Here is a 72,089-nt window from a genome sequence, read left to right on the forward strand (position 1 = left end):
AAGGAACGAAATTGAATCCTTAGTATTTTCTATGTCTTGAGATAAATATGTTTTTCCATTTCACTTATCCTCCAAACAACACCGAGTTTCCTATTAATCCTTCCTAGATTACAAAGGTAGAATCTGGAAAAAAATTTACAAAGGCTAAGAAAATTGTTCAAAACACTCAATAAATGGCAGAGACTACTTCAAGCCCAGATGTGACTAATTTCCTAATCCATGTTCTTATTGATTCTGGCTTAGTATTTTCCTTTCTACTTCACAGCTAGATGTTTGCAACAACTTTCTAAAATAAGTTCTACTGAAAATCTACAAACTGCTATCAGATTATCCCAAAAGTGTGTTTGTTGTCAACTTCTCTGGAATTTTTTACTAGTTTCCCACTGGCTACTGGATTACATAAAATGATCGTCTGTACGTTCACATTCCTCTCTCTATTGTCCCCACACTCCCATCTCACCACTCCCACAGCCTCATATCTTCTTCAACCTGCCTCAACTACTTCAAATTCCCTGAGCATGGTCATGATTTTCTGTCATCTCTTATTCACTCTCCAGCATTCTGACTTTTGAAATCGGGTGTGTTAAAGGCCTTTCCCAAATATGGCATCTTTCCGATGAAATCTTTTCTAACAACTTTCTACCCTCTATCTTTCAACCTCCCCCAATTTCTGTAACCTTACATGTCCCACGCTTCTTTGCCATTCACTGCTTTGTTGATACCAGTATTACTGCATATGTGTTATTCGAATAATGTGAGGTCTTGTCCATACTTTGAATACAGACACCTCAGAACTGTGCCCGTATGTTTTGTTGACTGAGAAAAGAAAAAAGCACAACGTGAGAGTTGTAAGTTAAGTTTTACTTGGGGCAAAATGAGGACTATAGCCTGAGAGGTAGCATCTCAGATAGCTCTGAGGAACTGCTCTGAAGAGCTGGGGGTGGGGGGAGAGGAGTCAATATACTGTGATTTGGGTGAAGGGGGAGATGTGCAGTCAAGCACACATGTTGGCAGAGGTTTGCTGCCAGTCATGAGAAGGACACTGCTAGGATACTCACAAGGAGGTTGCTGCTAGTCATAGGAACAGATGTCTCCATTAAAGATTTTAGTGCTTTCCTACATATGAGAAGATGCAAGAAATTGGGCTCATAAAACCTTCTCCTGAAAATATCTAACTCTCTGAAGGCCTGTTCTGCCAGGTTTTCCCAGAGCACAGAGTGTCTCATTCCTGATCTCCACCCTGAACTACTTTCAGGTGTTGTAGGTCAGCAATTGCAGTAGCTAGTGACTCAATCCTTGTAGAGACAGACGGCAAGTGACAATTTTTATTTGGCGGTTTCTAGGCTAATTTCTTTCTTATAGAACTTACTTTGAGGTCTGTGTTTGTAAAGAAATGCAGAGTCTAATAGAATGAAAAAAGATAATTTGATAAGACACATTCCTCTGTGATAGTTATTACATTTTTTGTAGGTTGGTTTGATTTTAGTTTAGTTACTTTGAAAAATCAGGGAAAAGTTGGCACTGCCAGTTTGCCTAGGGACTAGGATTCAGTGCTTTAAAAAATTTGTTTTGAGGGAGATGCCCAGCTTCCAGTTTAGACTTGAGTAGTTACATTAACTAGGGGGATCTTATGATTTATTTTTTAAACTGGGACAGCTTTAAGAGATAACAGGGTATAATTCAAACAGGAAAGTCTTGGGAAATTCTGGTTCCATTAACTAGCTGGATGATCGTAGGCAAGTTGTTTAATCTCTTTGGGACTCAGTTTCCTCATCCATAGATGATAACTTTGAATTAAATGTTTGAGATTTCTTGTGGCTCTAAAATTTCTGAAATTACAATGGTATTGCAAATTTGTTATAGTTCCTTGTTAATACTTTGTATTTTTCATTTTGGATTCTGAATTCAGGGATATGTGAATGCGGGAAATGGTAGTAGCAAAGAACTCTTTCAAAAAATGATAAAATTTAGAAAACTCTTAGTTGGAGCTAAGGATTAACTTTTTAGACTAACTGGGAAAGAGCTCAGTAGCAATTAAAATTGACTAGTTAGAACACACAATAGCCTATTAGAGATGAATACAGATAGTGAATGTAATACAGATATTGAATATAATCTTCAGGTTTTAAAAAGGAGTTGTGTGGGAGAGGCTTTGGAAATGTCTAGAACTCTGGTAGATAAGAAATGAAAACTGGAAGATTAACCAAGATGGCGGAGTAGAAGGACGTGCTCTCACTCCCTCTTGCGAGAACACCAGAATCACAACTGGCTGCTAGACAATCATCGACAGGAAGACACTGGACTTCACCAAGGAGGATACCCCACGTCCAAGGACAGAGGAGAAGCCACAGTGAGACGGTAGGAGGGGCGCAATCAGAGTAAAATCAAATCCCATAACTGCTGGGTGGGTGACTCACAGACTGGCGAGCACTTATACCACAGAAATCCACCCACTGGAGTGAACATTCTGAGCCCCACGTCAGGCTTCCCAACCTGGGGGTCCGGCAACGGGAGAAGGAATTCATAGAGAATCAGACTTTGAAGCCTAGTGGGAATTGATTGCAGGACTTCGACAGGACTGGGGGAAACAGAGAACCCACTCTTGGAGGGCGTACACAAAATAGTGTGTGCATTGGGAACCAGGGGAAGGAGCAGTGACCCTGGGGGAGACTGAACCAGACATAACTGCTGGTGTTGGGGGGTCTCCTGCAGAGGCGGGGGCTGGCTCTGTTTCACCGTGGGGACAAGGACACTGGCAGCGGAGGTTCTGGGAAGTACTCCTTGGCGTGAGCCCTCCCAGAGTCTGCCATTAGCCCCACCAAAGAGCCCGGGTAGGCTCCAGTGTTGGGTTGCCTCAGGCAAAACAACCAACAGGGAGGGAACCCAGCCCCACCCAGCAACAGTCAAGTGGATTAAAGTTTTACAGAGCTCTGACCGCCACAGCAACAGTCAGCTCTACCCACCTCCAGAGCCTCCCATCAAGCCTCTTAGATAGCCTCAACCACCAGAGGGCAGACAGCAGAAGCAACAAAAACTACAGTCCTGCAGCCTGTGGAACAGAAACCAAATTTACAGAAAGATAGACAAGATGAAAAGGCAGAGGGCTATATACCAGATGAAGGAACAAGAAAAAACCCCAGAAAAACAACTAAATGAAGTGGAGATAGGCAACCTTCCAGAAAAAGAATTCAGAATAATGATAGTGAAGATGATCCAGGACCTTGGAATAAGAATGGAGGCAAAGATTGAGAAGATGCAAGAAATGATTAACAAAGACCTAGAAGAATTAAAGAACAAACAAACAGAGATGACCAATACAATAACTGAAATGAAAACTACACTAGAAGGAATCAATAGTAGAATAACTGAGGCAGAAGAACGGATAAGTGACCTGGAAGACAGAATGGTGGAATTCACTGCTGCAGAACAGACTAAAGAAAAAAGAATGAAAAGAAATGAAGACAGCCTAAGAGACCTCTGGGACAACATTAAACGCAACAACATTCGTATTATAGGGGTCCCAGAAGGAGAAGAGAGAGAGAAAGGACCAGAGAAAATATTTGAAGAGATTATAGTCGAAAACTTCCCTAACATGGGAAAGGAAATAGCCACCCAAGTTCAGGAAGCGCAGAGAGTCCCATACAGGATAAACCCAAGGAGAAGCACGCCAAGACACATAGTAATCAAAGTGGCAAAAATTAAAGACAAAGAAAAATTATTGAAAGCAGCAAGGGAAAAACGACAAATAACATACAAGGGAACTCCCATAAGGTTAACAGCTGATTTCTCAGCAGAAACTCTACAAGCCAGAAGGGAGTGGCATGATATACTTAAAGTGATGAAAGGGAAGAACCTACAACCAAGATTACTCTACCCGGCAAGGATCTCATTTAGATTTGATGGAGAAATCAAAAGCTTTACAGACAAGCAAAAGCTAAGAGAATTCAGCACCACCAAACCAGCTCTACAACAAATGTTAAAGGAACTTCTCTAAGTGGGGAACACAAGAGAAGAAAAGGACCTACAAAAACAAACCCAAAACAATTAAGAAAATGGTCATAGGAACATACATATCGATAATTACCTTAAACGTGAATGGATTAAATGCTCCAGCCAAAAGACACAGGCTTGCTGAATGGATACAAAAACAAGACCCATATATATGCTGTCTACAAGAGACCCACTTTAGACCTAGGGACACATACAGACTGAAAGTGAGGGGATGGAAAAAGATATTCCATGCAAATGGAAATCAAAAGAAAGCTGGAGTAGCTATACTCATATCAGATAAAATAGACTTTAAAATAAAGAATGTTACAAGAGACAAGGAAGGACACTACATAATGATCAAGGGATCAATCCAAGAAGAAGATATAACAATTATAAATATATATGCACCCAACATAGGAGCACCTCATTACATAAGGCAATTGCTAACAGCTATAAAAGAGGAAATTGATAGTAACACAATAATAGTGGGGGACTTTAACACCTCACTTACACCAATGGACAGATCATCCAAAATGAAAATAAATAAGGAAACAGAAGCTTTAAATGACACAATAGACCAGATAGATTTAATTGATATTTATAGGACATTCCATCCAAAAACAGCAGATTACACGTTCTTCTCAAGTGCGCACGGAACATTCTCCAGGATAGATCACATCTTGGGTCACAAATCAAGCCTCAGTAAATTCAAGAAAATTGAAATCATATCAAGCATCTTTTCTGACCACAACGCTATGAGATTAGAAATGAATTACAGGGGAAAAAGCGTAAAAAACACAAACACATGGAGGCTAAACAATACGTTACTAAATAACCAAGAGATTACTGAAGAAATCAAAGAGGAAATCAAAAAATACCTAGAGACAAATGACAATGAAAACACGACAACCCAAAACCTATGGGATGCTGCAAAAGCAGTTCTAAGAGGGAAGTTTATAGCTATACAAGCCTACCTCAAGAAACAAGAAAAATCTCAAGTAAACAATCTAACATTACACCTAAAGAAACTAGAGAAAGAAGAACAAACAAAACCCAAAGTTAGCAGAAGGAAAGAAATCATAAAGATCAGAGCGGAAATAAATGAAATAGAAACAAAGAAAACAATAGCAAAGATCAATAAAACTAAAAGCTGGTTCTTTGAGAAGGTAAACAAAATTGATAAGCCATTAGCCAGACTCATCAAGAAAAAGAGGGAGAGGACTCAAATCAATAAAATCAGAAATGAAAAAGGAGAAGTTACAACAGACACTGCAGAAATACAAAGCATCCTAAGAGACTACTACAAGCAACTTTATGCCAATAAAATGGACAACCTGGAAGAAATGGACAAATTCTTAGAAAGGTATAACCTTACAAGACTGAACCAGGAAGAAGCAGAAAATATGAACAGACCAATCACAAGTAATGAAATTGAAACTGTGATTAAAAATCTTCCAACAAACAAAAGTCCAGGACCAGATGGCTTCACAGGTGAATTCTATCAAACATTTAGAGAAGAGCTAACACCTATCCTTCTCAAACTCTTCCAAAAAATTGCAGAGGAAGGAACACTCCCAAACTCATTCTATGAGGCCACAATCACCCTGATACCAAAACCAGACAAAGACACTACAAAAAAAGAAAATTACAGACCAATATCACTGATGAATATAGATGCAAAAATCCTCAACAAAATACTAGCAAACAGAATCCAACAACACATTAAAAGGATCATACACCACGATCAAGTGGGATTTATCCCAGGGATGCAAGGATTCTTCAATATACGCAAATCAATCAATGTGATACACCATATTAACAAATTGAAGAATAAAAACCATATGATCATCTCAATAGATGCAGAAAAAGCTTTTGACAAAATTCAACACCCATTTATGATAAAAACTCTCCAGAAAGTGGGCATAGAGGGAACTTACCTCAACATAATAAAGGCCATATATGACAAACCCACAGCAAACATCATTCTCAACGGTGAAAAACTGAAAGCATTTCCTCTAAGATCAGGAACGAGACAAGGATGTCCACTCTCACCACTATTATTCAACATAGTTCTGGAAGTCCTAGCCACGGCAATCAGAGAAGAAAAAGAAATAAAAGGAATACAAATTGGAAAAGAAGAAGTAAAACTGTCACTGTTTGCAGATGACATGATACTATACATAGAGAATCCTAAAACTGCCACCAGAAAACTGCTAGAGCTAATTAATGAATATGGTAAAGTTGCAGGATACAAAATTAATGCACAGAAATCTCTTGCATTCCTATACACTAATGGTGAAAAATCTGAAAGAGAAATTATGGAAACACTCCCATTTACCATTGCAACAAAAAGAATAAAATACCTAGGAATAAACCTACCTAGGGAGACAAAAGACCTGTATGCAGAAAACTATAAGATACTGATGAAAGAAATTAAAGATGATACAAACAGATGGAGAGATATACCATGTTCTTGGATTGGAAGAATCAACATTGTGAAAATGACTATACTACCCAAAGCAATCTACAGATTCAATGCAATCCCTATCAAATTACCAATGGCATTTTTTACGGAGCTAGAAAAAATCATCTTAAAATTTGTATGGAGACACAAAAGACCCCGAATAGCAAAAGCAGTCTTGAGGGAAAAAAACGGAGCTGGAGGAATCAGACTCCCTGACTTCAGACTATACTACAAAGCTACAGTAATCAAGACAATATGGTACTGGCACAAAAACAGAAACATAGATCAATGGAACAAGATAGAAAGCCCAGAGATAAACCCACGCACCTATGGTCAACTAATCTATGACAAAGGAGGCAAAGATATACGATGGAGAAAAGACAGTCTCTTCAATAAGTGGTGCTGGGAAAACTGGACAGCTACATGTAAAAGAATGAAATTAGAATACTCCCTAACACCATACACAAAAATAAACTCAAAATGGATTACAGACCTAAATGTAAGACTGGACACTATAAAACTCTTAGAGGAAAACATAGGAAGAACACTCTTTGACATAAATCACAGCAAGATCTTTTTTGATCCACCTCCTAGAGTAATGGAAATAAAAACAAAAATAAACAAATGGGACCTAATGAAACTTCAAAGCTTTTGCACAGCAAAGGAAACCATAAACAAGACGAAAAGACAACCCTCAGAATGGGAGAAAATATTTGCAAACGAATCAACGGACAAAGGATTAATCTCCAAAATATATAAACAGCTCATTCAGCTCAATATTAAAGAAACAAACACCCCAATCCAAAAATGGGCAGAAGACCTAAATAGACATTTCTCCAAAGAAGACATACAGACGGCCACGAAGCACATGAAAAGATGCTCAACATCACTAATTATTAGAGAAATGCAAATCAAAACTACAATGAGGTATCACCTCACACCAGTTAGAATGGGCATCATCAGAAAATCTACAAACAACAAATGCTGGAGAGGGTGTGGAGAAAAGGGAACCCTCTTGCACTGTTGGTGGGAATGTAAATTGATACAGCCACTATGGAGAACAATATGGAGATTCCTTAAAAAACTAAAAATAGAATTACCATATGACCCAGCAATTCCACTACTGGGCATATACCCAGAGAAAACCTTAATTCAAAAAGACACTTGCACCCGAATGTTCATTGCAGCACTATTTACAATAGCCAGGTCATGGAAGCAACCTAAATGCCCGTCAACAGACGAATGGATAAAGAAGTCGTGGTACATATATACAATGGAATATTACTCAGCCATAAAAAGGAACGAAATTGAGTCATTTGTTGAGACGTGGATGGATCTAGAGACTGTCATACAGAGTGAAGTAAGTCAGAAAGAGAAAAACAAATATTGTATATTAACGCATGTATGTGGAACCTAGAAAAATGGTACAGATGAGCCGGTTTGCAGGGCAGAAGTTGAGACACAGATGTAGAGAACAGACATATGGACACCAAGGGGGGAAAACTGCGGTGGGGCGGGGCTAGTGGTGTGCTGAATTGGGCGATTGGGATTGACATGTATACACTGATGTGTATAAAATGGATGACTAATAAGAACCTGCAGTATAAACAAACAAACAAAACAACTAATACTAAACTTTCATTGGGTTATTTGTATGGAAATATGTTAATATAAATGTTTCAGACATTACATGAAATTTCTAAAAATCTTAAAAAAAAAAAAAAAAAAAAAGAAATGAAAACTGCTCCAGAGAATATGCTTATGCAAGTGGGTATGAGAAAAGTTTATATGACTGTTTGGGGAAGGGTAAATTGTATTAAATGTTTTAGATCTTTCTGGATAATGAGTTCTAAGGCTGCTAGAAATATATATTTTTAAATATGTTTCATCCAAATTAAATATTAGTGTTAATTTTTATTTTCTTTTGTTTTCATGTAGAAACAAAAGTTTGTCATTTCCTCCCCCTTCCCCTGCCTTTCACGCCCTGCCCCTTAAAGTGGCTTTAGAGGTGTGTGGTCTGTTTTCATACTGTATATTGTAAGGTCTAGTAGTTGCCTGCGTTTCCGAAGTCACCTAGAGATTACCTCAGCATCTTCATGTAGCATTTTTATGCAGTCATCCTGTTACCTCATCCCAAATGCCAGGAAATAGCCTGACCAGATGCAGATAAAAATATTACACTCTGTTTTAATGCCATTATTTGAATTTCAAAAAAGAGGAAATGATCCTTAATTGTAGATTCAATTGTTATTTGCAGGTGCAAAAGGGAACTTTGGCTGCCTCATTTAATAACCTGTTCCAAGAGTTCAAAGGTGAATTAAAAGGATAGTGAAATTTAATAAATGCCTGATTTAACTAAGTGTTGCCTAGACAAGTTTATGAGTCCTTCAGGGAAGGAACAGTACATTATACAGCAAAAGGAACTTCTATTAGCTAATCACACGACATCAGAAAGGTATAAACCTGTTTTTCTCTTTTAAAACATCCATGCTTAATTTTTTATCTCTTGCCAAGAAAATGATTAAAGTTTGTTGTTATTCATGGTCTAGGTTTGGAAGACATAAGTGTGTCTGAAACTTGCCTACTCCACATTTCTACTCAAATAATTCAGCTTCTGCAGAGAGCGATATTTTATTACTGTGGGAAGAAAAATAAAGAAACATAGGGATTAAATGGAATATGTTTCTTGGTTTCCTACATTAACTGATTTTGAGGTTATTTCTTCCTTCAGCTGTTGTGTGAGCAAAAAAGCAATAAAAAAGTGCATTTCCATGATCGATTATATGCTGGGATATAAACAGTAGAGTTTTTTTTTTTTTTTTTATCAGACTCTTCAGTTTCAATAGCCTGATATTTTGCTGAACATTCCTATACATTTAAAAAATCTGACATGTATTGGAATATAATCTTTTACATGGAGAACACAATTTTTCTCTTTAGTTAATAGGATTTCCTTAAACTTATTGTGAAATTATCTTGCTGCATCTAGATGCAATAGTTCTGATTTCAATGTAAGGTCCTCCTTTTTCATTCATTGTGAACTGATTCTCCATACATGGACTTTATATTTTTATCCAAATGCATGCTTCAAGTACAACAATCAGAATGAAATACCAGTGTGTGGCTATGTTTTTACAGGAGTTTTCTACATTCAAAGTTTAGCTTCTTGTTATCATCTTTATAAAATTTAGTAGAAATCTCAGTAAAACAAAACAAACAAACAAAAAGACTGTCTTAAAACAGAAACAAGTCTTAGGCAAGTTAAAAAAATAGTAATTTGTGAGATTTTAAATAATTACATAATTCTTGGGAAAATCTGAAAATTAAATAGCTAGGCAGTAAAGTCAACAACAGATTGGGAAGACCAAGATCCACATATCTCTTGTATACATGTCATGCTAAGTTAGGATATACGTATCTCCTATATATAGGATACATACATGCGTGCACACACACACACACACACACACACACACACACACATCAGTTAGGTCCTGTTAACTTCTATTTGGTCTCTGAAATCTTTACTGAGTATTCACATATATATCTCAATATTTCATTCCTTATAATTACATAACTAAGGGAAACCATTATAGGTTCCCATAGACACGAACATACAAATCGACTGTAAAGAGTTATGAGAGGTATTTACATAATTTGAGTTTCTACTGTATAATGGGTAATTATTTTATAATAATAAAAATAACAATTTATTGATTATATATGCTCTATTAGGCATCATACCAAGTACTTTAACTACATTTCACATTTATTTTTCATAGCAAAGATATGAGATATGCACTGCTATTGTCTTTATTTTACAGACGAAGAAACAGGTTTACAGAATTTAAATAATTAGTCTAAGATCATAGGGCTAGAAAACAGAAGAGTTGGGGCTGTTCTATTGGTTTACCTAACCTAAATTTTTGCAACATACCGTATTAAAAATATAAAAAATTTTAAACCTCTTGCATAATTTTCTTCCTGATCATAACGAGTTCTTTTAGAGTCCTGTTATGTTTCTTAATATAAAGAAACCTGGGTACAATCAATGATCATATATTATGATTAATTAATTAGAAAATTGAAATATTTTCAGTGTAATTTTTCACAACATAAATAAACTATATTCTAGTTTAATTGCTTTCATAACTGATCTTTCAATTGGTTTAAAAAATAGAAATAATAGATGTTTGCTTCTTAACAATAAAACTAAAATACAAATTCCACACTCAGGTATATCCAGCTGAAGTTGTGAAAAATGATTTTTCAAACTTAATGATTTTAATGCTTTTTATTTCTTACACATGTTCAATACTCTTGTCTAGTTATATGAGTTAAAAAATATTCTACCTAGTACATGAGGGTTTGTAAACATATTGTTTATATTAAATGTCTGGTGTTTGGCACTGCTGTTCAATACAAACATCTGGATTTTACCTCAAATACTTAAAATTGTTGACATAGCAATCTTTGATAGTTTTGTAAGTGAGGGGCATATAAAAACAATGAGCTTGATATAAACTAGAAGAAGGGTTTAGGAATAGGAGTTAGGAAAAATGAGTGCAAGTTGAGAAAAGAGGTGCATAGATTTGGGTCAGAGAGAAAAGGTCAGAAAGATGAAGAGAAAAGTCTTGGAAGGTATGTAGGGGATGACTGAAAACAGATGCTGGCAGCGGTCAGCCAAGAGGAGATGATGATTCTGAAAGTTATTTATCCTTTAAAGATAGAGAAACAGAAGTGGCCTTCTGTATCCAAAGGGAAAGACTGAAAAGAATATGTATTATCCACCTTTGAAGAGAAAAATCATGAACTCAAACCCAGCATGTGCGTACCACAGGGCTGGATCATTGTTCTTGCAAAAATGGAGTTAATATGAATATCTACTGAAAAGGGTCGTTGTAGAGCATTTAAAAAGTTAATACATAAGCAAGGACTAAGGATGTAAATGCTGTCAATTATTATTATTATTATAATTATTTCAATATTACTTAATTTGCCATTCCCTAGTTTTCTATGACTAGAAATATTTGGGAAGTAGAGGCATAGGAAAAAAGTAAAGGGGTAATGGAATCATCCTGATTTGAGATATTTGTGATATCAAAGGTCTAAATAGAGTTTTCATTTTTTGTTTATACTTTCAGTGTAATGTTTTAGGAAAAATGTATAACAAAATTCCTATTGTAGTATCAGATAATGTTTTCAAGAGAAAATATTGAAGAATTGTTTCTTATAGGAAGATTTTTAAGTTTATACATTTAACATGACAATATTAACTAGGTAAATGAGATAACCAAAAATTGATTTATCTTTGTTTATAATTTGTTTTTCTCAAGGTTATTTGAAGGAATTTCAGGAAAAACACTGGAGGGCAGATAAATATCTTTTAATTATAAAATCAAGGGCATAGAAGATTTAGATTTATCTTTTAAATGGAAGACCTTTTAAAAAATGATATAAACTAGTGAAAAAATTTAGGTGAAGACATTAATAGTAGTTTATTTCAAGAAGTCCTGTAAGTTTATTTTCCAACGAGCAAAAGGTTATGCAGTACTTAAATGTAGTAAATTACAGAGTACTAAAATGTTACCTGTCATCATGACAATATTTTAGTTTGTTGTCATGGTGAGAAAACTAATTTGCATTTGGAAAAGAAGACTAGTATTGCTAGCTACTTGCCAAATATGATATTTTAAAATATCCTATTTCATTCTTATCTTAAAATGGTAAACATTATGCAGTTTTCAAATACACAAAGATATAGAAATGTTATGTATATGTGTTAACTATTTTAATGCATTTGGAACAAAATCTGCATTACTGAAACCTAATCATTTTATATTCAGACTGCAAGTGGTGTTCGGTCAAGTGAAAAACATGAATCAAGCAATATGAAGGCAATGTGTAACCTACCAAATTATCCATTTGAGGCCATGCTCTTGATTTTGTATAAGCAAAATTTCTTGAAATAGACATGAAATATAATCAACAGATCTCTTAATGTGTCATGGTTTTCCATAAGGTTCTTCCCTTTGTTTGCACAGCTGCTTTCTAGAGACCTGTATATCACATTTCCCTTACATTATTGTCAATGCTGTTTTAAACCTAGTGACCATTTCCAGGAAGAAAGTTGCTTGCACATATGCTTGATCTTATGAAAACTTAATCCACTGTTTCATAATCATTGAATACTTCAATTTTTGTACAGTCAAGATGTTTAGATTGTTCAATATATTGTTAAACTGTGATTTCATTAAAAAGGGAGAAATATTTATGAAAATTTATGCTGGAGAATATAGTATAGCATATTCCAAAATGTATTGCATTCAATCATTAGAAATATTATGTTATTGGACAATTGATTTATAGATTGATTTATTGGCTTTGAAGAAATATAGCTCAATCTTGAAATAATATTTGGTTCCAAAATAAAACTGATAGATAGGCCAATAGTGATGTGAACTTGATGCTGAATTACATGATTGATTTTTGAGCACATACACTTCTTTTTTTTAAATTGAAGTATGGCTAATTTACAATGTGGTGTTAGTTTCAGGTGTACAGCAAAGTGATCCAGTTATATATATATATACATTCTTTTTCAGATTCTTTTCCATTATAGGTAATTACAAGATATTGAATATAGTTCCCTATGCTATAGAGCAGGTCCTTGTTTACCTATTTTATATATAGTAGTGTGTATATGTTTATCCCAAACTCCTAATTTATCTCCCCCCGGCCCCTGGCTATCCCCTTTGGTAACCATAAATTTGTTTTCTATGTCTCTGAGTCTATTTCTGTGTTGTAAATAATTCATTTATGTAATGTTTTTAGATCCCACATATACGTGATATCATATGTATTTGTTTTTCTCCGTCTGACTTATTTCACTTAATATGATAATCTCTAGGTCCACCCATGATGCTGCAAATGGCATTATTTCATTCTTTTTTTATGGATGAGTAATAATCCATTGTTTATATATACAACACCTTCTTTATCCATTCATCTGTTGATGGACACTTAGGTTGCTTCCATGTCTTGACTATTGTAAATAGTGCTGCTATGGACACTGGGATGCATGTATCTTTTCTCTGGATATATGCCGAGGAGTGGAATGGCAAGATCATACGGTAACTCTATTTTGAGTTCATTTTTGTATATGGCGTTAAAGAATGTTCTAATTTCATTCTTTTACATGTAGCTATCCAGTTTTTCTAACATCACTTATTGAAGAGATTGTCTTTTCTCCATTGTATATTTTTGCCTCCTTTTTCATAGATTAATTAATAGACCATAAGTGTGTGGGTTTATTTCTGGGCTTTCTATCCTGTTCCATTGATCTATATGTCTGCGTTTGTGCCAGAACCATACTGTTTTGATTACTGTAGCTTTGTAGTATAGTCTTAAGCCAGGGAGCATGATTCCTCCAGCTCCATTCCTCTTTCTCAAGATTGTTTTTGCTATTTGTGGTCTTTTGTGTTTCCATACAAATTAAAAATTTTTTGTTCCAGTTCAGTGAAAAATGCCATTGTTAATTTGATAGGGATTTCATTGAATTTATAGATTGCCTTGAGTAGTATAGTCATTTTAACAATATTGATTCTTCCAGTCCAAGAATGTGGTATATCTTTCCATCTATCTGTGTTGTCTTTATTTGCTGCCAGCTTCATTTTTGCAAGGGTCCATTACCTGCAACATTGGACACCTCCTCTTCCAGTGTCCAGTGTTACTGCTACAGTGAATTTCTCACTGTCTCTCAATGTTTTAGGTTCTTTGATGCTTTTGTGCCTTTTCATAGGATGACATTCCCCTGATTCTTTAATGGTAAAATGATCCTTCAGAAACCCAGTTCATATGTCACTTCCTCTTTGAAGCTCTTATACTCAATAACAAAGATGAACACACTTACTGAAGCATGGGTAAATAAAATGATTAAGGACTTAACACATAGAGAAATATAGGTAGCCAAAATTCAGTTGATATTCAAGATATGAATATTAAAACAAGTAGTCATGAGGTGGAGACCAGCAAAAAGATAAATATTTAAAATATTCTAGAGCCAGAGTTTGCAAGGTAGCTAAATGTCACTTATCTCTTACTGATGGGAATGTAATTTGTTTTTAATGAATTTACTGGAGGAAAAATTAGCAATCTATTTTAAAAAGTCTTAAAATATAAAATTTATCCTATGATTCTAATTCTAGAAAGTAATCTAAAAGAAGCAGAGATGTACAAAAATATTGGCTTAGATAAAGATCTTCAAAACCTTACTTTTAAATAATGGTATTTGGAAAAAGAATGATGGACTACAGACACTGATTAAAATTTTATTTGAAAAGAATATGTTATAACATGAAAATATCCATGTTACCACATTAAACAAAAAAGAGAATTATGAGTATCTTATATTTGTATAAAAATGCAGATACATAGAAACACTAGAAAGATATTCATACACAGTAACTCAAATGATGGGATTATGGGTGGTTTTGATTTTCTTGATCATAGTTTTTTATTTTTTCTAAGTTTTCTACAACAAATATATATTACATTTATCATCAGAATGTTTAAATGATTAATCATCCAGGTGTTTTAGTTAGTCCTGTCTTTGCTAGGACAAAAACAAATAAAATTTTATTTTAAGGAGTTACATTATCATAGAGATATATTAGAAGTTATTTTCTTGACTTAAATGACCCAAAATAGTGCATAATTCATTTGCTTTCTAAAAATTAAATTTCAAACATACAGAAGAAGAATGATATTTGAAATAATCTCCATACCTGAAATATTGTCTGGGGTCAATTTACATATTTTCTGAATTTTCAGTATTTGCTAGTGTCTCTGGAAAGCACGGGGTGAAGGAGATTGGGAGATGGTTGGGACTGGATAGGAAGGATATTAGTTGGGTAGGATAGCACTGTCTTCTTCTTTTTTTTTTAATGTAGAGCAGTTCTGTCATAACATTGCTTATTTATTTATTTATTTATTTATTTATTTATTTATTTATTTATTTATTTATTTTTGGCTGCATTGGGTCTTTGTTGCTGTGCGCAGGCTGTCTCTAGTTGCAGCGAGTGGGGGATACTCTTCCTTGCGGTGTGTGGGCTTCTCATTGCAGTTGCTTCTCTTGTTGTGGAGAATGGGCTCTAGAGCACAGGCTCAGTAGTTGTGGCACACGGGCTTAGTTACTCCGTGGCATGTGGGATCTTCCCAGACCAGGGCTCGAACCCATGTCCCCTGCATTGGCAGGTGGATTGTTAACAACTGCACCACCAGGTTATCTATATCTGTATCTATATCTTTACATCTTTGTCTATATCTAAGCCAATTAATGTTTATTGTAGGTTAATCCATAGATCCTAGTTGACCTTTTGCTACCCTATTAAGAGTCAAAACTGGAAGACAAATCTCGTGGTTTCTCCCAAAGTATATAGAGGATCCCTTCTGTTTATGACATTAGGCCAAGATGTGTACTGCTATAGCACAGATTTGCAGGATGGCCTACTGTTTTTGTGTAACATTTTTAAGGTTCTCTCTTCTCCAGACTCCCATCATACAAAGACACATTAAACTCCAGCTTTTGCCAATCTTAGGTGTTCTTCTATGCACAGGAAACCTGCAGTGTACACATAAATTTAGAAGCTTTCAGCAGACTTGGGATTTTGCCTGGCAAACCGAAAGATGTGAAATATTTTCTGATGTATGAAGTACCACTCACTACTTTGTAGGTCAGGGGGAATTGAGCTGGATGTATGACTATAAGTGATTTGTTTATGATTTTGACTAGGTATATGTAATTTTGTTTAGGCATGTTTCTTTAACAGAGGCTTCTCTGTTCCTTTGACTGGCGGGTAGTGTTCAGACATTGACAAAACAATATATTTCCTAAAAGTCCCTCCCAAAAAGAATTTTCTTTTGGACTTAACCTCTTCCTTCCTTCCTTCCTTCATCATTTTTAGTATATGTGATAGATCAGAAAAAAGGAAGTATTTTCTTCTTTTTTTTGAGAACTTCTTTTTTTTAACCTGAATTATTATTCTCCTTCAAAAAATGGACATTGAAAGTTTTCCATTGCCCAGCTAATCCTCCTGTCTCTGGTATATGACATGCCGTCACTTTTCCCCTGTGGTTCTTCTTTTTCTCCTATCTACCAATATAGCCTTGTGTTTCTCTATTTTATCAACATCAACCAGAATTCCCTTAAAGATAACTTTTTCCAACTGTACTTAACTCTTCACAGTCGAGTTCCTTAAAGTCAGCCTGACTGTAATGGCTCCACTTCACACACATTACTCTTTGGAAATGTGCTCTCAATCAAGTTATTCGTGAACTCAAGGATTTGTTTTCAGTCACCACTCTTGAAATCCTTTTATAATTTGATTCTATTTAATGCCGCTTATTTAAGTGGCAAAAATTATTTCTTGGACTTTTAAAAAATTTCCCTTCACATTTATTTCTCTTATCACTCCTGTATTGTATCCTTTGTGGGTCCTCCTCTTCTTCTCCTCTTCCTCAGCTTCCTCCCTCTTCCTTCCAAATGTAAGTCCCTCAGAGGTTCTTGTATATTAAGCTCTGCCATCTTTCCTCTTTTTTTTTTTTTTTTTTGCCACTTTCTGTTTCGATTCCTAACATCATCTTTATTCTTCATTTTCCAGAAGACTTTCTTCATTTTGCTGTGTGTTGTCTGTTTTGTTTTAAATCCATACCTGGCTTACTCCCTCTTCTTTAAGTTTAGACTGCATATGCCCTAATAATCTTTATATTTTTACACCTATCATAATTGGCTTTAAAGTGTTTCATGGAATTAAATTTCTTATTCTTTCTTCTGCGCTTTTAATATTTCAGGAAAACTATTTTTTGTGTGTGTCCCCAAAGTGTTTTTCTGAATGGAATCAACAGGGATATTTTCTAAAAGGTGATGAAAACATGAATACTGTGGGTGGGAAGGGATGAATCCTAGCAAACTGTGTTGATTCACACCGTGCCAAGGAGCCGCCACTCTTTGCCTCTACTCCTCAGTCTCTCCCATTTTTGGACTTGGTTTAGATTCGTTGCACCCTACGCACTTGTCATGGGGCAAGAGGGTAGGTATGACATTTTTATTCTGTTAAGATATGGAAAGTGGATGTTTTAACATTGTTTCTGAGGAAATTTTTCTGAAATTAAAACCAAAAAAAAAAATACAGAAGCCTGAAAATTAATGGATTTTTACAGAGCATATTATTCTGTGGCCTTGTTGAACATATCCAGTGTATCTAGTGTGGCCAAACTAGGCTGACTTAGCTCTTTACTCACCAAACTCACAGTTCTTGAATTTGTCTGAGAGATGAAGACAGAGAGGATAGACAGTGTCAAGTACAGCTGCATGGCAGTGATATTTGGCTTCTGGATGGATTCCTGCAGAGCTCATGGATAGACTCCACTAACAGGTCCCTATGTTTGGGTGACAACTTGATTGAAGGTGAAAAATGGCAGAATTTGCTCACAGTTTTTATGGAATAGAGAACTGTAGAAACAGTAGCAATTATATTTAGTTATATTTCTTTTTCTGTGCATTAGAACATAGTCTTCTCTGGATTGCTTTTCTTCACAGGGAATGAAAGCAGCATATAGTCTACAAGATTGCCTGGCGTGAGAGTAGCTCTGTTTCTGAGAATCATTGAAACAGCCAGATTTTTAGTTTTCATGAAACTTCTCTTAGTAAGAGGCACTTTTACAATCAAAAATATGTAGATTAGTGAGCATGAATGATAAAAAGAGTTCAGAGAAGGTAGCCTTGAAGTATAAATCTGAGAGATACTCTCATGGGTTTATATATGGGAGAAGATGAAAGCTGAAATGTCTGAGCTCAACAAGGTAGAAATGTCAGGTACTCATGACAGGCTAGAGATAAACCTCGGATTATAGAGGTTTCTTCTGAAGTCTTCTGTACATCTAAGTCAGAGACGCTTATGCAGTTGGTTCCCAAAAGAGGATTATCCTCTTTGAGTGATCAGTCCTCACGCTGAGTTTGGTGCATTAAGACTTCCAAGAAATTCTCTAAATTCAAATCTCTTGAATTGTAAAAATCTTAATATAGGCCTGAGAGTTTGGCAGGCAGGGGTCAATTTGGTTTAAACAAACCAAACAATTGAACAGATTAAAAAACAATGCTAGGTTACTTCAGCCCAAAATAAAGACAGATTTATATATTATGTATTCTGAGTATTAACTAAAGTAGAAATTGTTAGAAAATTAATCTATACACACAACAAGAATACTGAATATTTTAAATGCTAAACCAATCTTCACCAGTTTTTAAGGTGTTGATGCATTATTTATGTTTTTATTGCATGGGTTTCCTGGAGCACGCATTTATTTCTCTTTTGATGGTTTATTGAGAACACAAAGCATTTGCCTCATTGTACTCTTTTTGTTTTAGAAGGGCTTACATTTGAAAGAGGTTGGCTTGTGGGTCTACTTTTGTTTTATATCAGTTCTTTTGTCTATCATTTTGTGAACGTCTTGTTCCCAACCACTCATCTGCAGATAAGATTCCTGAGACTGGTAGTAGTAGTATACTGATAAATGGATTTACTGCAATTTGTTAATCCATTCACTTGCTGATGACCATTGGGTTATTTCCAGTTTGGACTATTAAACTAATGCTTCAGTGAGCATACTTCTGTAAGCCTTTTTATATGGGGTATGATTCCTTTTCTCTCAGGTAAATACTAGGAGTAGACTGGATTATATGATACATGCATACTTTGCTTTTAAAAAAATGGTCAACTTTTCCCAAACTTCTTGTGTTATTATATATTTCAACCAGCAGTGTATGAGAGTTCCATTTTCTCTACATCCTTGTCAATGCTTAGTATGGCCAACTTTTAAAATGTTAACTGTTCTAATAGGTATTTAGTTGTCTCTCATGTGGTTTCAATTTGCATTTCCTAATGAATAATGATGTTGAAATCTTTTCTTTCTTTCTTTTTTTTTATATACAGCAGGTTCTTATTAGTTATCTATTTTATACATATTAGTGTATATATGTCAATCCCAGTCACCCAATTCATCCCATCCCCACCCACCCCCCACCCTCCGTTTCCCCCCTTGGTGTCCATATATTTGTTCTCTACATCTGTGTCTCTATTTCTGCCTTGATGAAATCTTTTCCTGTACTTATTTCCCATTCACGTATCATCTTTGGAAAGCTGTCCAAATATTTTGCTCTTTTTTATTGGATTGTTTGCTTTCTTAAGTTCTGTCTATAAACTCTTAATAACAAGTCTTTATCAGATATATGCTTTGCAAATATTTTCCCTAAGTTTATGGCTTTGTCTTTTCATTTTCTTAACAGTGTCTTATGAATAACAGAAGTTTTTTATTTTGGTGAAATTCAATTTATTCATGTTCTTTTATTGATTGTGCTTTTCATGTCACATTTAAAAATCTATGCCAAAATGCAAAATCACACAGATTTTCTTCTATGTTTTCTTTCAGAACTTTTAGTTTTATGTTTTATGTTAGATGTATGATCCCATTATGAATTGATTTTTGTGTGTAATGTGAGGTATGTATCAAAGTTTATTTTTTGCAGCTGTATATATCTAATTATTACAATGTCATTTGAAAGGATTATTCTTCACTGAATTACCTTCACACTTTTTTCAAAAATCAGCTATCTATATATGTGTGGGTCTATTTCTGAACTTCTTATTCTGTTCTATTGATCAATTTGTCTACCTTTATGCCAATACCAGACAGTTTTGACTATTGTTGCTTTTTAATGTCTTGAAATCAGGTAATGTTGGTCTTCCAACTTTCTTCTTTTTCAGTTTTTTGTGTGTTTTAGCTCCTTTGGATTTAGACCCTTTACCCAGGTTTTTGTAGTGTTAATATCTTACATAACCATGGCATATTTACCAAAACAAAGAAATTAACATTGGTACAATACTATTAACTGAACTACAGATTTTAATAGAATTTCACCAGATTTTTCTTTAATATCTTCTTGCTGATCCAGGATCCAGTCCAGGATACCATGTTGCCTTTAGTCATTATGTTTAGATTTCTCCAGTGTGTGACAATTTCTCTGTCTTTCCTTGTTTTTCATGACTTTGGCACATTTGAAGAGTACTGGTGAAATATTTTGTAGAATTTTCCTCAGTTTGGGCTTGGCTGGTATCTTATGATAAGATTGGGTTCATGGATTTTGAAGAAGTGTATTATCTTTTTTATATATTTTTAGATTTGACTTGCTAAAATTTTGTTTGGAATTTTTGCATCTATATGAAGAATATTGGTCTATAGTTTCTTTATAATCTAATAATGTTTTTGTTTGAATTTGGTATCAGGGTAATGATTGATTCATAGAATGAGTTAGGAAGAAATTGTTCCATTTTAATTTTCTGGAAGAACATTTGCAGAACTGGTATTCTTTCTTTCTTAAATGTTTTGTGGAATGCACCAGGGAAGCAATCAGGGTCTTGTGTTTTCTTTGTGGGAAAGTTTAAACTCCAATTTATTTAGTAGATTTGGGATCTTCAGGTTTTCTATTTATTCTTGAGTGAGTTTTGGCAATTTTTATCTTTCAAGAAATCTGCCCTTTTCCTCTGAGTTGTCTAATATATTGGCATAATATTATTCACAGAATTACCTTATTATCTTCTTAAATATCTGTAGAGTCCATAGTAATGCTAGCGCTCTCATTCCTGATATTTGTAATTTATGTCTTCATTTCCCTTGATATATCTGGATAAATATATTCAATTTCATTGATCTCAAAGAACCAACTTTTCGTATCCCTGCTTTTCTTGTTTCTAACTTATTTAGCTTCCAGTCTCTATTATTTTCTTTCTTCTACTTAATTTTAGTTTAATGTGCTCTTCTTTTTCTAGTTGTTTAAGGAGAAAGTTAATGTCATTATTTGAAAACTTCTTTTCTTATAGAGTCATTTAATGCTACAGATATCAAAAGTTGATATCAAATGTTGATATATAGGAAATTTCTTGATCCATGTATATTGACTTAGTAAAGAGTGACTTCCTTGAACTTTCTGAATTTTAATATATATTGATTCTATTAGGTTTTCTATATTCTAAATTGTGTTTTCAACCATACGCTATGCAGAGAGATTATTTAACTTCTTCCTTTTCAATAGTTATGTATCTTTCTGTTTTCTGTTTCCTTCTTTACTGCATTGGCCAGATCTTAAACAGCATTAAATTGTAGTAGTGATAGTGGATATGCTTGTCTATTACCAATCTCTAAGGGGACTAGCTCATATTTCAATGCCAACTGAATGATTTGATTTTGCTTTCAAATTGATGTTTGCTTTCATTAAATAATCAGGTTTTTCTTAGTAGTTTACTGACTGAGTTTTATGAGAAATGGAAGTTGGATTATATAAAATTACTTTTTTGAACACCTATTAAGATTTATTTGTGAATTATGAACATGACAATTTAAATGTTTCCTAATAATAAATCATCATTACATTGTTTGAAAGAGATCAAGTTGGTGACAGTCAATTATTATTTTATTGTCATGTTAAATTAAATGTTTTATTTTATTTAGGAATTTCGCATGTGGTATGTGTTATCGTTTTATTATTTTCATTTAAGTTTTGAACTACTACTTTTGTTATGTTTTAATATCAGAATTACATACAACAGTTTCAGAGAACAAATTTAGAAAATTTTTATGTTCATAATATTCTGAAAAAGTTTGTATAACATTATAAATATATCTTCATTGAAAGTTTGAAAGGACTCAACTGCAAAAAGAATTCGGGCACAGAGATTATTTGTGAATTAAGTCTTTCATAAGTCATATTCATTTTCTTCCCATAGTTGTAGTTTCATTCAAATCTCCACCACTTCTTGCGTTGTATTTAACATTTATATGCTTTAGCAAAACATTCTTTGAAATGGGAATGTTATTTGCTGAGTAAGTCTGAAAGTGGAAAAAATTCAAAAATGTTATTTTTCTCTGTTTTTTTCTTTATCTTAAATTCTTGTTAGTTCCATTTGTTTTGAATTTCTTTATTCCCCTCCATATGATAACAGGATTTCTACACTGCATTCTTCTCCTTGTCCCTCTTTTTTCTAAGTTTTCATTGCATCTGTGTGCCAGAACTTGGTTCATCCTTTAATGTTTCAATTTTCAGTGAAAATTTGTGTCAGATGTGTCTTTTCAAATTAGCATCAAGTTATGCAATTTTAAAGTTTTTATTGAAATTAAGAAACATAGAAAAATACACATAACGTAACTATGTTAGAGCTCAATTATCGCAAAGTGAATTCACCCACACAATCAGCATCCAGGTCAAGAAACAGACCATTATCAACACCCCAGAAACTTTGTGTTCCCTCCTAATCTCCACTCCCGTAAATGTATTATTATCTTGACTACTAACACCATAGTTAGTATGAACTCATGTTGTACTTTCACACATAAAATTATGAATTATTTTTTGTGCATATAATACTTTTCATTCAACATTTTGTGTGTGATATTCATCCAGGTAGTTGCATGATGCTAGATTTTCTGTTAATTTTCATTGTTGTTTGGTATTTTATTGAATGAATATATCACAATTTATTTATATATTCTATTATTGATGGACAGTTAATTCTAGTTTGAAGCTATTAAGAATAATGCTCCAATGAATATCCTAGTATATGTATTTTGGTACCAATATTTATGCATTGCATGCCTCTTGGAATGTACCTAAGAATGTATCTAAGAGTGGAATATAATATACACGTATGTGTGTGTATATATATAATATACTATTAAGCTACATAATCACCAATTATTGGCTTTGTCAGTTTTCATATTATTTTAGTCACATTCTGATAATGTGCAGTAGGATCTCTCTGTAGTTTAAATAGGCACTTCACTGATTTCTAAGGAGGCTAAGTGTTTTTTTCATACGTGCATTAGCATTTGGATACCCTTGTGAAGTGCTTATTCACATGTATTGTTTATCATTCTAATTGCATTGCTTGTCTTTTCTTAGCAACTTGCAGAAGTTGTAATGGATATGAGTCTTTTTTTAAGTATTGTAAATATTTATTTTCCATTCTTTGATTTGCCTTTAACGCTTTCTAAATATGGTATTTTTTGGTGATTGGGAATTCTTGATCTTAATTTATCAATTTTTAATGGTTATAGATTTTTATATTCTTTTTTTTAACATCTTTATTGGAGTATAACTGCTTTACAATGGTGTGTTAGTTTCTGCTTTATAACAAAGTTAATCAGCTATACATATACATACATCCCCATATCTCCTTCCTCTTGCATCTCTCTCCCATCTTCCCTATCCCACCCCTCTAGGTGGTCACAAAGCACTGAGCTGATCTCCCTGTGCTATGCAGCTGCTTCCCACTAACTATCTATTTTACATTTGGTAGTGTATATATGTCCATGACACTCTCTCACTTCGTTCCAGCTTACCCTTCCCCCTCCCTGCATCCTCAAGTCCATTCTCTACGTCTGTGTCTTTATTCCTGTCCTGCCCCTAGGTTCTTCAGAACCATTTCTATTTTTTATTTTTTTAAGATTCCATATATATATGTGTTAGCATACAGTATTTGTTTTTCTCTTTCTGACTTACTTCACTCTGTATGACAGACTCTAGGTCCATCCACCTCACTACAAATAACTCAATTTCATTTCTTTTTATGGCTGAGTAATATTCCATTGTATATATGTGTCACATCTTCTTTATCCTTTCATCGGTCGAAGAACACTTAGGTTGCTTCCATGTCCTGGCTATTGTAAATAGAGCTGCAATGAACACTGTGGTACATGACCCTTTTTGAATTATGGTTTTCTCAGGGTATATGCCCAGTAGTGGGATTGCTGGGCCATATGGTAATTTTATTTTTAGTTTTTTCAGGAACCTCTGTACTGTTTTCCATAGTGGCTGTATCAGTTTACATTCCCACCAACAGTGCAAGAGGGTTCCCTTTTCTCCACACCCTCTCCAGCATTTATTGTTTGTAGATTTTTTGATGATGGTCATTCTGACTGGTGTGAGATGATATCTCATTGTAGTTTTGATTTGCATTTCTCTAATGATTAATGATGTTGAGCATTCGTGCATGTGTTTGTTGGCAATCTGTATATCTTCTTTGGAGAAATGTCTGTTTAGGTCTTCTGCCCATTTTTGGATTGGGTTGTTTTTTTTTTGACATTGAGCTGCATGAGCTGCTTGTAAATTTTGGAGATTAATCCTTTGTCAGTTGCTTCATTTGCAAATATTTTCTCCCATTCTGAGGGTTGTCTTTTTGTCTTGTTTATGGTTTCCTTTGCTGTGCAAAAGCTTTTAAGTTTCATTAGGTCCCATTTGTTTATTTTTGTTTGATTTCCATTCCTCTAGGAGATGGGTCAAAAAGGATCTTGCTGTGATTTATGTCATGGAGTGTTCTGCCTATGTTTTCCTTTAAGAGCAAGAGTTTAATAGTGTCTGGCCTTACATTTAGGTCTTTAATCTATTTTGAGTTTATTTTTGTGTATGATGTTAGGGAGTGTTCTAACTTCATTCTTTTGCATGTAGCTGTCCAGTTTTCACAGCACCACTTACTGAAGAGGCTGTCTTTTCTCCACTGTATATTCTTGCTTCCTTTATCAAAGATTAGGTGACCATATGTGCGTGGGGTTATCTCCGGGCTTTCTATCCTTTTCCATTGATCTATATTTCTGTTTTTGTGCCAGTACCATACTGTCTTGGTTACTGTAGCTTTGCAGTATAGTCTGAAGTCAGGGAGCCTGATTCCTCCAGCTCCGTTTTTCTTTCTCAAGATTGCTTTGGCTATTCGGGGTCTTTCGTTTTTCCATACAAATTGTGAGATTTTTTTGTTCTAGTTCTGTGAAAAATGCCAGTGGTAGTTTAATAGGGATTGCATTGAATCTGTAGATTGCTTTGGGTAGTATAGTCATTTCCACAATATTGATTCTTCCAATCCAAGAACATGGTATATCTCTCCATCTATTTGTATCATTTTAAATTTCTTTCATTAGTGTCTTATAATTTTCTGCATACAGGTCTTTTGTCTCCTTAGGTAGGTTTATTCCTAGATATTTTATTCTTTTTGTTGCAATGGTAAATGGGAGTGTTTTTTAATTTCACTTTCAGATTTTTCATCCTTAGTGTATAGGAATGCAAGAGATTTCTGTGCATTAATTTTTTATCCTGTTACTTTACCAAATTCATTAATTAGCTCTAGTATTTTTCTGATAGCATCTTTAGGATATTCTACGTATAGTATCATGTCATCTGCAAACAGTGACAGCTTTATTTCTTCTTTTCCATTTTGGATTCCTTTTATTTCTTTTTCTTCTCTGATTGCTGTGGCTAAAACTTCCAAAACTATGTTGAATAATAATGGTGAGAGTGGGCAACCTTGTCTGGTTCCTGATCTTAGTGGAAATGGTTTCACGTTTTCACCATTGAGGACGATGTTGGCTGTGGGTTTGTCGTATATGGCCTTTATTATGTTGAGGTAAGTTCCCTCTATGCCTACTTTCTGGAGGGTTTTTATCATAAATGGGTGTTGAATTTTCTTGAAAGCATTTTCTGTATCTCTTGAGAGGATCATATTGTTTTTCTCCTTCAATTTGTTAATATGGTGTGTTACATTGATTGATTTGCGTATATTGAAGAATCCTTGCATTCCTGGGATCAACCCCACTTGATCAGGGTGTATGATCATTTTAATGTGCTGTTGGATTCTGTTTGTCAGTATTTTGCTGAGGATTTTTGCATCTATGTTCATCAGTGATATTGGCCTGTAGTTTTCTTTCTTTGTGACATTTGTCTGGTTTTGGTATCAGGGTGATGGTGGCCTCATAGAATGAGTTTGGGAGTGTTTCTCTCTCTGCTATATTTTGGAAGACTTTGAGAAGGCTAGGTGTTGGCTCTTCTCTAAATGTTTGATAGAATTCACCTGTGAAGCCATCTGGTCCTGGGCTTTTGTTTGTTGGAAGATTTTAAATCACAGTTTCAATTTCAGTGCTTGTGATTGGTCTGTTCATATTTTTTATTTCTTCCTGGTTCAGTCTCGGAAGGTTGTGCATTTCTAAGAATTTGTCCATTTTTTCCAGGTTGTCCATTTTATTGGCATATGGTTGCTTGTAGTAATCACTCATGATCCTTTGTATTTCTCTGGTGTCAGTTGTTAGTTCTCCTTTTCCATTTCTAATTCTATTGATTTGAGTCTTCTCCCTTTTTTTCTTGATGAGTCAGGCTAGTGGTTTATCCATTTTGTTTATCTTCTCAAAGAACTAGCTTTTAGTTTTATTGATCTTTGCTATCGTTTCCTTCACTTCTTTTTCATTTATTTCTGATCTGATTTTATGATTTCTTTCCCTCTACTAACATTGTAGTTTCTTTGTTCTTCTTTCTCTAATTGCTTTAGGTGTAAGGTTAGGTTGTTTATATGAGATGTTTCTTGTTTCTTGAGGTAGGATTGTAGTGTTATAAACTTCCCTCTTGGAACTGCTTTTGCTGCATCCCATAGGTTTTGGGTCATCACGTTTTCACTGTCATTTGTTTCTAGGTATTTTTTGATTTCCTCTTTGATTTCTTCAGTGATCTCTTGGTTATTAAGTAGTGTATTGTTTAGTCTCCATGTGTTTGTATTTTTTACAGATTTTTTCCCTGTAATTGATATCTAGTCTCATAGCGTTGTCATCAGAAAAGATACTTGATATGATTTCAATTTTCTTAAATTTACCAAGGCTTGATTTGTGACCCAAGATATGATCTCTCCTGGAGAATCTTGAATGAGCACTTGAGAAGAAAGTGTATTCTGTTTTTTTTGGATGGAATGTCCTATAAATATCAATTAAGTCCTTTTTTAATGTATCATTCAAAGCTTGTGTTTCCTTATTTATTTTCATTTTGGATGATCTGTTCATTGGTGAAAGTGGGGTGTTAAAGTCCCCTACTATGATTGTGTTACTGTCGTTTTCCCCTTATATGGCTGCTAGCATTTGCCTTATGTATTGCGGTTCTCCTATTTGGGGTGCATAAATATTTACAAGTGTTATATCTTCTTCTTGGATTGATCCCTTAATCATTATGTAGTGTCCTTCTTTGTCTCTTGTAATAGTCTTTGTTTTAAAGTCTATTTTGTCAGATATGAGAATTGCTACTCCAGCTTTCATTTGATTTCCATTTGCATGGAATATCTTTTTCCATCCACTCATTTTCAGTCTGTATATGTCCCTAGGTCTGAAGTGGGTCTCTTGTAGACGGCATATATATTGGTCTTGTTTTTCTATCCATTCAACCAGTCTATGTATTTTGGTTGGAGCATTTAATCCATTTACATTTAAGGTAGTTATCGATATGTGTGTTCCTATTACCAATCATTTTCCTAATTGTTGTTCTTAAATCCAATCATTTTCTTAATTGTTTTGGGTTTGTTATTGTAGGTCTTTTCCTTCTCTTGTGTTTCCTGCCTAGAGAAGTTCCTTTAGCATTTGTTGTAAAGCTGGTTTGGTGGTGCTGAATTCTCTTAGCTTTTGCTGTCTGTAAAGGTTTTAATTTCTCCATCAAATCTGAATGAGATCCTTGCTGGGTAGAGTAATCTTGGTTGTAGGTTTTTCCCCTTCATCAGTTTAAATATGCCCTGCCACTCCCTTCTGGCTTGGAGTGTTTCTGCTGAAAGTTCTGCTGTTATCCTTATTGGGATTCCCTTGTATGTTATTTGTTGTGTTTACCTTGCTGTTTTTAATATTTTTTGTTTGTATTTAATTTTTGATAATTTGATTAATATGTGTCTTGGAGTGTTTCTCCTTGGATTTATCCTGTATGGGAGTTTCTGTGCTTCCTGGAGTTGATTAACTATTTCCTTTCCCATGTTAGGGAAGTTTTCAACTATAATCTCTTCAAATATTTTCTCAGTCCCTTTCTTTTTCTCTTCTTCTTCTGGGACCCCTATAATTCGAATGTGGTTGCGTTTAATGTTGTCCCAGAGGTCTCTGAGACTGTCCTCAATTCTTTTCATTCTTTTTTGTTTATTCTGCTCTGCAGTAGTTATTTTCACTATTTTATCTTTCAGGTCACTTATCCAGTCTTCTGTCTCAGTTGTTCTGCTATTGATCCCTTCTAGAGAACTTTTCCTTTCATTTATTCATCAGTGTTCATCAGTGTTTGTTTGATCTTTTGTTCTTCTAGGTCCTTGTTAAACGTTTCTTGTATTTTCTCCATTCTATTTCCAAGATTTTGGATCATCTTTACTATCATTATTTGAATTCTTTTTCAGGTAGACTGCCTATTTCCTCTTCTTTTATTAGGTCTGGTGGGTTTTTACCTTGCTCCTTCATCTGCTGTGTGTTTCTCTGTCTTCTCATTTTGCTTAACTTACTGTGTTTGGAGTCTCCTTTTCACAGGCTGCAGGTTCGTAATTCCTGTCATTTTTGGTGTCTGCCCTCAGTGGCTAAGGTTGGTTCAGTGGGTTTTGTCGGCTTCCTGGTGGAGGGGACTAGTGCCTGTGTTCTGGTGGATGAGGCTGGATCTTGTCTTTCTTGTGGGCAGGTCCACATCTGATGGTGTGTTTTGGGGTGTCTGTGGCCTTATTATGATTTTAGGCAGCCTCTCTGCTAATTGGTGGGGTTGTGTTCCTGTCTTGCTAGTTGTTTGTCATAGGGTGTCCAGCACTGAGGCTTGCTGGTCGATGAGTGGAGCTGGGTCTTGCCATTGAGATGGAGATCTCTGGGAGATTTTCTCCATTTGATATTACATGGAGCTGGGAGGTCTCTTGTGGACTAATGTCCTGAACCTGGCTCTCCCTCCTCAGAGGCACAGCCCTGATGCCTGGCTGGAGCACCAAGAGCCTGTTATCCACACCACTCAGAATTAAAGGGAGAAAAAAGAAAGAAAGAAAGGAAGAAGAAGATAAAATAAAATAATATAAAATAAAATAATTAAAATAAAAGATAAATATTAAAAATTTTTTTAAAGTAATAAAAAAAAAAGAAGGAAAGAAAGAAAGATGAGAGCAACCAAACCAAAGAACAAATCCACCAATGATAAGAAATGCTAAAATATATACTAAAACAAAAAACAAAAAAAAAACCGGACAGACAGAACCCTAGGACAAATGGTAAAAGCAAAGCTGTACAGACAAAATCACACACAGAATCATATACACACACACAAAAAAAGAAAAAGGGAAAAAATATATATATATTGTTGCTCCCAAAGTCTACCTCCTCAATTTGCGATGATTCGTTGTCTATTCAGGTATTCCACAGATGCAGGGTACACCAAGTTGATTGTGTAGATTTAATCTGCTGCTCCTGAGGCTGCTAGGAGAGATTTCCCTTTCTCTTCTTTGTTCGCACAGCTCCTGGGGTTCATCTTTGGATTTGGCCCTGCCTCTCCGTGTAGGTCGCCTGAGGGCATCTTTTCTTCACTCAGACAGGATGGGGTTAAAGGAGCAGCTGATTCGGGGGCTCTGGGTCACTCAGGCCAGGGGAGGGAGGGGTACGGATGCGGGGCGAGCCTGCGGCGGCAGAGGCCGGCGTGATGTTGCACCAGCCTGAGGCGCGCCGTGCGTTCTCCCGGGGAAGTTGTCCCTGGATCACGGGACCCTGGCAGTGTCGGGCTGCACAGGCTCCCGGGAGGGGCGGTGTGGAGAGTGACCTGTGCTCGCACACAGGCTTCTTGGTGGCGGCAGCAGCAGCCTTAGCGTCTCATGCCCATCTCTGGGGTCCGTGCTGATAGCCGCGGCTCACGCCCGTCTCTGGAGCTCCTTTAAGCGGTGCTCTTAATCCCCTCTCCTCGCGCACCAGGAAACAAAGAGGCAAGAAAAAGTCTCTTGTCTATTCGGCAGGTCCAGACCTTTTCCCGGACTCCCTCCCGGCTAGCTGTGGTGCACTAACCCCTTCAGGCTGTGTTCACGCAGCCAACCCCAGTCCTCACCCTGGGATCCGACCAAAGCCCGAGCCTCAGCTCCCAGCCCCGCCCACCCCGGCGGGTGAGCAGACAAGCCTCTCGGGCTGCTGAGTGCTGGTCGGCGCTGATCCTCTGTGCGGGAATCTCTCTGCTTTGCCCTCCGCACCCCTGTGGCTGCACTCTCCTCCGTGGCTCCGAAGCTTCCCCCCTCCGCCACCCGCAGTCTCTGCCCGCGAAGGGGCTTCCTAGTGTGTGGAAACCTTTCCTCCTTCACAGCTCCCTCCCACTGGTGCAGGTCCCGTCCCTATTCTTTTGTCTCTGTTTTTCCTTTTTTCTTTTGCCCTACCCAGGTACGTGGGGAGTTTCTTGCCTTTTGGGAAGTCTGAGGTCTTCTGCCAGCATTCAGTAGTGTTCTGTAGGAGTTGTTCCACATGTAGATGTATTTCTGATGTATTTTTGGAGAGGAAGGTGATCTCCAAGTCTTACTCTTCCGCCATCTTGAAGCCTTTTTATGTTCTTTTAAGAAATCTTTCCTTACATCAAGATCATGGAGTTACTCTATATTACTATCTAGAAGTTTGTTAGAGTGCCACACATATATAGTAGGATGTGCTGTTCCCTCTCCTTTTAAAGTATTGGATGTCAAAACACACCACACAAAATCCAGCAAGTAACGTCAGTTGTTATTATTCTTGCAGGCAGAAGCAAAATGAAGAAAATCTTTGGGTGAGGAGTAACTATGTCTCACCAGCAAGAGTTTGCTTTGGATGTGTGACAGAGGAGAGGGAAGAGAGTGAGTGAGGTTATGGGGGAAAGATATGTAGAGGTTAATATAATAATACATTAGTTTACATGAGATATGCCTATGGTATAAACTGAAATAGTGGAATTGGATAGAAAAAAGATGAATTAAGGTATGAAAGAGATAAAACCAACAGGTCCTGGTTTCTAAATCATTTTAGAAAGTGAAGCTGTCCAGGATGATTTCAAAGATTTTGAATTAGATGACTAGGTTTTAAGAACCGAGATAGAAGATATACAAAAAGATGATTTCTTTATAAGGAGAAATAACTTTACTGATTTTTATATGTTTTGTGCTTGAATTGTTTTGGGGATTTTTGGATAGAGAAATCTGATGATTAATTGGAAATAGAATTTCAAAGCTAAAGAGAAAACCAGGACTAGAGACAAAAAAATTAGGAAGTCATTGGTGTGTAAATAATATTGTTGATACTTGGAGAATTCCACTAAGAATGACTCAACACTTGAAAACAAGTGAATTAAGATACTAATAAGATATATTTTTAAATAAATGTAAATAAGATTAAATATGTGGAAAGACACCTTAACATAAGGGAAAACATTCTAGCAGTAGTAGAATTGATAGTAAATAAGTGGATAAGTTGACATATATGAGGAATAAACTTGTCCATCAGAAATTGGATTAGTAAGTTATTGAAGCATAGAAATAACCATGAAACCAAATTCTGATAGCTCTCATTCTTCAGGGGCCTTAAAGTCAGTGTTCTAATTGGCTAATCCCTGCATCAGTTGGAATTACTCTTGGGTTTTTTGTCATATAGTGTGTTTTAGCCTTAAAACCTGAAGAACAAACCCTTGACCATGAAAAATGCACTGAAATAGTGTCATGTTAAACCATGTGTTGCTTTTTAAGAAGCACCATAGCTGTGTTTCCTGAGTAGTAAATGCTTGTATCACTTTTGACCAGATAGAAGGTTCTGTTTTTTATGAACTTTCTATAGTTCATTTTAAAATCCTAAATATAACTAATGTGATTCCTTAGGAATAAAGTGAAAATAGGACCGAACTGGTGATGTAACTCTGAGAACTACACTGAGTTGAGAACAAAAGAAAATAATTCAGTTTAGATCTGGATAGGAATAAGAGAATGAATGAGAGAATCAGAGTAGAGAGAAATAATGGACATGAATGAAGAACATTGTTTGAAAAGGTAGTGATCAACAGTTTCAAAAGCTGCAATAGTGACAAATAAGACTAAGACTGAAAGTATGCAATAGACATTCAACTAGAATTACGGACTTTTGGAAGTAAGCTAAAAGGTGATAATGATGGGTAATTGAATCTAAATTGAAAACTAACATATCAGAACTTCCATTTCACTTTCTTTAAGATTCTCTTATTTCATGCAATAAACTTATCACAGACTTTTTTTTTTTTTTTTTTTTTTTTGCTAAAGCAATCATTGAAAGAGTACCGAAAATAACTATTACCTTTTATTGAGCATCTCTTATATCTTGGACACTGTTACACATTTTAGATGTATTATTTAGTCTTTAGCCCAATAAATTAAACATTATGTTTATCTATTTTACAGATGGGCAATTGGGCATTTAGAAAGTTTAATTCAAAAGTTACACACACAGTAGTTCTCTAGTCACTACAGATTGTTTGAGAAAATTAATATCCCTATCAGGATCTCTTCTGAACCTTCTTCACTCTTTTGTTAACAGGCATTATTTCCTCAAGAGGAAAAAACTCTAAAGAGAAGACAGAGAAGAATTTCAATTGGTGACACTTTTTTCAACCTCATTTACACCTCAATTTTGAAACACTCTATAATATTTAGGAATTAACAAAAAGGTTACATGATAGATGATAGAAACTACCTAAGTTTTTTATTTAAAAGTATTTGTTGTCCGTGGAATCCAGCTAAAAGACTCTATCAGTTACTAAAACATCCCTGCAAGCCAACTGCTTTCAGAAAGACCTCTAGACTAGCACAAGATGGTGCCACTAGCATACTATGATCAACAGTTTGTGCCATTAGAACGCTCTTACCAACTGGCCACAACCAGCTCATTAACACATCAACACACAGATGAAAACCAAAAGCAGCCCAATAACCAATCTGTGGTCAGAGTACAATCCCATAGTAATAACCCTGCAGTGCATCCCCTAAACTCTAACCAGAAGGTACAGAGATGCTCAATATTGCCCTCTGCCAAGTCTCAGGACACAATTTCACGGGACCTCTATAACAGGGTTCTGAAATCACCATTATCTCACTCCAAATGTCAGGCCACACCTTCACTACACCTCCACCAGAGAACTCCCTTGTGGCCTAATAAGAAAGGCTTGAGCTCACCGTTGTCCCACGCCAAACCTCAGATCACATCTTCACTTGACCTCACCAAGACATCATCGCCAGAGCCCAATCAAACAGCCTGGAGCTCACAATTACCCTTTCCCAATCCTCAGAATACATCTTCCCTAGACCTTTGCTGGATATCACCTTCACTGAAGTCTAATCGAAGAGTGTCAAATTCATCATTATATGCCGTCAAACATCAGGAAACTCCTTCCCCAGACTACCTATGGACATTGTCGTCTTTGGGACCTAATCAAAGAGCCTTTAGCTCAGCGTTACCCCAGTCCAAGCCTCAGAAAGCCTCTTCATTGGATAGCCTTTGGACCTCTTTGTTAGAGTGCAATCAAAGATGTTTGAGCTCACCATCACTCAACTCTACACCTCAAATACATGACTTGCTTCAGACATCACCTTCTTTGGAGCCCAGTCAGATGACTCTGAGCTCATCGTTACCTGATTCCAGACCTCAGACAACATCTGTATTGAGCTCTAATTCCAGTGTTCTGAGATTGACGTTGTCCAACTCAAAAGAAAGGAAATCACCTTTACCACATTCTGTGCATCAGTCAAAGAGTTTGCCATTGTTCCAGCCCAAAACACTTGATCGTAACTTCAGGACCCTGAGTTCACCAGTGTGTCACTCAAAATTTCAGAACACCACTTCACTAAGTGACAAACACAAGGCCACAGATCTTCCCTCACCCCATCCCAAACCAAATATCTCAGGTCCATCATTATTAAGCTCCAAACACTGCATCAGGAACATAGCTGCTTTAACATTGGGCTCCAGACTCCAGAGTAAAAGCAGTTTTGGTCTTTATGAAAAGACAGAACCAAATAAGGAAATTCCATGGACTTTAGGTTATATTCGTCCCTGCATTATCAAAGGTGGAACAGTCCCTGATGATGTTGTAAATAAAATTGTCAATTCTCTCTCCAAGACCAGAATCCAGAGGGATCTCCGTAGGCAGATTCTCTTTCGAAGGATGAGGGGAAGGGCAAATCCTCATCCTGGTCCCCGCCTTTCATCAAGATATATGGTTTGTTTAGCTTGTGCTTCCTGCATAAAATCTCAGTGTAACCATCTTACAGGAAGGAAAGACCCTCGTGCTGCAACACTATTTGTCAGCCCAACACCTGAGACCACTCCTCGGGGAGAAATAGAGGTGAAACTAGTTTTTATCCTTTCCCTACCAGAGACTTCTTTTTCATTCCCTGTGAAAGAAAATCAGCCTGATGAAGTCCCTGAAGAAAACCTTGAAGGAATGGGGAAGATATCAAAAATTTTCCCTACATCTGAACCTGATATCACCCAGGAGGCTAATGTGAAGAAAACATGGCTGACAGTAGCCCCTGAAAACCAAGCTGTAAGCCAACAGCCCAAGGCTATAGACTGGCTGCTCTATGTTAAGAAAAGTAGTAACCCTCGGTCGCAGTCCGTACTCCCCTCCTCTTCCTCCTCCACATCTTCCTCCTCATCGTCCTCTTCTTCCCCTTCCTCTTCCACTACACCCCCTTTACCCCCTCCTCCTCTGAAAGAGTCTACCACATCTACCCTCTCAGGCTGTGTGTCCACTAAGGTACTTAGTTACCACCGGCTGCCTCCAGGGGTCTCCTGGCTTGAGTTTATATGTAGTAAAAATCACCAGCCACTTCCTGGAAAACCATGTCCAAGTCAATCACCATCTCCCAAAACAAGGCCTATGAGGAATAGCACCACAGTAAAAAGGAGGAAGGGGTCAAAGATACTGTTCAAAATTTTCCAGACAAAGGTTCAAAATGAGAGAAATCTTGATTAAATTAACTTTTTTGTTTCTTTGAAGGCAATTGACTTCTTAGTTCTTTGACATTAGAGATTGATTTCCTATCATGCTTATTAAAATTCTTAGTATTAACTAAGTGTGCCTCTATAATTCAGCTGATGAAGCAGCTAGTTGAGGGGAACTATTACTCTTAAGTCTATTTTCTACTTAAATAATAGACTATGATCTCCTAGAAGCCAAATTGAATCCTATGTTTTTAACCAAATGCCTGGCTTACAGTAACCACTATGCAATAATTGTTAAATGAATTAATAATAATTGGCCATAGACCAGAAACACCTCATTTGTCTTGCCCTGAACAGTATCTAACTCACTGTTATTCTCCTTCCTCATAAGATATAATAATGACAGTATCCTTAGACCAGTGTATGCTAATCCGTTTCCCTACCTCTAAAGAAAATTCACATCATGTTCAACAGGTAAGAATATATATAGAAAGGAATCTTTTCAGTTATGTGTTCCTAGGGAAAATTCTTCTATGCTAAGATCCCACACTCTGAAATGCAATGATTTACTCAACCTTAGTTAGCAAATCTCAGGAAAGAATAACTAACTGATGCAGACAACCCTACCTTATGCTGACTGTGCCAACATTTAAATTATGGGCTCTAAAGTCACTTGTTCATCACTTCTACCTATACAACCTAAACGGGTTAATAAAAATGTTTAAAAATATTTTTGTTCCACTGGGTCCACTAGTAGTGGGAAGAGGAGGGAATTGTCTTACCTACTACCTTAAGTGATTATCTCTAACCCCAAGGGCTAGAATTGGCTTCTCTTGCATGCACTGATGGCTCACAGTCCTGCCTCTCCACCCCACATCTTTCTGAACACCAGCTTGCATATGGGGCTTTTCCAGTGGAACATTGCACAGGCACCTCAAACTCAATACAGTCAAACCAGAATTTATCATCTTTACCTTTACAACTTGCATCTTTACATTATAGTCCTTTGCCCTCCGTGTTCCCTATTTCAGTGGATGTACCACCATCTGTCATGGAGTTTGACTGTTTTTCTCATTGCCTGCCCCTCTCCAGGTCCATGTGTTCCATGACCTTATTGTCTCCAGAATCCAGCTTTTTTCTTCAACCTCACTGCCACTATTCTAGTTGTGGTCACAGCATTTGTCAGCTGGATTACTCCTAAACATGCATTTTAACTTTTGAATGCATTTCTGAGACAAAATTTAATAATGCCATTTCACTGTTTGTAACCCTTTTATCATTGCCCACTGTTTTCTGGGGAAAGACTAAATTCCATTTATGATTGAATCATGATAATTTTTCAAAATTATTTTCAAAAAATTTTTTCAGAAATCTTTTCAAAAAAGGTTTCTTATTCTTCTCCAGTTTCAGCCACATTAATTTCTTTACAGTGTGAAGCAATCATCCTACACTTCTAAAACAACAATTCTGCTGTCCAGAAAGATCCTTCCTTCTATACATTTTTGCTCTACAGGGCTCTATTTTGTCTTAACATCTTCTGGGAAGCCTTTTCCTGATCCACTTACAAAGAAAGTTTAGTTGGCCTTCTTATTACCATGAAACTCTGTTTTTACTCTTTATACTACTCTTAACCATATTATAAAGCAATTATTTCTTGTCTGTCTTCACTCACTAGACTGAAAACTTCTTATTCACCATTTTATTTCTAGTTTTTCTCTAGTCCTTGAAATAGAGTATATTTCCTAAAATATGTATTGATATTGAATTAATGCTACTGAAGCTCTTCATCTGTTTAAAATTCTCTGAAATAAGTAATGCTTCATCTGTTTGCTTCTTTCTCATACTAGTATTGAATTGTTTTTTGTACTTTTTGTCTCGGTGAGAACATACATAAAAATGTTACTGATGACAGTAGTCATCCTTGTCTTATGTCTTATGTTAAAAGTGTTCCTTTCTAGTATTTCAGTATTTAATATGATGTAGACTTATGCATAGCTGATCAATGATGATGAAGAAGAACTTAGGTGTGTGATAATGTGTTCAAGGCTTTCTCCAACCTCTTTAGAAAACCCTTGACATGTGCTTAATTCACCTTGAATATCTCTTTTAATGACACACATCAGCTGTATAATTACTTCTTTAATATGTTCTCTACTAGACTAAACTTCATGAGGGGAGGTCTTGTGTCTGTCTTGTTTACCACTAACTTCTCAGGACCTAGTGATACCTGACACATACTAAGTATTCAAAAAATATTTATGGAATAAAATTAAACCAAGGAGTTCAACTGATTTTTATTTGTTGATGTAATTTACATGTTTAATTTTCCATTGTTTAGCTTATTTTCTAAACTTTATGCCTCATTTTTAAATTCTTTATTTTTTGGACAACGATTTAATTATTTTTAACTTCTCCATTGTATTGGCAGTTATTTATTTTGTTCTTAATTAGAACAGTGTCTACTTTCAGAAAAAATTTTTTAAGAATTCTTTAACCATTATTTCCTAGTTTTTAAATTTGGAAATAAAATAGCATGAAACTTAATGGGAAAAATACACGGCAACGGCAAATATCTGACTCACTCTTCCAGCTTCTATTGACATACCAAGAGATTTCAAAATAGGGAACAATATGTGTTGTGCCAGAAAGGTCAAGAAATTTCTGTCAGATCTTATACAGATGAGAGCAGATTTCAGAAGGGCAGAAGGACTCAAAATTTACTGTATTTAAATAAAGAATCATCTGAAAAGTAATAAAAAAAAGATTTAATTGTGTCTCATTAGTGCCCTTTCCCTTAAATGGAAAGGCCTGGACATGCAAACAGGCTACATAGGAATTGGGAAGTAGAAAGTAGAATCTCTAAATTGTCACATTTTTATCAAACCAATTGATGTAAGATGGTATGACATATCTGGATGATAATTTGACAATAATATCAAAACCTTAATAATATACATAATCTTTTTCCTTAGGATCATCTTCCTTGCAATTTATTTTAAAGAAATTGTCAGGACGATGTAGAGTCATATAAACAAGTAGGCATTGTGTTTCTTTATAATAGTGAGGGACTGGAAAAAATCTTGTTCATTAACAGATAAGTGTTTAAATACACCATGATCCATACATATGATGCTTTTCCTAGTGAAAAAAAAAAATGTTATTTCTGACATTGCACTTACATTTATGTTAGGAATAGAACTACTTTCTTTAGGAAAATATCTTGAGAACACTTGAGCATGGCTAGTGATCCTGAGCATGTTGAAAGAAGAAAGTGAAACAAAGAGGAGATAGATAAACTACTGCATTTAAGTTTCAAAAATGAACTTCTCGATCAGAGACAGTGAAGAGAGAGAATATATCATTTATGATTTAAGTAAAAACATACTCAGATTATAAGACATCACATGCAATTTATATATGATTCCACCTTGTAAAACATTGAAATTTTGCATATATGTATCTGTGTGTACTTGTGTAAAATCTGTTTCATATATAAGAAAGATGGAGTGACTGGAAGTAAACACCAAAATGTTGAATAAAGGTGGTTATTACGGGACAATAGTTATAATGGAGTGTTTAGGAAATGGGTAGATTTTTTTCTTTTTCTTTTCTATATTTTCCAAATCTTCAATGAATATGAATTCCTTTTATAATCAACTTAAAACAAATGTTATAAAAATAAAAAAATGAAACATGTTGTCTCGTCTATTTTAGATAAAATACGTAGCATACAATTTTGCTGTTCTAATCCTTTCTACTTATTGGTATCATTTGTGGCTTTGCTAATAATACATACAGAAAATACATATTTCTATGAGATATCTTCAGAAGAAATGCATTTCTATTGTTTTAAAGTCTATTAAAATATTTTTTAAAAATTTCATATTCTCTACTTCAGTATTCATTGCCAGACTTATTCTTTTATTTATTCGTGCTTTTGTTTATTTTTATTATGAATTATTTTAACCCATAGAGAATAATAGTCAATATATTTATGAAAGTCTTTTCACTACTACCCAGCTTTATCTAATCTTATTCTTTGGTTACATTTACTTCACGTGTTAAAGAAATAAAACATTATTGATACAAGTGCTAACACTTGTGTATATAACCATCCAGGATCCCAATCCTATCCTGCATTCTCTAGAAGTAAACACTGTCATGAATTTGCTGTAGGTCATATTTATCTATTTTTTAAAGAAATTTACTAAATATTTACGGAGCCATAGAAATCAATCCTTTTTGGATGTTTTAAAGCTTTGTACATATTTTATTATAATGTTTTTTAAATGCGTGTTTTTTGATCTGGAGTATGTTTCTGAAATGTATCCTTGTTATAAGATATAGATTTTCATTTCCATTTATATACATATATGTATACACACATATATATATATATATATGTGTGTATATTGTCTATATACACACATATACATACATGTATATTATATAACTGCATAGTGTGGAGTTATTACAATTTTTGGTTAATTTACATTTTTATCATTGCATACAGTGTTGCACTGACATTCTTTCAAAACTTTTTTTATTGAGGTATAATTGACCTACAACATTATATCAGTTTCAGGTGTAGAACATAATGATTTGATATTTATGTATACTGCAAAATGATAGCCACAGTAAGTCTAGTTAACTTCCATCCTCATACATAGTTACAAATGTTTGGTGTGTGTGTGTGATGAGAACTTTTAAGATCTAGTCTCTTAGCAACTTTCAAATGCGCAATACAGTATTGTTAACTATAGTCACCATACACATTCTTTTTCATGTCCTATTTAGCGCATGTGTGGGAAGTTCTCTAGAGTCATGCTGTGTAACATTTTATCCATGGATTAGCAGCATCTGTATCACCTAGGATCTTGTTAGAAAGATCACCTCATCTCAAATATACTGAATCATAATCTGAATTTTATAAGATCCTTAGGTAAGTTTTATGCACTTTAAGCATTTGAGAAACTTTGTGTTAGAGTACATAACCTAGAGTAGAATTGATGATTGCAACAGTGCTGTCCAATAAGAATATAACATGTCATAAATAATTTTAAAATTTCTTGTAGCCATATTAGAAAGCAAAAAGAAACAGGTAAAATTATTTTAACAATATATTTTAATACCATATATCTAAAAGTTTCCCATTTCATAATGTAATTAAGACTTGTTCTCAACAGGGTTGAGTTTGCTCCTAGGGGATATTTGGCAATGTCTGCAGACATTTTTGTTTTTTTGGCTGCATTGGGTCTTTGTTGCTGCGTGCAGGCTTTCTCTGGTTGCAGCGAGGGGGGGCTACTCTTCGTTGCAGTGCACGGGCTTCTGATTGTGGTGGCTTCCCTTGTTGCAGAGCACAGGCTCTAGGCACGCAGGTTTCAGTAGTTGTGGCATGTGGGCTCAGTAGTTGTGGCTTGCAGACTCTAGAGCGCAGGCTCAGTAGTTGCGGTGCATGGGCTTAGTTGCTCTGTGGCATGTGGGATTTTCCCGGACCAGGGTTTGAATCCGTGTCCCCTGCATTGACAGGTGGATTTTTAACCACTGCACCACCAGGGAAGTCCTGCAGATGTTTTTGATGGTTATCACTGGAAAGATGTTTTAGATGTTCTAGGTCATGACTAGGTAGAGGCCAGGGAAGCTGCTAAATATACAATGCAAAGAATAGCCCCCAACGAAGAATTATCCAGTCTAAAATGTTAATAGTGTTAAGTTTGAGAAACTTTAAATTAATATAACAAATATTAGTGATATATATATTTATATATATGTATATAGGTATGTGTGTATATATATATATACATATATATATATATTTGCTTTTCAAAATCTGTTGACTTTAACACTTAGAGCACATTACAATTCAGACTAGCCACATTTCAATAACTCAATAGCCCCATTGAGCAGTATAGGATTATATCATGAAAGTATTTTAAAATTTGTTGGATATTGCCAAATTACTACTCAAAGTATTTATATCAATATACATGCACACAAATAATGTATGAAGCTCCTACTGCATTGTAGCCCCATCAGCATTAAATAATTTTCAGACTTTTTGATTCCTGGCTTATACTAATAATATGGTTCATACAAATAAAATGATCTCCTTTTACTGTGCTTTAAATTTTTACCTCTCTTATTGCTAGTTACCTTAAACATCTTTCCATGTTTATTGACCTCCTAGCTTTCCTCTTTTGTGTCTTGCCTTCAAAAGCTTTGCTCACCATTCTATTGAGTGCTTTATTTTTTATTAATTTGTAGAAATTTTTATATGTGTATTCCAAACATACACTCTTTGCCCTGGCTTGATATTAACCCATCCTTACGCTATCTCCATATATGTTACTTGGTCATCATGTGTTATTATCATACCCTGCTGAATTCAGTTTTCTAAAACTGACTTATAATTATACATCTGTGTTCAGAAGTATTGTAGAAATAAACAAAGACTAACCAAATGAAAACGAGCAAAGGCTATCTATTCAGAGCTTGCTATTGCAAAGGAGTCAGCCACCATTACTTGTATTTGGCAAAAACTCACAGGCAGGCAGTGGAGTGGAAAAGCTTTATAGCAGGAAAAAAGGGAAGGCTTCAGGTATGCCTTGATTGGAAGCTGTTGGCATGGGGAAGCTGTAGGCAAGCTAACTGGAGGAAGGACATCATATGTGATTGGTTAGGAGAACATATTTGTCTCTCTCTGATTGGTCCTAAGTTGGAAATGGGGACAAAAATTAGGGAAACTATCAGTTACTAATCATGTCCTGGCCATTTTGGGCCAATCGTCACAGGGGTTATTGTTTGATTTCCTGGATTGTTACTAGAGAGAGTGGTCATAGACAGCAGGCTCACTTCCTGGACCAGTTACTGCAGACAAAGGGTTGGTTTCCTGAGCTACTTCTTTCAGGTTGTAAGCCAGAGTTCTGTCTTATATGTGGTCTGGCCATTGTCTGTTTTTATATTCAACCTCACAGATTTGCTTTGTCTTTATTGAATCAGCTACCACTTTTCTTATAGGCAAAATCTCCAACTGAGGTTAACAAAATTTACAGTGCACCTCCTGTCAAGATTCAAATAACTCCCTCAAAATCTCTCCCCAGAATTAATCAACACCCTATACACACAAAAAAAATCTCTGCAAAGTATAAAGCCCATAGGAGAAGATTACAAGTTCAAGGACTCATTATCCCTTGTACTTGTCTCTGTAATACTCCTATTTTGCTGGTGGGAAAAACCCCAAGGGCTGAGGGTGAAGGTTTGTCTAGGACTTTCAAGCAATAAACATTGTTATCCCTTGACACTGTCTTTTTCCTAAGCCCCATATGTCACTAACATCCATTCTGACAGGAAGTAAATTCTTTACTATAATTGATTTATGCAGCACACTCTTTACTACTGTATTTCAGTTGGTGAAGCTAGTCAGTATCTACAATTCACCTGGACAGTAATGCCTCAGTATTTTACTGAGAGTCCTCTTATTTTTCACAAATCCTGAAGCCTTATCTGGATGTTAACATTTTCCCTAGGGCTTCTACTTGGTTGCAATATGTGGATGATTTGTTTCTTTGCTCTCTTCTTCTCAAGTCTCCTCACAGAAAGACAGCATCCATTTGCTAAAGCTTTTATCCTTAAAGGGACATAAAGTCACCAAGGAAAAATTACAGTCTGATCAAACCCAGTTTTGATATTTAGGGCATCTGATATCAGAACAAGGGCTACATCTAGATCCAGATAGAATTCATGTTGTCGTAAGTTTTCCAAAACCCAAAATTAAGCACCAACTGCAAGGTTTTCTCGACTAGTTGGTTATTGCTGAAATTAGATTCCAAATTTCTCTCTTTGGGGCAAACCTTGGTACATTTCACTAAACGATAACAACCCTGACCCAATTTTTATGGGAAGACCTGGACGACATAGCTTCCAAGGCCTTAAGGAGAGTCTGATGAACCCACCCACCATTGGTCATCCCAACGATCAGATTCCCATTTTCCTTTCCGTATATGAAAAGGAAGGGAATAACTTTGGGAGACTCACTCAAAAACATGAGACCATCAGTAACCCAGAGGGTATTCTAGCCAGCAACTGGGCCTTGTGGCACAAGCATGCCCTCCTTGCCTTAGAGTCATTATGGCCACTGCCTTTTTGGTTAAGGTCACTGGGAATGGTTGTGGGAGCCCTTTATCCATTTTTGTACCTCAGGCAGTAGAAACCCTCCTGAATTCTCACCACACTCAACATTTCTCAGTCAGCCACCTCACCTCCTATGAAGTCCTTTTGTTAACTGCTCCTCACATAACTCTTTTCCACTCTAATAATCTTAATCCTGCTACTCTTCTCCCCTCTGTCACCAATGAAGTCCTTCACAACTGCTTAATGCTGATGGATTACTTCCTGATTCCTCATGATGACCTGCAGGAAATTTCTTTGGGCAATTCTGACTTCTCATCGTTCACTGATGGCTTTAATTTAAAAGCAAATATGGCAAATGACAATGGCAAATATTGTGCTGCAAATGCTATTGCAACTCCTTTTGATGTCATTGAGGCAGCATCTTTACATATGGCTACTTCTGCCCAATACTCTGAATTATACACTTTTACACAGACTTGCACTTTAGCCAAGGACAAAGGTGCCAATATTTATGCTGATAGTAGACATGCTTTCAGAGAAGCTGATGACTTCGGAATATTGTGGAAACAACGTAGCTTCCTTACTTCCAGTGGAAATAAAATTAAAAATGCTCCTATGTCCAGGAGTTACTGGATGCAATACTTTTACTTGCTGTGTTAGCTATTATTAAGATTTTGGAGCATTCTAAACTTGACTGTCTGGAAGCTAAGGGAGATCACCTTGCTGATATTTCCATAAGGAATGTTGTCCCTAAAGGAACCAACAACAGCCAAAACTCTGTCATAGTACAAAGGGATATTTCCCCAAATGATAACTTATAAAAACGTGCTAGAGAAGCCCAACAATGGGCCTCAGAAAAGGAAAAACAAGATTGGAAATTCAACAATTGTTGGTTTGATAAAAAAGAAAGTTCTGGTTTGGACGAAATAACGACCCAGTCCTACTGGAGACTCTAAAATTCCCACTTCTTACCACTGTACGTGCATTAAACCATTGGTTTACTGACAAAATGATAGCCTTCATAAATCAATATTGGTGGGAAACATTAATAAGGCCACAAAAAGTGCCTATCTCACTGTCCCACTGTCTGAAATACAAACCAGGAAAGTCTGTTTGTATTGCTCCCAGACATTTTAAACTGCCTAATGGACCACTCAAATTCTGGCAAATAGATTTCATACAACTTTCTCCATCTCATGGAGGATATAAATATGCTTCAGCCATGGTATGCATGTTTTCACGTTGGACTGAAGCCTTCCCTTGCAGACAGGCTACTGCCTCTTCTGTGGTTAAAGTCCTTTTCAGAAAAGATTATCTCTACCTGAGGAACTCCACTCAAACTTCATAATGATTGAGGAACCCATTTTATTTGTCAGATACTTTGACAAGTCTGTGCTGTTGGCTGGTTTTACAGCACTTTCACTGTGCTTACCCCTGTGAATCCTCTGGTTTGGTCAAACACACTAGCACTAATGACATTATTAAGACTCCATTTGTCTCTGAAGTAAAGACAGCATACGTCATAAAGAAAATACTTGATAGATTCCCCCCTCCGTTTACAATATGAGCGGTAGTAATAGTTGTTCAACCTTAGCGTCAAGTATTGAGTTTTACCTTATAGTTTAAAGAAAACTTGAAAGGATGAACCAGTGGAGGTTAAACAGATATTTTTTCTTAATTGTGTTATATTTAAACTTATAAGTGGCTTTAAAATTTGTTTCATTAACTTTTAACATAATATTTTGCCTAATTTTGGCTTACTATAGATGAAGGAAATGAATCACTAAGGATAAAGATGGGAAGTTGGGTGTCTGGAGGTGCAGGAAAGAAACCAGGGGAGCATTTCATGAGAGTGGAAATTGAGAGAGGCTGGCGGACAAGATTCTCTGTGTCCCTCTCACTTATTAGCGCTCTCGATTAAGTTTTGCTTTTGTGCCAGCTGGATTGGCTATTTTTCTTCAAAAGCAATTTTCGGGTTACTGAATTTTATTGCAATAAAGTGTTATTTCCCCCTTTTTCTTCTTTTCTCTCTCCTCCTACATCTCTTCTTCCTCATCTTCCTCTTTTTTCTTTTTCTCCTAATCTGGAACAATCTATATAAATTATTTGTCAAATAGAAACTTGAGGAAAAAAAAGAAAACCCTCAGCTTTAAACTTCTTTCATTGGCTTCTTCCTTTCTCTAGGAAACTCATCAATCTGTCTTCTGTTATAATTCAATGTCAAATATCATTTACTTTTCCAGTCCTTCCTCAACAACCACAGCCTCGTCCCCTCCCTGTCCCCTCAACACGCACAGAAAGAACCAGTGAATTGGTAAATTTCCTAAACAAGACACTGGACTTGTTTTCACACTATCAAACTATAAGATCCTTGGCAAGAAAGTTAGCCTCTAATAATCTTAGTTTATACATCTTTGAAGCAAAAGAGTTAAAGTGTATGTTTCCTAAAATTCTTGTATATTTTGGCATATAATGTCCTTAAATCACAAATTAGAGCTAAATCTGATCATCTCCACTTAATCACATGGTATGTGACTTCCTTTCTTCATGCTTTTGTTCCAAAGTATTCTAAACACTTGTCATAATTACATAGTTACTAACATCATATTAACTAATCCTGCATGCATTTAATAAGAGCCGTGTAAACCACCATTTATTTTTGCATTATTTAAAGTCATCAAAAATATGAGGTGCTTCAAAAAACAAAAACATGAAGTTGGAACTAGAGTCATTTCTTGATTCATTCACTTATATAACATCAAGTGTACATTTTACCCAAGTCACTGTCCAAGGAAACTGCAATCTCTGGAACACCATCTAAACTCCCGGTGCCTTAAACTCATTCCAGAAAAAAAATGGAACTGGATTATATATCTCTCAGGTCTAAATATTTGTTTCTCCTCCAGGTTGAAAAGTAAAAGTTCACTTTAACGTTCAGGGATAGTGATCATGTGTTCTACACTCCTGGGCTCACTCTCAGGCTCAGGCTCTGTCACTAGCTGCACAGCTTTACAAGTCATTTAATCACTCTGAAAATCTGTTCCCTCAACTAAGAGAGATGATATAAGGGGAGCATCAGTCACACAGTAATCCTGAAATAAATAGTATCACAACTACCTTTATGACTACTTTGTTGAAATTCTTCTTTTTTTCTTTTACATTATAGATCTACTTTATGCTTTAACAATTATAGTTTAGTAACATAACTTAAACATTTTTTGATGTTTTAGGATAATAATGACCGAAGGTCCTTATTCAAACATCACTTACAATACTCCTTAGCAGTCTTTCTTCTGTGTGTTAAATCTATATTCCATTTTGACCATGGCCATGCGGGTCAAGGCTGCCTATTGCTCATTGGAAAAAGTCCAGACTTTTCAGCCTGCTATATAAGGTCCTCCATAATTTTGTCTGTATCAAATCTCTTTCACCATCTACTATTTTCAAAACATACTATGTCTATAATGCACTTTAACTCCATGTAATCTTTGCCTCTTGCAATTTCTCAAATATGCCCAGTATTTTTCTGCCTCTCAGACCTTGCTCGTGCTGCTTGGCCCCATTTAGAACACACGGCATCCACATCCAACTACATCAATATCCTATCCATTACCTGAGTTCAGCTCTGTTAACAATCTATCAACACCCCTGCTTGTACCTTAGACCAAGTGATTCTTTTTCCTTTGCATTCCTATGCATCCGACCTGGGTTTCTTTGATTATATTTACACATAGATTCCTCCAATTAATTAATTTACTTTTCCATTTCACCAACGAGGTTGTAAATGCCCTAACATCTAAACCTTTTCAACATATTTCCTTCACTCTTTACATTGTACTGTATAGTGTCTAGCCATCAGTAAATGACTTGCTAATAAATATTTAAATGAATATTTGGTTCTAGATAGAAAGTATGGGGGATGTACAGAGATTGATTTCTGTTGCTTATAGAAAATAACTTTCCTAAAGCTTGTATTAACTCCTACAATGAGAAAAATGGTGTGTCAGAATTACATTCTGAGATTTGTGCCAGGCTTACACTACAAAGTGAGAAGTGTTTGAAAAGGTAACACTGAAGTGTTAGAATTTTTCACTAAGAGGTGTTAATTGCAGTACTTTAGAATATGAAAATGAGTTGAAATATAACTACACACTTAGTCAACCAAAAAGTATAAGATGTAATATATATATAATAAATTGGAAATGATTATTTTAAAGGTTGAGACCATACCATATTATTCATACTAGAAAGAAAGTATTGAGATCCATAATATGAAGTATATTGTATTTGATACTCTTATTCATGGCTAAACTTTAAATTAGGCTTCAACTCTTTGAGCAGTTTGCAATTATCTTGAATGTTCATTAGAGGAAAAACTTTTTATTTATTTACTCTTCATTTTCAGTAATTATAATAAGTACAAAACCACTTGTTTTGGGGAAAAAATTTTCCCTTCACTGGGGATTATATTTTATACTTTCAAAATTGATCACTTTTCTAATACTTAAATATATTTACTATAAATCTGTAATTCTGAGAAGCTCATAGCACTATCTCGAGTATGAAAAATTATCTGAAGAATTTCTAAAAGATTGTTTAGAGATTTTAAAAGATAAACATTATTATTAACACCCCCAATGTGCCATCTCCCCTAGAGCTGCATAATATTTTTACAAAATTTGAACAGTATTATGATCTCAATTGCACTGAAGAAGAAATGGAGATCCAGAGCAAGGCTTATTAGTCTAATACTATGGTTTACTCAACTGTCAAGGAACTGTTTTATGCTTTTTTGTTTTTTTTAACATCTTTATTGGAGTATAATTGCTTTACAATGGTGTGTTAGTTTCTGCTTTGTAACAAAGTGAATCAGCTATACATATACATATATCCCCATATCTCTTCCCTCTTGTGTCTTTCTCCCTTCCACCCTCCCTATCCCACCCCTCTAGGTGGTCACAAAGCACCGAGCTGATCTCCCTGTGTTATGTGGCTGCTTCCCACTAGCTATCAGTTTTACATTTGGTAGTGTATATATGTCCATGCCACTCTCTCACTTTGTCCCAGAAAACCATAATTCAAAAAATTCATGTACCACAATGTTCATTGCAGCTGTATTTACAATAGCCAGGACGTGGAAGGAACTGTGTTTTAAATGTCTAGAACTGTGCTTTCCAATACAAGTGGCCATTAGCTACATGTGGCTACGGAGCACTTGGAATGTGGTTAGTGCCACATTTTAAAGAATATGAAGGAATAAACTATTGATTATTACAACAATATGGATAAATTTTAAATGCATTTTGCCAGACCCAACGGGCTACTATTTTATGATTTCATTTAGCTGACACTCTGGAAAAGGCCAAAATTATAGAGATGGAAAATAGACCAAGGGTTGCCAGGGGATAAGAGTTGGGGCAGTGGTTTCCTACAAAGGGAAAGAATTGTAGGGACATTGGAACTGTTCTGTATGAAACTGTGGTTTTGGATACTTAATTCTATGCCATTGTTAAGACTCTATAGAACTTTACATCATAAAGAGTGAATTGTACTGAATAAACTTCAAAAGAAACAAACAAACTGCCATGACATGAGGGTGGTGGTGGAATACTGATTGTGACAAATAAATCTAACTATATTACAAATGAATCACATAATCACACTGAAGGGCATGGGGAATAAGGAAGCTGACTTAAGTAACTGTGGAATTATTTTGAATGGATACACTAAGTGTACTGGGCACTGCACACAAATATTGTATTCTGGTAAATGCATTTCTTACAGGAATATGTGTTGGGAATTTTGAAAGGACTTTATACTAAGATTAAACCAATAAGTAGATAATGAGAGCCAGGTTTTGCATGGTCTGAGAAGGAAGTTACAAACAGGAAAGGGAGAAGGCTAGAATAAACTCTGCGGTGCTGGGTTGGAATAAGAGCTATTAATATGGGCCCTTTAAAAAAGTTATGTATACAGATAGATATGGAGATAGGTGATAACTACAGATGTGTGCATGTGTGTGAGTGTGTGCATACATTGGTACAGATATATGTTTTCTAGCTTTGTCCACTAAGAGGCAATAAAAGCAGTGATATCTACCCAAGTAACAATCACAGTACCTAGCACCCAGAACTGGTTTTTAAATAATCTTTCTCCAGTGAAAGTATACAAGGCTTTTTGGATAGCTAGAAGGACTCCAGAACTGAGGCAGGAAAAGTAAAAAATGAAACTGGAGCATTTTTTAGTTTCAGGAAGCAAGAAAGTGCTAAAAAAAGAAAAAGAAAAGAGAATATGGGGCACAGGATCCCATATGGAACAGCTTGCAATGGCTACAAGCAAAACAACTTGTGTGGCAGAAGAAATAACTCTGGTCTTGGGTTATACCTCAAATTAAACAAGAAGAATCAATACATATTTAAGTAACTGAATAAACACCTAGTGAGTAGGGGCAGCTCTCTTCCTGACAGAAGAATTCCAATTAATAAATGTAGGTAGAATAAGGGAAATAGGAAATCACCAGAACCATAGTAATAATTGCTGCAGGCAAGATCCATTTATAGATGTTAAAATGAGGGAACAAGAGTTAAAGAGAAACAGGTTCTTTGCATAATTTCAAAGTATCTCTCCCCAAATATTCAGTAATTGCTAAGAGGAAGATAGTCACTTTACAGTGTAGAATCCTGGCAGACACCACTTTAACCATGGGAATAAAGTTAACATGACCAGTAGTATAATATTCATGGACATTGTGTGTCTTGAATGATGCACCAAGGAGAGCACATCGCCTCTGTGGTCTTCTTCCCAATAACATATGTCTCCAATCTAAAAGTGAGAAAATACCAGACAAGCCCAGTTAGAGAGCCATCCTACAAAATAACTGACAAGTATCCTTGTCAAAGACAAGGAAAGACAGAAGAACTGTTAAAGTTTGGAGACGACTAAGGAGATACGACAATGTAATGTGGGATCCTGAAGTGAATCCTGGAACAGAGAAAAAGTCATTAGTGAGAAAAAGGTGAACTCTAAGCAAATTGTGTAGTTTAATGGTATTGCTTCAAAGTTAATTTCTTATTTATGACAATTGCTCTATGGTTATATATGATAATAGCATAAGAGAAAGCTGGATAAAGAGTATACTGGTTTTGCAAGTGTTATGTAAGATGAAATTATCTCAAAGTAAAAATGATGCGTGCTTCTAGTCAAGATAATACTATAAGGACATGTTTCAATAACCCCTCTCATCACTCTAAATCCATTAAAATAATACGTAAAATGTAAAAGATAAAATTATAAATGATAGTGCCATGTCACCCCAATATAAAAATCTCGCAGAGCAAAAACAGAAAAGATCAGTGGTAAAGAGAGCTGAAGTCACAAGCTTACTGAACTCTGGGTCTAGAAATAGGCCTAGATGGCTACAATAGAGTAATCGGAAAGAACAATGTTTCAGGTGTGGTAAGGCAATGAATCCAGTCTTAGTGAAACAAGGAATCAGAGAGAAGAGAGAATGACATTATAAACTGGATTCTTAAACAGCCACTCCAAAACTTTCCTCCATAGTTTTCTTTACTATTACAAGTTACATATTTAAACATATTTGAATTCTCAGCCTTCTTTAAAGTTAGATTAGGACACCTTCTAGTCATTGAGATGAAAGTGTTAGTTTTGGGTGAGGGTTTCTTGGTCCAAACATAATTTTATTTGAAGAAAATCCTTGGGCCATTCCTGTTATTTCTGCCTGAAAAAATAACATGATATCTGGAGTTGCAGCTGTTGTATTAAAACTGTAAGAATGAAACCACACGTTATGGATGACAAAGCATGAAGACAGAACCAGCTTTCTTGATGTCATCTTGGGCTTTATAACAGCCATGGTTTCTTGCCTCTGTACATCTTGTTATGTGAGAAAAACAATCCTTCATTTGTTTGAGCTACTGTTTTCTTTTTTACTCAGCAAAATGCGATTTTAACTAGGACAGAGAAAAGCTAAACTCATGCTTCTTGAGATGAACATGCCAACATAATTCTAAACATGAGTAAATCTTATAGAAGAACAGATAAAAACCAATCATAAAAACATGAATTCATTCTAGAAGGGATGAAAAAAAATTGAGCATCTGAAAGAATCTCCAGAATAAGTATGTTTAGAATTTAAAATGGTAACTGAAGAAATAACATCTATAAAATAGAACAAATATTCATGAAATAAAAACACATAACTAAAACAAAAACCAGTAGGTTCAAAAAAATTTTTGAAATCATGGAGAAATTTTTATTGTATAAATCCTTAGCAAAGTAAGAATAGAGGGGATTTTCTTAATTTCATAAAAGATATCTAAGAAAAGCCTACAGAAAGCATCATACTAAATGATGCAACATTAGAAGCATTTTATTATAGATGTGTCAATAACAAAATCATAAATTAGTCAATATCATGGGTCTTATTGGTTGATCAGAAGAAAAAGATATCTAGCTTTGGTAAAAGGAATTGATAAAAGTCTACATTTACTTGCTTCTAATCAAATCCCAGCAGAAATAATGAGTATGGTCACAAAAATGAGTATATGTTTGGTTAATAAATTCAAATATTTAGACAGTTCTTAATTAGGTTATCAAAAAGGACTGTCCAACTAGATACCACACTAGAGTATCACCATGGAAGGCACAGATTAGTCTTGTGTCCCTCATCATGTACCATTCACCACTTTTTATGTGCTAACTCAGCTACTCTGCAGAGGTAACCTCAACTCTCTAGGTTAGGTAAGTAGAATTGTAACTGTAAGAAAAAAATAAGAGGAAGAATAAAAACAGAGAAAATAAAATTAATTTAATCCCATGGTATTAGCAATTTTGTATCTTTTTGTTTATAAGCATTATTATAGTTTATGATGATTTTATCTGCATTTTAAAGTGTTTAAGGCATTTAAGAAAATTATATATATATGACAGTTATAAGGAGTGTAATTAAGCTTGTAATCAATATTCAAATGTTTGGAGTTAAATAATTAACTAAATTTATAAATTTGTGACCTATTAATTGAGTCATCCTGTGTAATATTTTGAGAAATGTTTGAAAATTAATAGGCATTAAGTAAAGTGCAAATGGACATGAAAAGAACTGTCAAAAAGAGAAGAAATATTTATATAATTGACTATACTACAATTAAAATGTATGTATGTATGCCATAAAGGTAATGAAATTCAACCCATCTTCTAAAATATATTTTTAAAATATCTTTTTAAAATATTTTAAAAGAAGGTAAAAGGAAACTATATGAATCAACTGAAAAACTGATAATAGGAGAATATCATAAGTTTTTGAATACAAAATTAATTTATACAAATCAATTACCTTATATACAAACAAGAAACACTTAAAATATAATAGAATAAATGGTCTCACAACAGCAAAAGAAAATAATAAAAAGTAAAAATAAACTTAAGAAAAGTGCAAAATGAAAAAAGGTTAAGATAATATGGAGAGGTGAAAACTTCATGAAACAGCATACTTTATACTTGCATAATAAGTTTTAAAGTTACAGTGATATTAATTATACCTAATTTAATCAATACATTTAAATATATCCAAGTAAAATATCAACAAGATATTTTTGGACATAGCCAAGTTATTTAAGTTCAAAATTGCAAATATAGTTGGAAAAAACTATAAACAAGTATAATGGGAGGGGACCAACTCCATGAAAAATTAAAAAATACTATATGGTAATCACAGTATATATAAAATCAGATAAATAGAGAGTCCAGATATTGAACTTAATTATTTCATAATTCCACATTGGTTAGAAGAGAAGTATTATTTAGTAAGTAGAACTGGGATAATTAGCTAGCCATATCAGGGGAAAAAAAAAAAAAACCTTGTATTTTAACATCATTTCTTACAGGGAGATAAATTTCAGATGACTCACAATTATTATATAAAAATGAAGCCATAAAAGAAATAACGGAAAACATTTGATACTTTTTTATGGTCTTGAAATGGAATAGCCTCTCTAAACACAAAAGTAAATTGAACAGTCATAAAGAAAAACAGTAATAGTTCTGAGTGTGCAAAAATTAAAATTGTATAGAAAAAGACTAAAATCTAGTCAAAAGAAAACACATGGGCTATTCTATTTACTTTCATAATAATGAGTGTCCATAAATCAATGAACTCCTGGAAAAATTATGTGTCAAGGACAATTCAGCAATAGAAAATACATTGATTTTTAAATGTTTAAAAATATGCTCAAACTCAATCATGATAAGAAAAGTAAAAATGAAAACAACACTATTTTACCCACACTGTATTGATGAGAATCTTTGAAAACACTCCTTCTCATACATTGTTGTAGATAATTTAAATTGGAGCAATCTCTTGAGAGAATAATTTGGCAAAATATATTAACATAAAAATACATATATCTTCGATTCAGCAGTTCTACTCTAGGAATTTACCCAACAGTTATATTATCACATGCGAACTAAAAAATTATATGTATATATATGTCAGTATATTCTGCAGTATTGTTTGCCTCAGCAAAATAATATAAACAACCTAGATGTTTATTATTAGGTAACTAGTAAGTTAAACTATGGTACATTCATACAAAGAAATGCCATGTAGTCAAGTAAAAGTATTTTCTATGGGACTGAATGATGTTTGAGATATATTAAGTGAGGAGAGCAAGGAAGAAAAGCATCAGGCCTTATTTTACAGTAGGCAGTGCTCTAGGTACTGCGATTTAAATGGTGAAAAAAATAGAGTTCCTGCCCTCAAGTAACATTTTGGTTATGTTAAGTACAACACAATGCCTATTAGACATATATTCATATACATTTGCATAGAAGTATGCTGCTGTTCACATTTATTAAGATATAGATTCTATATCTCTATTCATATTGATTCATTTATATTTTCACAGATTATTTGGAAAGATAATTAATTGGTAATAGTGGTTATTTCTGGGAAAATAAAGAACTACAATGTGAGAAACAAATTTTTCCTTGTATTCCCACTTGTAATGTTTGTATTTTTTGAAATCACAGTGCATATATTATCTATTGAAATAAATATTTAAGTACATATTTATTTAAAATCCAATGTGACCTCAGTTCTTACATGTTCGTGGTGGTTGGATATAATTTTAAGATAGTAGTTTTAACAAGGTAAAAAAAAAGAAATATCTCTACTTTCATGTAATATTTTTAGGTATAGGTAAAATGCCTTTCTGAAAAATCCATAGATGCAGTATTTCACACAAAAAAAATTTGCAGTAAAACATTATTTTGGGAGTAACCTTATTTGGATGTGGAAATGTATGTGAATAGCAGAAAAATTGAAATTATATCTTAATTTGGAAATCACTGGATATATATTCTTTGTCCATTTTTTATTTATTTAGTGAGTTTAATGAGCACTAACCAGACCATAGCAGAGAGGAGGGATTATGCTTCACATACATCCCTTCAAATCTGTGGGTGATACTACAGTGTTAGGGGAGCCTCTAGGAACTCTGCTGAAGGATTTGTTGATGGAAGGTTCATAGAACTAGTGATAAAGAAGAGTGATTTTCTTTCCTCCAAAACTTGTGTCATACTTTAAAGCATTTCAGTCATAATCTTTCAGCATAGAAAATCATGTTATTACCCTTGTAATGCACCTATTAGGGCCTCAATATATAATGCTTACTTTATTATCCACATAATTTTAAAATACAAATGTATAAGTTTAATTCTGCAAAGAGCTTAATGTGTAGATTGCTTGTTTCTTCTCAATAAAGGTTTTATACTTTTCCAGGGTCTGAGGTATAAAGAAAAGCACATGGTATAAATTCTAGGTTTTTAAAAATATAATTACTGTTTCAAGAGGGAAAAGAAAATGAGATAAATTCATTCCTTATACTATTTTTCTTGGGTGAAACTTTAGCAGACTGGTGAAAATGTCTATTAGAGAATTTATTGGCACGTAAACAATTTGCCATAGAAATCTTCCTGAAATCTTCCTTCTCAAATTCACCATGAAGTTCTCAGTTTCAATTTCAGATATTTCACTACTAAAATATGCTCTTAGGATAACTTATTTGGAAGTTGGAAGTCAAGTGAAACTTTTAAATGAATCTAGTAATAAGACTAAAATTATTTTATAAATAAAAAATATTCTGATATAATTAGTGATCACTAGCAAGAGTTTATAAATTAAGGCTATTCAGATGCCAACATATTTTATATTCTCTGCTGTAAGGTGTGGCACCTGTCTCTCTTTAATTGTTATGTTTATGTTTATGTTATGCTAAATTGATTTTATAACATCACACATAAATAAAAATCAACACCTTTAAAAAATGCCTCTCTCTCTCTTTCTCTCTACATTTTCCCCATGACAAAAAGAAAAAACACAGGATTTTAATGTGGAAAGTAGGTCAGACATGTTCTAACTTACTTCCCCATTAATACAAAGCAAAACCAATAAACACTGACTTTTTTAGACCCTCTGCTCTGTCCAGTTGCCACCCCATCTCTATACTTCCCTTTAGAGACAAGCTTCCAATACGTTATGCGGTAGTCCCGCCCTTATCCACAGATTCACTTTCCACAGTTTCAGTTACCTGTGGTCAGCTTTGGTCTGAACATACTGAATGAAAAATTCCAGAAATAAACGATTCACACTTTTTAAATTGCATGCTGTTCTGAGTAGTGTGATGAAATCTCCTTTGTCCAGCTCCATTCTGCCTGGGAGATGAATCATATTTTGCGCAGCATATCCAGCCCCTTTGTCACTCAGTAGCCTCTAGGTTATCAGATCAACTGTCGTGATATAGCAGTGCTTGCCTTCAGTTAACCCTTAGAAAAGAAAAACAAAATTTTCTGAGATTGCTAAGATCGGTGGTAAGAACAAATCTATCTGTGAAATTGTGAGGAAGGAAAAAGAAATTCCACATTCACAAAACTTTTATTACATTATATTGTTACAATTGTTCTATTTTTTAATTAGTTACTGTGCCTAATTTATAAATTAGAGTTTATTATAGATATGCATATATAGGAAAAAACATAGTATAGTTAGGGTTCAGTACTATCCACGACTTCAGGCATCCACTGGGTGTTTTGAGAGGGTTAAATAAGTTACTATTTATGATACACTTAGAACATTACCATGGCACATAGTACATGTTCTATTATTGATACTGATGCTGTTGATAGTGTTTGAATTCACCATTAACAATGCAACTCAGAACGTGAATCTGAATTCTGGGTCTAACAGTGAATATACTAGCAAGAGGAAAATATGGCACCTGTGTTCAACATCGCTTCAGCCAAAAGAGACATGCCCACCAATTTGTAGGCTTAGTGTCCACTCTCCCTCAAGCAACTTTTTTTTTTAATTTTTTTTTAAATTTATTTTTTTAACGATATTCTTGTCTGCTTACATTCTTTTTATGTATGTATGTATGTATGTATGTATGTATGTATGTATGTATGGCTGTGTTGGGTCTTCGTTTCTGTGCGAGGGCTTCCTCTAGTTGCGGCAAGCGGGGGCCACTCTTCATCGCAGTGCGCGGGCCTCTCACTATCACGGCCTCTCTTGTTGCAGAGCACAGGCTCCAGACGCGCAGGCTCAGTAATTGTGGCTCACGGGCCGAGTTGCTCCGCGGCATGTGGGATCCTCCCAGACCAGGGCTCGAACCCGTGTCCCCTGCATTGGCAGGCAGATTCTCAACCACTGCGCCACCAGGGAAGCCCCAAGCAACTTTTCAGATGAAATTAATATATTTTTCCCATCTCTGTTTCCATCAGTCAGCAAAAATGTGTAAGCTTCTCATCATGGATTTTCTAAAACAACATCACCTAAATTATTGTACCCGACCCAACCTCCACCCCCAACCTTTTGCCCCACTGACAAATCCTTTCACTGTGCCCACTAGAATCACAGCTTCATAACTAGCAAACTCCCCTCGATTTTCACACACTTCTTTTAGTATTTTCCTATTGTCCTTGCATTAAGTGAAACTCCCTCTCTCATTGAGAAAATTCACCTGGCAGAATGTTTTCAAAAAGTGATTTTTTCAAGCCTCAAGGACATGAGTGAGGTGAGATTGGTGTCATTGCTGCTTCTTGTAGCTCCGTCCATCCAGATCATTATCATTCAGTCTTTTGTAAAACTAAAAACAAAAACCTGGTGAAGTCCTTCATATGTATTACCTAATCCTTTCTCGTTGCTGTCATTTGATGCCTTCCAGAAAATTCTCTCTAACCTTGCAAAGATTTTGACATATATTTTATACACGTTCTTAAGAACAGAAGTGCTGCCATCTCCCTGGGTCACTTCAACACTTAAGTGGTTTATCTATCTTCATGTGTAGTTCTTGACCTTCTTACCTCCAGAGTCATCCATATGTATTTCCTTTCAACTTCCTATTCCATCTATCCCTTCTAGTATCTTCAACATCTCACTTGGCCACAAACTTCTCTCATACTTTATTTAAATACTCCTACTGTGAGTATTTTACATTGCAATCAAACTCTAGTCTGTTGACCTTTCTTTTTATCTTCACACCAGAGCCTTCTCCTTTTTTCATTTCCTTGTTATTCAGCTTAGATTAATTAGTAACTATTCTCTTTTCAACACTACAAGCGTCCTTGACTTTCTCTCTTTCAGTCACACTCATTTCACAAAATTTCAGTCCTGGAAGAAACCAATCACTCAATTTCTTTGCACTTGAACCCTAGTAATCAAGCACTATGGCAAGAAATTACCCAATTGGATTTCCTGGTTTTACTATAAATTAATAGCCACTTACCTTAAATGGGCACTTCAACATTGCTCAGAAATCTTGCTATATGTCTTTGAAAAATTGTCCATAATTCTCTTATTTAAACAAGCCCTTTTCAGACCTTTTCCACTCTGCCAAGATTTCCAATCTTCCCATCTTCCCTTCTCAGTTTCAGTAATGATTCCCCTTATGATTCACTGAAAAAGAGAATCTGTCAGAGGGGCCCTCCCTCAGCCTCATGATATAAAACTGACTTAAATCTGTCCACAACTTATGCTTCTTCCTGCAACTGAAGAGGCAATATCCTCTTTTTATGTAAAGGTGACACTTCCACTGGTGTTTAGCATCTCAACTTCATTGCAGGAAATTCACACAGAAAATTACACCTTCTTTCCCCTTATATATTAAACTCTCATTCTAATGAATCTTTCCCTTTGCTTTTCGTTCAGGACTCTCCTATTAAAAAAAAACAAGCAAGCAAACACACAAACAAACAAGTTAACAAATATTCTCACAAAACTTTTCACTTCTGCCCTTTCTCTCTAATTTCTTAAATATTTTAACATCTAAAAAGATTTGTCTCTACATACGTTTCATCATTTCCAAACCACTCCTTGACCCACTCTATCCTGACTCCTTGCTGCCGCTCTCCTCCACTAGATTAGTTCATGATTAGGTCACATGTGTCTTCTCTTTCTTAACCCAAAAAGCACTTTTTAGTCTATTTGACTTTCTGGTGGTGGTTTCTTCATTTCCTTTCTCATCTTCACCTCTATCCAATTTTAAATGTTTAACATTTTTCGAGGCTTGTTTCTTAGGGCTTTTCTTAATTTATACTATTGCCCTGGTAATCTTATTTAAATCCGTCTCTTCAATTACCACATTGTCAAAGCAAACTCACAAATATATATTTTTAAATAGATTTCTAGACATCGATGTCTTTGAGTTTTAGAGCTTTGCCTCCAACTTTCTATTAGATAACATCTCTTAAATAGTTTAAAGCAATCTGAAACTTAATATGTGCAAAACCAAACTCATGATCACTTCTTATGTTAGTCAGCTTGGGTTGTTATAAGAAAATACCATAGACTGGGTAGATTAAACAGAGTTTAATTTCTGGAGGCTGGGAAGTCCAACATCAAGATGCCAGCCTGGTAGGTTTCATCCTGAGACTGGTTTCTTTTGGCTTGTAGGCATCTATTATCTTGCTGTGTACTCACATGGCCTTTCCTCAGTGTGTGCTTATGAAGAGAAAGAAAAAGAGGGATATGTATATATATATATATATATATATATATATATATAGAGAGAGAGAGAGAGAGAGAGAGAGAGAGAGAGAGAGAGAGAGAGAGATAGCGATAGGGAGGTTTATTTCTCTTCCTATCGGATTAGGGCTCTACCCTTATGACTTCATTTAACCTTAGTTACCTGCTTATATAAGGTGTTATATTTCTAATATCTATGAGTGCAAAGATTATTAGTTGTTTTTCTAATCAAGACAATTCTAAGCATGTTAATCTGACTGTTAAACTGAATTATAATGTAGGTTAAGAATTTTAAAAATTACTTATGACTCCATTTTATGATCTTACCACTGGACCTTATATTTTGAAATTACCTCTCCTTACATTTAAAAAAAATTTGAATTAATTAACTTTCTCCTTCTACATCAATTCAAACATTAAAACCAACTTTGCAAAATGTTCAGAAATAGTACACCAGGAACTTGATGTTGGAGTTAGTCTATAAAGCCATATTATTGGAAAATATAACAGGTTTTTTAAAGTCTGCTGGTAGACTTCCATGAGTAAAGCCATGGACCTTAAAACTGGCATCCCATTTGGGGAAACAGTTATTTTACCATTTAGATAATGTTGTGGTTTCTTTTTTCTTTTTTTTTTTAAGATTTATTGATTGATTGATTGATTGATTGATTGATTGTTATGTTGGGTCTTCGTTTCCGTGCGAGGCTTTTCTCTAGTTGCGGCAAGCAGGGGCCACTCTTCATTGCAGTGCGCGGGCCTCTCACTATTGTGGCCTCTCTTGTTGAGGAGCACAGGCTCCAGACGCGCAGGCTCAGTAGTTGTGGCTCACGGGCCTAGTTGCTCCGCGGCATGTGGGATCTTCCCAAACCAGGGCTCGAACCCGTGTCCCCTGCATTAGCAGGCAGATTCTCAACCACTGCACCACTAGGGAAGCCCTGTTGTGGTTTCTTGATTCAACGTTGGCTAATTCCAATACTTTGTCTCTTTACATTAACCTTATTTAATGTACAAGAATACTGGAAAAAATAGAAACAATTTTCTACCTATTAAATTCATAACTCATCAAACTTCAGAATTAAACCATGAACTCTGTGCTGGCAGGCCAGAAATTTCACTAAAGTTAGACCTATAGAGAGAAAATTAACAGCTTCTTTGCAAGGATGACAATTTATTGATAAACTATTCCTTATTCTTCATTTTCTCTGACCCCCTAACTCTGGGTAAGAAGCTCTTTCTGTATGTTCTCTTAGGAAGTGTATTTCCTCTACTGTAGCACTTATCAAACCATATTGCAATGGTTAATTTACTTTATTATAATTTTCTTATTATATTTCAATTTCCATACAGGGACAGAGTGCATTCATTTTGCTCAACATTGTATTTACAGCAAATTACAGCAAATGAGCACAGATTTTGGCACATGCTAGATTCTCATTTACACATAAATAGCTGAAAGAATAAAGAAATGAAAAGAGACATGTCCTAAGAGAATAATGGAAAATATTAAATAAAAAATGAATATACTTTTTAGGGAATATTTTTTAAAAATTCACTTTTATAATCAAATCCTTGTCATTATTATAAACATGAGTAAATATAGAAATTAATTGGGAAGCTAAGTTAGGGTGAATGCATATGACAGAAGGAAGAGTTTGTAATGTAGTAATTTAAATAAAACCAGCAATAGATTTTGGCATGACTGTGGACTTGAGAACAGATGTACGTATTTGAACTCTGGGTTTCTCATATTTTTCTTATTTAATTAATGTAGTTAAATCATCATGCTTGTTTTAGTGAATATTCAATTAAACACTTTAAATATTGTTAACATTTTTGAAATAAAATAGTAAAGTTGAACTTTGTTCATTACTTTGATATAGCAACATTCCAAAAGCCAACATTTTGTTAAATTGTAGATATTTTAAGTTGATATAAGTTGAACTTTAAAAGTCAAATGTTAAAAGCAATTAGGAAATTAATGATCAGGATGATAAGGCTATTATAATTCAAAATATTGGGTTTATTAACATATAATACTTTCTGATAAAATAAGATGTTAGATACTCCTAAAATAAAAATAATAAAATTAAAAAATAAACATGACTTCAAATGTGTAGATGTAAAGCATTTTAATTCAATTTTTGTCTTCTAAAGCTCATAAGAACCAACAGATAACAAAATTAGCAGAGGGAAAAATATGGTCTCCAGTGAAACAAAGAAATATCCATAACTACAGATCCTAAATTATGAAGAATATGTGCCAACACATAAAATTGGGCCAATGAGGAAAAATATCCAGAATGAACAGATTTCTCTTTGGATCTTTGGCTAAATCTTTTTTGTAAGTGTGATAGTCCTGAAGGATTTCTACATACCATTTCTCCATTCTTCTCCATGAGTATGCCCTGAAGTGAGCCTGGGATGCATTAGAAGAATTTTCTGTGATTGAGTTTCAATCACACTTCCCTTCTGTCTTTCATAGTATGAGCATCTTGGTCTACTGAATGCAGTTATGATTCTAGTATTTAAATGTACTTATTTTTCATACAACACGGTCTCTAAATATAAGCCAATATTTCATCTGGTACCCAAAGACACAGAAATCTCTTCCCATGCTTGAGGAAAAATTGGCTGTCTTGGATTTACTGAGAAAAGGAATGTTGGGCTTCAAATGAAATATTCCCAAAGGATTTTTCCAGGGTAAATTTTCCTATTCTAGATTTTTAACTCATGAGATCACAAATGAGGAGATTCTCCTGTAGATAAAATGTTTCCTAATCTAATGAAAAATGGGAGAAAGCCAAAATGTACAAAATTATAGTTTAGAATGGGTAAATTGATCAAGACAGAGGGATTTGAAGAATTTTGCTCAATCTGGTAAACACTTTTAATAAGCTTTTTAATATTTATATATTTTAAAATAAGCAAATCTATCCAGTGCAAATTAAAAAAGAAATCAATAGAGAAATAATTACAAAATCAAAATAAATTCTTCAGATAGTTAAATATGTGAAAAATACTATGCAGGCCCAGATGGGTTCACAGATGATCTCTTTCACAATTCCAAGGAATAATCAGAATATAATTTAAATTCTTTCAGATCAGAGGGAAAAAAGGGAACTCTTCCAAAATACTTTGCACAAAGCTAGAATAACAGTGCTTCCAAAACTTGAGAAAGATCACACACACCCATCACACAACTAAAGTGACTTCATGTTTAATTACTGATGCAGAAATCTTAAATGAACAATCAAAAGAACCCATAATACACCAAAAGTTTTTATTCATGGACCATAAGAATTTTACTCCTGAAATGCAAGGATGGTTCAGTAAAAGAGCATCCATTTATAAATTTACCATATTAATACATCAAAGGAGAATACATATAATCTTAATAGAAACTGAAGATCATTTGAATACTATGATATTCTTTTCTAATAACTCTTAAGAATTTTCTATAACATGATTAAAGGAAAAACATTTCTTTAACCCCAAACAAACAAAAAACCCCAACCTGCTAAATGCTGAATTACACAAACTTTTATTGAAGTGAGAAATAAAGAAAGGATATACTCTTTGTTGGATTAAAGATGGCCACAAATTGTTTCACTCCACCACTAAGAGGTAAAGCTTATTTCTTTTTTCCTGGGCTGGCCTGTGACTGTTTAGCCAATAGGAGACTGTGGAGTGACACTGTGTTAGTTCCAAGGTAAGTCTTAAAAAAGACCTGACAACTTTTGCTTTGCACGTTCTGGGCTGCAGAGAGCAGTCATGTGAGAAATAGGACTACCTTGCTGAAGAAACCACATAAAGAAATCAAGGGGAGAAACTTGGAGGAGAGGCTTTTGAGACTATGTGGAACAACCAGCCCAGAATCCCAGTCCAACCTCCAAATGACTCCCACTCTTGCCATCTGACTGCCATTGCAAGAGAGACGCTAAGCAAAACCAGCAGATGAACTGCCAGTTTTATTCAAGGCAATCCACAGATCTGTAAGATATAGAAAATGATCCATGTTTTCAGCCTCTAAGGTTTGAAATAGATTGTTAAAATCTAATTCTACTATTTTTAGTGAAAAATGGCTGAAAAAGAATTGGTACTTAGAAGTTGCTCCTGTAATAAAAACTAATACATGTCTTACTGATTTGGGGACCTGGTTGTGACCAGAGGTCAAAAGAGTCTTAAGGAGACTGTTAGTAAAGGCTGGAAGGACAGAGAGACAGTTGTCATTGGAGGCTGGAAAAAGGCAATCTGTGCTGAGTGCTAGAAAGTTTGGCATTGGGATCACCCAAGGTATGTGAAAAATTAGACATATATTTTTATATATAACATATAAACAACATGGCACTTTTGTAGTCACGTAAACCTGCCCAGAGCAGTGAAAAATTTCAGTCACCCAATACGTTACGGTCCCAGTTGAGATTAAACAAGGTAATGCTTTGCTCTCCTACCATAAACAAGTATCCTTTCATTGCCTATTTAGTAACACTATGTTGGTGATTTCACTGTTTAAAAATGGTCCCAAGTATAGTATTGACATGCTGTCTAGTGTTTCTAAGCGCAAGAAGTCTGCAATATGCCTTATGGAGAAAATGTGCATTAGATAAGCTTAGTTCAGGCATAAGTTATAGGACTATTGGCTATGAGTTCAATGCTAATGCATCAACAACATATATTAAAGTGTTCTTAAACAGAAGCATACAAAAAACAGAGTTATGTACTGAGTGGCTAATGAAAATATTGTGACCAGAGGCTCACAGGAAACTGACCCTGTATTTCCTCTATGGGCAATGATTCAGTATTTGCTAATTCAGTGTTTATGTGGACTTGATTGACCATAACTACCACAAATAATGATAACTGAATTATATATACGTACATATCTATGGACATGGATAAGGAATTTTCCATACATAACGTCAGTAGTGACAATTTATTTTGTTATCTGAGTATGATAAAGTAAAAGAGTTTTCAAGCAGAACCTAGAAGAAATACTTTGAATTTAGGGTTTTCTCTTTGGAAAATAAAACTGTTTCTTATTCCCAGATTTTCTAATTCCCTAGGCACTAAAAGACTCTCAATGTGAGAAACAGGATAAAGATCAAATCCATGGCACTGAAAAAAAAATCTATCTATCTACCATCTATCTCTTCAGGATCTAGATATGGAGCTTGTAGCTGCAAGACTTCTTTAAGACATCAAAATGATACAAGATGTCACCTTTTAGACTCTTTCACTAGATTGTAGGGTTCTAAGATTCTTAAGGGTGTTGTTCCATAGTACTTTGATTCTCAGTCTAAGGTAGAGAAGAGACAGTCTTAAAAAGATATGTGGGTGTGACTTTGGCCTACTGGAGTAGATTTTAACTGATATACAAGAAACTTATTAAGGGAATTATAATAACATGCTCTGAAATGACAGAAATAAAAGAGGCCTTTGGACCTCAAATTTCCTACAGACAGGAAGCAGACTGAACAACTAAGCTATCCAGTTGCTTACATCAGCCGTTTCTCATAGAAAAAAAGAGTAACTCACAGCATGAAGCCAAGAGCCCAGAGAGTGGACTTATGAGTGAGAGAGAATCAATCACTCCCAGGGAGTAAGATTAGGTTCTAATCAAGAGGTTAATTACAAGTATTGACAGATTTCAGGATTACCATGGACCAGTGACTGCCATGTGCCTTTGTTTTGCCTCACATTTTGAATGGAAGTATATGTTCAGGTTCTCTTGTCTTCTCATTGTATGCTGGGTATGTGGGATACGTAGGGATGAAAACTTGTCCCTTAATTCTAAGATTTTTAGTTGGAAAGTAATTATGCCTAAGAAGGCTGAACCACATTTGGACCTGATTTAGATGATGAGTTCTTGAACTTAGAACTTAGTATGAAATTTTTGGGGGTCCTGGAAAGGGAAAAGTTTACTTTACATGGGTGGGGAGTATAAATAATTTGGGGGCCAAAGGTAGACTCTGAGAAAATAAGATGACTGTATATTCTCCATTTAGAGGTAAAATTTATTTCCCTGTTCCTTGAATCTGGGTTGGCCCTGTGACTAACCAACAGCAGGTGGCAGAAGTAATTCTGAGCTAGTTACAGGTTTAAGACTTAAGAAAATCTTGGTTTCTTTCACTTTTGCACTTTTGGAGAGCTCTGAGCTTCCATTTAAGGAGTCTAATTACACTGCAGGAGCAAATATATTGACAATCCATGAACAGTAGAAAGGGCCTGAGAATACATTAAGACAGGAGAAACTCAGCTGTTGTATTGCCCCAGTTTTCCAGATGATTCTAGCTCCAGCTGCAATTTGAGGGCAACTGAATGAGCAACTTCAAGAAAGGCCAGTGTAAGAACTTTCCAATTAAGTCAAATAAACCCACAGAGCTGTGAGAGAAAAAAATGATGGTTGTTTTAAACCACTAAGGTTTGGGTGGCTTATTATATGGCAGTAAATAACTGGAACCATAACCATTATTATTTAATATTATTTTAAAAATTCTTGCCAATGCAAATTGTCAAGAGAAAGATATAATAAATATAAAAATGGGAAGGAAAATGCAAAATTATTATTTTTATTGCATATGATACAATTGTATGATTGAAAAATTCAAGGGAAGTGATAAATATCGGTAAGTTAGTTGTTTTCAAAATTAATATACAAAAATTATTAGCTTTTTAATTTTAAAACAACCATTTAGAAATACAATAGAAGAACAATGCCATTTACTGAAGTAATTAAAATGTAAAATATATAGAAATCAGCTTAATGAGAAATTAAAAATTTTTCTATGAGGAAATTTTAGTACTGTTTCAAAATATAAAAGAAGATAATACGTTTAATGTATGACTTGTTCTTGTATAAAATACTCAATATTTTTAGAGTTTCAATTCTTCATATAGTAATCAATAAGTGGAATGCGGTACATATAAAAATACTAACACAATTTTTCTCAAGTGTGATAAAATTAGACTATATTCATCTGGAAAAGCAACCATGAGAAAATATCAAGGGAAAGGACTCAAAGTAATATTTATGAGGGGAACTAGAACTATCACATAAAAAAACACAGCATACACCTATAGTATTAAGTTTTGTGTTGTCAAGGGAAAGGGTAAACAATGAAAGACAAATTTATAAAAAGATATGGTTTATAGTAAATGTGGGAAATGTTGATTTTTTTAGTACCCATCACTGGGGCAACTGGCTAACCCAGAAAATCTATGTTTCCTTCTTCTCTCCTTAGGCTAAAATAAATTCCAGGTGGTTCAGATTTAAATATAAATAAGAAACCATAAATGTGTCAAAGAAATAGAAGTTTTGTTCAAAAATTTCAAATGAAAAATTTCAATTTCAAATGAAATAGACAACTGAGGCAAGAGTTTGGTAAAATCTTCCAAAATTAAAATTCACGTAATCTTCAATTCAGCAATTCAGTGTTTAGGCATTTGTTCTACAATAATAGTCATATAAGTAGGCAAAGTATCATTAAGTTTTATATGTTGCAAAAATATTATAGAATATTCATTATACCACTGTTTTGAAGAGGAACACGTTCAAAATAACTTAAACATCCACCATTAGGGGATTTATTAAATACATTTTTTTTGTCTATATACTGGACTACTACAATATGGCTCCTTAAAATGGCATAATTTTCTGTATTCAGATAAAGCTGTCCATGATATGTTAAAAAAAAAAAGCACAGGAAATTATATAAAAAACACATATAATGTACTAGGACATGAGTAATATATTTCAGGAAGGATTAATGAGAAACAGTTCAGCTTGTGGCACACTATTAGTCTGTGTATTATCCTTTTTGTGTTTTTATTTTGTTTTATTTTGAACCCTTTTATTTTTCTCTCCCTAATATGGCTACCTTGCTGAACTTCATATTAACTTCATATTATATTAGAACTATAATAAGTGTTCCTTTGCTGAGTGTTTTTGTGAAATAGTCTTTACAGACTAAAAGATTACTTGCATCATTTTTATATTCTAAAAATGTTATCATACATTAAATATGGACAATCAACGAAGTCTCTGTTCTCTCTACATTTAGTTTCTATGTAGAAATTTTCTTCTTTCTTTCAAAATAAGATAAATTTTATTAATTGATTTTTATAAAGTTAAACCATCCTTGCATTTATGAAATAAACTCTATTTGATGTGATTAATTTTATTTTAATACATTGAAAGGTTTGGTTGACTAATTATATTAAGAAATTTTAAAAACATTTTTTAGTTGAAGTATAGTTGATTTACAATATTATACAAATTTTTAAAAACTTTTTGTAGTTGAAGTATAGTTGATTTACAATGTTATACAAATTTCAGGTGTGCAGCAGAGTGATTCACAATTTTTAAAGATTGTCCTCTATATTTAGTTATTACAAAACATTGGTTATATTCCATGTATTGTACAATATATCCTTGTGACTCTATTTCATACATAGTATTTTGTACCTCTTAATCTCCTACTCCTATCGTGCCCCTCCCCCTTCCCCTCTCCCCAGTGGTAACCACTAGTTTGTTCCCTATATCCATGAGGCTGATTCTTTGCAATTTTTGCAAACTTGTTTATAAGAAAAAAAGTTTTTCATTTATTTAACTATTTTTTTATCAAACTTTGGTATCAAGGCTATACCAGCCTCTCATAAAAGAGCTCTGTTTTCTGCAAAAAATTATGTATATATGAAAAATTACTTGTGTTTTGAAAGTTTAGCAAAACTTTCTTATAAAAATGTCTTGTTCTCATTTTGTTTGTCAAGCGGTTGGTATGATGTGGGCACATGCTATTTAGCACTTCAGTATCTTTACATGTTACTTATCTATTCCAATTTTTAATATTCTAGCTGTGTCAATATGTAGAAATATTCATCTTTATTCTCACTTTCAAACTTTCAGAGTATTTTTCATTATATTCCCAAAACATCTATTTTTCTATCTCTGTGTCTCTCTGTCTATCTCTCTGCCTACCTGTTCATTCATCCATCCAAACACACACCTTTTATTATTTTCTTTAATCAACATCTTCTTTGTTTTTTGAAAACATCAGAAGCATAATTTGAATTATCATGTGAAATTATAATATTTTTATTTTTTATTATAAGTACATTTTTACTTTACTTAAAAATGTATGTTATGCTTCATACAAAGGTACATTCCATATAAGGTGCTTTAAAGTGCTTTGGACATCTACTATTTTCTAATGGTTTCTTCATATGTTTGTAGGTGCACTTTCATGGGAAAAGTTGTGACTTAAGAATTTTGACATGCATTACAATGAACATTGTTCCTTCATCCATATGCAGTTGATGCATATTTATTTTCCTTCATACTTGCGTAAGAGAATTAGTCAAGTTGGTAATTCATGTGACCTTGAACATTCAATTAAAAATATGCATATGTCAAAATACACTACACTGTTAATCTCCATGTCATTATTTAGTTCTCATTGGCCTCATTGGACACAAACTGAGTGACTCATATGGGGAATTTTCAATTAGTCAGAGCTCAGGCACTATAAGCAATGGTCATTTTGACATCAAGAGCGTTACTTTTTAAAAGATTCTTTGAAAATATTTGTAATGCAAGTTTCTAATCAAGTCTTAATAAATAAGAAACAAAATTATTATATTCATAGTTTTTAAGTGAAAAAATAAGTACTAATTAATCTGAGAAAACACTGGGCTTCTCACTGATACAAAAGATGACAGGTATTAAAGCTATACAGATATGTTAATAAATCACTGCCTTAAATAGTTATATGCAAAAATATAATTATATACTAAATAATTTGTTCAAAGAAAAATTTACCTAAAAAAGGAATATATAATACTAGGAGACAAATATGCAAATACTTATATACTTTGAAAATAAGTTTAAAATACTCACTGGATTGAGCAATAAAATAAAATAAAATACTTTCTTTTATTGGAAGTTCATTTTGGTTAGTATTATTATTATTTTTGCAAAAAACCATTTTAATATTCCCTTCACAGACAGCAGTGACTTCTCTTTGGCTTTGAAAAGACTTAAGCTGTTTTCACCTATCCAAGCCTTTCTCTTGTTTTCAGGCATTCAGTCTTTGGATAGTGATTGATTGAATTATGACTGATTGTTTGACAAAAAGTAAATAAATAAAATAATGAAATATTAGTCAGGCACCAGCAGAAGAAATAAGATTTCTCAAGTGAGGTATAATTTTTATTCCTTTTGGATATAACTGAGCCAGCTAAGTTGTATAAGTAGATATTTTAACTTATCTACTCAGACCATAAAATATTTATATAATGGCAAAGATCTGAACTGATAACTTGATTCATGCATTTCCATAAATATTCTAACATGGGAGATGAAATAGACTCAATAGGAGACTCGGTTTTAATTTAATTGGAAATTTAATTTTTAAATTGAAAAACTCAAGGGAAAGTTTGTTATATTAAAAGAGAGCAATTCTTCAATAAAATATTGTACTTTGGAGACTCAAACCTTATATCAGCTTGCTCTCAAGGATCTTATGTGATACTCATGAATCTATAATATTCTATGAAAGTGCTCACAGCAAGTAAACCTTAAAAGAAGGCAAGCATATGGAAAAATATATTAGAAAATAGTTGAATGATTTACTTTCTTAAAATGCTGTTAGGCGAATACAGCCATACAAAAGTAGCAACTGGCAATAGCAGTTCCATTTTTTAAAGTTTGTGGAGTCTACTATTAATAATTGTACATTACATCTGGTGGCAAATTAAGTAGCCCTTTTAAAGTACTTTTGGAGATCCCCTTTGTACTAGCCTGCTGTAAAATTGTCTTATTTCATTCCTTTCTTTACTGAATGGTTTTAAAAAATGTGGTTTTTCTGTCCACAAAGCTAACTGAATGTGCCATAAGATCCTGTGCATGATAAGCTTTAAGAAATCCTGGCCATGTCTAAAAATAAAAAGAATGACAGCATCGCTTTTCAGTAATATTGCCATTTAAATAACATTGGTGCTTTGATAGATTTCTTTCTCCATCCAAAAATAACTGGATACAAACTCACTCTTACCAGCACATCTCTAGTCTTTGAAAATTAGAAGCAGTAGTCCACTCGATCCAGGTTTCCAAATAGAAAAGTAACAGTTTTATTCAAGTAACATAGTCTAAAATTAGCACAACTAATAATTATTACATGGCATAACTTTATAAGAGAGATATTTGTAAGCATGTTTTAACACAACAGCCCTTGATGGTTTTAGAAGTGCTAACATCTCTAAAATACATGTTAAAATTGATTGGGTTTGTACAAATGCTCATTTTACACCACCTGGAAAATCTTCCATGTTATGAACTGGGCCAGGAAAACATGCTGTAACTATTGATATAATTAGACATGTAGATACAATTCAGAATTAATCTCTTTGATATTCTCACAAAGGTAAATATTAATGGCAATAATAAATTCATAAATTGTTGTCATTTTTAATCTTTCATAGCTCACTAAACACTTAAATCTACAAATCGAAATCAGCTAAATAAATGAATAAATGCCTACATTTCTTCAAGCTCTCCAGAGGAGGTCCAGATTAACTATTTATGGATGCTTGACAGTTTCCAATGCTGAATGCTTTTCTTCATATTGTCCTATAACAAAAAAAGGAAAAGAAAAAGTAAAGAAAGAAATTCTATGTAAAAGAGAATGTGTGAGATTTTATTAGTGCTTAAGTGTTCCTGAGATGAACTGTGTGATGGTTAAATTTATGTGTCAGCTTGGCTGGGCCACAGTGGTCAGGTATGCAGTCAAACATTCTGGATGTTTCTGTGAGGAAGTTTTCAGGTGAGATTAACATTTAAATCAGTGAACTCTGAGTAAAGCAGATTCTACTCCATAATGTGGGTAGATCTCATCCAAACAGCTGAAGGCCTAAATAGAACAAAGATTGACCTACCCTGAACAAGAGGGAATTCTCCTAGTAGCCAGCCTTCAGACTTGAACTGAAGAAGGCATATAGTGAAAAGCTGATCTGTCAATGATCTAGTGCCTTCTCTCCTTCCCATAAATATCATTCTTTTTAGGTCTATGTATTGTGTGAAAAATTTTTTTGAATTTATTGGCAAATGCAAATATGGATTCTTGTGTATTTTTATTTATTAATCTTTTACAATATCATACTAGTTAACAATGAATCTGTACTTTAGAGAGATTTTCTTAATACCACATACAGTATACCTTCCTTATTTTCCTACAGCTGCCTTATGTTATATGGTTGTAATATACATTGTATATTCTTTCCCTTATTGATGTATGTTTAGTATGTCTCCACGTCTGCTATCACAAATAAAGCTAGAATTCTGCAGTATCTATAGCATAAACAATTCTGATTGCTGTTTCAAAGAGTATTTTCATTTAAAATTTTTGTGGATATGGTCAAGTTGGCCTCCATAGGGATGATGGTGACTTACCCTCAGTATCAGATGAGGGCGCCTATTTTCCCACACACTCACCAACAGAGTATGTTATCACATTTTTGGATTGTTGCCATGTGATGCCTCACTGAGTCTTTTATAGATAGTAGGTGCTCAATAGTGCTTTTTGGACTAAATTGAGATATATCTGTTAAGATTTTCTTCAGACTGGACAGGCTCCTATTGGATTATTAACTTTAAGTTTCTTCTATATACTT

The 72,089-nt window shown here is 34.6% G+C and overlaps 1 protein-coding gene across 1 annotated transcript; it reads left to right on the plus strand.

Moving 5' to 3' along the window:
• The first annotated feature begins 33,125 nt into the window (after nucleotides 1-33,125).
• On the plus strand, nucleotides 33,126-35,288 carry CSNKA2IP (casein kinase 2 subunit alpha' interacting protein). Its single transcript, XM_061192713.1, has one exon. It carries the CDS (start codon nucleotides 33,126-33,128, stop codon nucleotides 35,286-35,288), a length of 2,163 nt encoding a protein of 720 aa, XP_061048696.1.
• Nucleotides 35,289-72,089: the final 36,801 nt, after the last annotated feature.

Source organism: Eubalaena glacialis, chromosome 6 (genome assembly GCF_028564815.1).
Source record: "Eubalaena glacialis isolate mEubGla1 chromosome 6, mEubGla1.1.hap2.+ XY, whole genome shotgun sequence".
Taxonomy (NCBI): domain Eukaryota; kingdom Metazoa; phylum Chordata; class Mammalia; order Artiodactyla; family Balaenidae; genus Eubalaena; species Eubalaena glacialis.

What these genes read in the sequence shown, in the direction of transcription:
- CSNKA2IP (XM_061192713.1), top strand. Translation starts at nt 33,126, where the DNA reads ATGGTGCCACTAGCATACTATGATCAACAGTTTGTGCCATTAGAACGC.